The 72089-nt window shown below is 39.4% G+C and overlaps 1 long non-coding RNA gene across 1 annotated transcript; it reads right to left on the reverse strand.

The window, feature by feature from the left end:
* Positions 1 to 20957: 20957 nt before the first annotated feature.
* LOC123466147 lies at positions 20958 to 58885 on the reverse strand. Its single transcript, XR_006641390.1, has 3 exons — positions 58749 to 58885; positions 58287 to 58370; positions 20958 to 22685 (listed from the first exon to the last, which is right to left on the reverse strand). It is a non-coding gene; the product is annotated as an uncharacterized LOC123466147 (long non-coding RNA).
* Positions 58886 to 72089: the final 13204 nt, after the last annotated feature.

Consider the following 72089-nt stretch of genomic DNA (forward strand, 5'->3'; position numbering starts at 1 on the left):
GATGCAGCCAGTCCATTCTGAAGGAGATCAACCCTGTGTGTTCTTTGGAAGGAATGATGCCAAAGGTGAAACTATAATACTTTGGCCACCTCATGCAAACAGTTGACTCATTGGAAAAGACTCGATGCTGGGAGGGATTGGGGGCAGGAGGAGAAGGGGACGACAGAGGATGAGATGGCTGGATGCCATCACCGACTCCATGGTTGTGAGTTTGAGTGAACTCTGGGAGTTGGTGATGGACAGTGAGGCCTGGCGTGCTGCAATTCATGGGGTTTCAAAGAGTCAGACACGACTGAGCGACTGAACTGAACTGAACTGGGGATGACATATTATACTGTACATTACCCTCTTTTCCCTGCAAGTTGGAAGAAGTAAGTTGCCTTGTGTTAAGATGCCTCCTGGAGAGCGCCACATGGCAAGGAACTGAGGCTGGACTCTGGTCAATGGCCGGGGAGAGACTAAGGCCTGAGGCCTGACAGCCTGTGAGTAAGTGAACCTGGCCAACAACATAGAGGCTTAGAAGATTGCTTCCCTAGTTGAGTTTTCAGATGAGGTATATTTTCAATATTTAGAGACGTGATGAATATTGAGAAGTTTGGGGCTCGTAAGACCTGTATGTTACAGGGAACTGAGCCTAATCCTGACAGCACTCAGACTTTCCGGGTATTCTCTGAGGAAACAATAATTAAAATAGATTGAGAGATGATTTAATCAGAGAGTTAATGGGACAAAGTTTGCAAAGTTGGCTGCATTTTTTTCTCGACATCTTATACTCATACCAGGGTTTTGAAAATATTTGCATACTGCTTCATCTAGTACTCAGATCTCAGTTTCTAAATATCATACTCTGTTTCTTTTCGTGCTAATTCCAGGTTGGCGGAGGCAGAGTACAAGATGAGCCTGGGGCAGCCTGTGCCAGGAAGTAAGGCAGTGATCAAGTACCTGCAAGAACAGAAGAGCCAGCTTCAAGGAGCTCTCACTGACCCAACGTGCAACATCTTGAGTTTCAGTAAAAGGGAAATGGTGGCAATGGGTTAAAATACTTTGGATTTTAAAAAATCCAAGTCCATAGTCACACCCAAGAGAGAGAAGGGGAAAACAGTTCTTTTGAAAAGAATGTGAAATAATGTATAAAAAATAAGAAAATTACCATTTTCCACTTCCACTGTAATAATGATGCTACAGTTCATCTATAGAGGCTTAAAACTTTGATGTCAAAATATATCTGCAAACTGAATGTTCACACAGGCTCAAAGTATCAACCCACAAATATTTAATATAACCAGAAGAATGTGACTTTACAACAGAAATACCTAGGAATTTCCAACTTAAATGATCAAACTTAGTAGCACCAATAGTTATAATCTACCTCCTGAAATCTTCAAAAAGTCAACATTATGCAAAACAAAATGTTAGTTTGAGGGGGTGTCATGCTAAATTATAAGAAACCACAGGGATATAACAAACAAATGTAATACACTAACTTGGTTAGATCCTGGATTGAAAAATGATGTAAAAGCATGGGACAATTAAAGAAATTTAAATATTAGACAGTATTACAGAATTATTAATTTTTACTATGTTAATGGCATTATGGTTATGTTGAAAAACATCTTTATTTTTGGTGATGTACACAGACGAATTTATGAGCAGAAGGTATAATATATACAACTTTCAAATATTAATAACTGGTGAACCTGGGAAAAGGGTATTTGGGTATCACCTATTCTTTCAAGTCTTTTACAGGCTTGGAATTTAGGGGGAAAAGGCAAGGCAAACAATTTTTTAAATGAAACTTTTTTTTTTACAGGGACAGGTGAGGGGAATAGAGAAAGACCCAGAAAGACAGAGAGATCAATTGACCAGGAATTATGAAAGAGTGGCAACCCACTCCAGTATTCTTGCCTGGAGAATCCCAGGGATGGGGGAGCCTGGTGGGCTGCCATCTTTGGGGTCGCACAGAGTCAGACATGACGAAAGCGACTTAGCAGTAGCAGATCATTGTGTTTCATCTTAAATCTCAAGAGGACTCTGAGCTAAAGACCCTTCATTCAAGAGAGAAAAAAAGAAACCAACTTCATATTATTAATACACAGCCTAGAGGGAGCACAGCCATGACTCAAAATAGGGATACACTCGCCCTCTGTATCTTAAATATGACATGTGATAACGCTCTTTTTGTCATTTCTCTCCCCTGGCTGAATGGAGGTAGAATAAAAGTCAACAAAATCAAAACACAGTGTCATAAAATATCTTCAGATGTGTATACTTAGCAAATCCCTCGACAGCAGATACAGACACACACTTCTGACCTCTCAGTGAGCTACTGGGATGTTTCAATACCATGCCATAAGTAGTGCTTTCATGGTATGCACAGAGGTGTTTCCAAAAGATCTGCTAGAACTTATCACTTATCACATCTATCTTCTTTTGTAACTATGACTTAATAGTCTCTGATGGGGAGAACTTATACAACTTGCTGCTGCTGCTGCTGCTAAGTCACATCAGTCATGTCCGACTCTGTGTGACCCCATAGATGGCAGCCCACCAGGCTCCCCCTTCCCTCGGATTCTCCAGGCAAGAACACTGGAGTGGGTTGCCATTTCTCTCTCCAATGCATGAAAGTGAAAAGTGAAAGTGAAGTCTCTCAGTCATGTCCGACTCAGCGACCCCATGTACTGAAGCCTACCAGGCTCCTCCACCCATGGGATTTTCCAGGCAAGAGTACTGGAGTGGGTTGCCATTGCCTTCTCCGACTTGAGATGGATACAAAAGTCTGAGCACTGGACATGAAATGAAGAAGCCTGGTGACCCTAAATGAGTTGCTGTCCTTCCCTGGGCTGTAAAAGAGGAGATTCAAGATGTTGATGTCAAAATGTTAATTCAAGATGTCCTATGCTTCTGAACCCCTAAAATGCCCCTTAATCTCAGACTTTCTTTTGTGTTAACCTCCTATACATACGAACCCCTAAAATCCCCCTTGGTCTTCTGATTTTGCCAACTCACAATTCAGCCTGAGCATTGATCTGACTCAGTTTATATTTCTCTATTGTATATCTAAATAATGTATCCGTTGGTGTTACTTATCACTTTAGATAAATTTCACTCAAACACTGCTAGTATATTTTGAGCTGAAGTTGACTCAGAATCCACTAGATGGCGATCTTATCCATTTTTCTTCCAAGACATAAAAACTTCAATTCCTTTTGTCAACATTCCCTGAACATGTGCCATGCATCAAACGCAGAGAGCTAAGACCCTGCCTTCATGAGCATCACAATGCAATAACGTCTCTGAGGGCTCAGTGCCATCCACTTTATTTTTTTAAATCAATAATCAGTACTTAAATTCTCTCTTTATGTTCAAGTTATGGCACTATCTTCTCAATTACAGTTAGACATTTAAATAAATACTGCCATTGAGAAAGAAAAAAAACCAGTAGGGAAATCTAAGTACTTCTAGAGCTTCCTTATCCCGTCCACATGTCTTTAATTTTGATTTGTAATGATTTGCTGATGAACTCTAAAGAGAATGCCAAGTTTGCTTCCTTCAGGGCCCTTACCATGGAGGGCAGGGTCAGGTTAGAAGGACACTGAACTTCGGAAGAGGTTAGGCTTAAACTCTCTGACACTGGACTAAACAGAGGCCTATCTCACTGCTGTGCACTGATTGAGACTCTGAGTAACTTTAACTTTTACAAAACACAGCATCCATCTCCATAAAATGGAGATAATTAGATATCTACTTACAGGATTTTCTGAGAATTGAATACCATAATGAAAGTAAAGCTCTTAGACTAGTCCCCGGGGGAAAAGCACTCAATAAACCATAGCTACTCTGCTGCTACTACTACCGTTATCAGTGGTTTTTTTTTTTTTAATAGTAAGTTTAATAATTATAATCATTCTTGCTGCTAATTATAGTATTGCTACTATGATTGACCTAGTAAGTATTGACAGTATTATGATGATCATTAATTGTTTGATCTAACAACCTTATGAGATAAATATATCATTCACAGCTAACGATTAGCTCTGGTAAGTTTAGTAACTGGACCTAGTCCACAGCTTCAGGAAGTAGAGCCAGAAGACCAGTAAAGGTTCTCTGCCCATAGAGCCAGGACTTTAACATATATAGACCACAATCAAGTTGATGGGTACAGCCCTCTTTTGCAGGGAAGACAAATAATGGACCTCTGTTTTACATTCCTACAGGGTGTTAGTGGCTTGCCAAGGACACACAAAGGGCTAGGTGCCTGCCTAAGAACTAGAAATCAAATCCCTTCATGCTTAACCCGGTGTCATTTATCTTATACCAGCATTGCTTCAAGTGCGCAGCAACTAGCTGGATGTGACTATGGAACCTTTCTGACAAACATCACCTTGCATGCGTGGTGTCCTATGGAACAGGTATGAAATGATTCCCTATGTGGATACTCTTCTTCAAACAATACTGAACTTCTGCCAGTGTAACTGGTACGCTGGCCATCAGAGTTCTGGGGTGATTATTTCTGGCAGTGCACATCCCTGGTGGACATTGACATAAACAGAAACAGGATAACTATTTCATTATGTCCGGCCTCTTTGGATGCAGCCTAGGAAATAAGACAGCAAGCGATGTGAAAAACACTGATGGAAAGCAGATGTCAGGAGGGCAAAGCCAGTGACAACAGTGTGTTGGCCTAAGGAGAACTGGTATTGACAATTTTAAAATTTGCTTCAAAGGTACTGAATCATCAAATCCTAAGACTAGGAAATCTGTTCCACTTATTCTTCTCCCACAGAAGATGTGTTCTTACAGCAAGCCAGAAAGATTCCACAGTCAACATGTTCTTAAAAATGAGGAATCAGATTTGTCAAGTTGTGTGAATATCAAAAAAAATTTCAGAGTACACTGCTACAATCAAGAAATACACATAGATCTAAATTTTCTTGCTTAGAATTTTAAGTCTTTGGTGAAAATAGTCAACATTTCACAGTTCCTTTACTATGCACTTACTTGTATGGATATACTCGTCTCATTTTCCCCTTCCAGCTTTTCCACTGCTTTCTGTCTTTTGTGTAATCTTCATATAAACAGTGACTGCCGGTCCCCTAATCTTTGCTCTGTGTCATGTTCAAGAAACAGCAATCAGAAGCAATTACAAGCAATCACAGTCTTACTGGTGTCCCTCAATAACACACAAGGAACTCTAATTCACAGTCCATAGAAATATTGTTTCAAATCATCTTTTCCCTGTTGTCACTTCACACCTGCTCTGAAGCCTCTTTTCTGCGCCAATTCACTCTCAACCTCACTAAAACTCTCGGCATCGTTAACCTGCTTCATGACTCCATTCTTCTACCCTTCATCTTTGCAGTCCTAATCTACTAGTCTCTCCTATCCCTCATGATGTTTTCTCCCTCAAACCGTCCAATCCATGCTTTATCCTCTCCTGCTTCTCATGGCATATCTACCTCCTTTCCCAAGACGAGTTACCATGATCTGAGGAAAAGCCCACACACTGAGCGACCCAAGACAAAACTCTCTTATATGGAGAAAGATTGTTTAATACATTTTCTTCTAAGACTACCAATATGAGGTAACAAGGAAAGGTGGAGAGACTCCAGTGGACTTGGCTTAGCAGCCCTTATCTCTCTTCAAACTGAAAGTGTTAACACCAGTTTCAAAATGCTTTTCCTTTCCAAATTACCTCCTCTAAACTGAGTACAGTACTTGTCCATCAATCTTTCTCCTGACCTTTCTCACTCTCATCCTCTCTTCTACCTCCACACTTCATGGCTGTTTAACCCCCCTTGCTCTACCAGCCTCCTGATGTTTTTCCTCTCTTCTGCCTATTTCTCAGGCTTGCTGGTGGTTCTCAAAGGCATGGATAAGAATGTTCAAGGTCATGAGAAGTGGAAAATGATTACCCATTTCTCAAAATGAGAAAGGAAGAAGAAAAGCAAGGAAGGAAGAAGAGAAGGAAGGGAAGAAGGGAGGAAGGGATGAAGAGAAAAGGAAGATGGATCCTTTGGTAAATAGAGATAACTAAGTCTTCAGTATGCAGAAACATGGCTTGTATTTTCCTGTTTTCAGAAAATGTTCCGAACAACAAGAGAGTGTTTTCTCAGTACTCAATCTTTTTTTGGCAAAGAAATGTAGCCCTTGAGATGTGAAGCAAATGGCTTGCAAGACATTGTCTGGGTATCAACATTCATTCCACGCTGCCCTGTGCAATTGCCTAACAACCACTAACTGAGTGTACCAGCTGTACTCTAAATCCAGTTGGTCTCTGGCCCACCTTCCCAGTACTACAACTCTTCTCCTAGAAGAATCAGATCTTGGGCCAGCAGCAATTCTGATCCAGCTAGTAACTGTCTTCTTTCCAAATGAAGATGGTAAAAATGCTCAGATAGTATGAAGAGAGGAAGTCATGACCAGCTGAGGCATACAGAGGGTAGGCTGAAGCAATACCACCAAACTATCATTAAACTGAGTTGGAATCTTCACACAAAGCAACTGGCCTTTGAGTATTTATATAAAAACAGCTTTACACACACACAAGCAACTTGATAAAAGAAAGAGAAGTTAGTGATCAGTTGGTGTGACCTCATATTTGACTGATGAGGAAATTGAGGTTCCAACAGGAAAAGTGATATGACTTTTCCTAGCACACAGAACAAAGGCACTGAGAGCAGTAGAGCATGCTGCTGCTGCTAAGTCACTCCAGTTGTGTCTGACTCTGTGCAACCCCACAGATGGGAGCCCACCAGGCTCCCTCGTCCCCGGGATTCTCCAGGCAAGAATACTGGAGTGGGTTGCCATTTCCTTCTCCAATGCATGAAAGTGAAAAGTGAAAGTGAAGTTGCTCAGTCATGTCCAACTCTTAGCAACCCCATGGACTGCAGCCTACCAGGCTCCTCCGCCCATGGGATTTTCCAGGCAAGAGTACCGGAGTGGGGGCATAATGGTCTCTTATTCTGGTTCTCTCTCCACTGGATCAGTTTGTTCAAAAATCACATCCCTCAGTTCACAAGTGAGTGTTCTGTGAGACGGTGAAAAAAGAAAAAAGCAACAGGGTTTCTTGATCAAAGGATCTTAGGAAGTATGGGCAGGACAAAGTTAATGTTTCTCTTTACTGCTAGACTCAGAATTTTCAGTATGCCTTTATGCACCATGAATCTCTAAATGGGAATATTAATTATTGGGTCTGTTCCCTATGCTTCTTTGGCCACAGAGCAATCCTATCTTTTTTTTTTTTTTTTAAGTCAGATCAGATCAGTCGCTCAGTCGTGTCCGACTCTTTGCGACCCCATGAATCGCAGCACGCCAGGCCTCCCTGTCCATCACCAACTCCCAGAGTTCACTGAGACTCATGTCCATCGAGTCAGTGATGCCATCCAGCCATCTTATCCTCTGTCGTCCCCTTCTCCTCTTGACCCCAATCCCTCCCAATAACATCCTCTTAAACCAGTAGTCTAGGAAGTAAGCGAGATTTACAGCACATGTATTCTCTTTTGATGCAACTGGCACAATGACCAGCCGTTCCATCCTCGTCATACAGCAAGAGTTGGTATGCACCCAAGCACTTCATAGGGTCTGCTTTGAAGCAGTGGTTAGTGTGGTGCCTACAGGTACATTATGTGATCTCTGCATCTCCATGGTAACCTCCTTTCTCCAAGACCACTTTCTCTTGACTGATCATTTTTCTGTAATCTTACTGGTTTCCCTTCTATTTTTCCCCCCTCTGAGACATGTTCTCTATTCATTAACCATCACAGGATTTTAAAAATCTACAGCAGAGCAAGTTACCCACCTTGAAATAATTTCCCATTATGGCTTCCCAAGATCTTCACCAGGAGTATGAGGTTCAATGATCAAGTTCTTGCCTTTTTTCTGGCATCATCTAATACCAACTTTCCTTTTGTTTGCAATGCCACAATCAACATGCCCCTTTCTCCTCTTCCTTGAACATGAGGAGCCTCTTCTAAGCTTGAGGACCTCTGCTCTCGCTGGTGTCTTTCTACATCCTTTGTCCCTGCGTCATCAACTGGCTGATTGGTTCTTTCCCTTTAGGTCTCTTCAGATGTCAGCTTCCTAGAATATTTTCCTAATCTGATCTCTGCTGCATACCCCTAGTTTACTGTCTTCAAAGTGCATTACTGAAATTACTTTTGTTAATTGTTTACCATCTGTCTCCTCTACAAGGGTTTCAATTGTGTCATTTATTCCTAAAACATCAGTTCCTAGGATAATTTCTGACACACAGTAGGTATTCCACAGATACTTGTTAAATAAATGAATGAATACAATGACAACTCTTTGCCTTCCGGGGTTCTCAGCATATGGGCACCCTTCCAAAACAGAACATAGCTTATTATGCTTATATGTAGCAAAATATGTACATTAATATATATGAATATTTTAACAATTATTAGGTATTTTATGTGTGAAAAGCTAAGCAAGGTTTTGCTATCATCTGAAATATTTTTCTTTCAAGAATGATTATTATTTTAAGAGCTTCTCAGTTCAAAAGTTATCAGAAGGTGTTATTTTGTAAACAATAGACCGAGAAAGGCATGATTCACAGTGCCCTGTCCTGCAGCTCAGGTTACCAAGGTCTCCATCAACACATGCCACTCACTCTGCATGATCTGAGGCAAGTCGCTTCTTTGCTCTGAGGCTCAACCTTCTCATTTGCAAAATGCAAGAGTGGATGAAATGATAGTCAAGCCCCTTTGAAGCCTTTGCATTCTGGTTGCTAAAGTCAGAGGTTTGATTATAATATTCAATCTTCTTTAACTCTCAGCAATGTACTCTCTTTTGGGGGGCTCTTAGGAAGAAAGTTCTTTTCATTACATATGCAACATAAATCAAGAAATCCCTACATTAAAATGGAGAAGTAACAGAATGTGTAACAGCTTTTTTTCATTAATTCTAATAATCACTAAGCACCTAGAACCAGGCACTGTTCTGTCCCGTTAGAGCTTTCATTGTTCTAGTTGATGAGACAGAGAGTAAACATTATACAGAAGTAAAATATGCAGTAAATAGATGATGGTGAGTACGAAGGACACAAAATAGAGCGCAGAAAGTGAATAAAAAGCGTTTTGAATGGAATTAAATTTTTACATAAAAAGGCCAAAGAAGACATCACTGAGATGGTGATGGCTGAGGAAAGACCTGAAGGGATAGAAAGTGAGCCACTCAGACATCCAGGGAAAGAACACTTGAGACAGAGGAAAAGGCAAGGATAAACACCTGGGGACAGGAACCTTCCTGGTACATACAATGAACCGAGAACCATATAGAGATGACATCCTGAGGTTGAGGTGTCTTCCTTGAGGAGGCATTCTAGTCTAAAACCAAGGGGACTGTAAACTGGTACAGCCATTGTGGAGAATAGTACGGAGGTTCCTTAAAAAACTAAAAATAGAGTTACCATATGACCCAAACATCCCACTACTGGGCATATATCTTGAGGAAATCGTAACTCAAAAAGACACATATACCCCAGTGCTTTTTGAAGCACGATTTACAATAGCCAAGACATGGAAGCAACCTCAATGTCCAACGACAAATGAATGGGTGGGGAAGATGTAGTACATGTACACAGTGGAATGTTGCTCAGCCATAAAAAGGAAGTTAAGTCAGTTGAAGTGATGTGGATGAATCTGGAGCCTGTTATACAAAGTGGAGTGAGTCAGAGAAAAACAAATGTCATATATTAATGCATATATGTGAAATCTGGAAAAAAAGTACTGATGAACCTATTTGCAGGGCAAGAATAAAGGCACAGATGCAGAAAACAGCCTTGGGGGTAGGGGTGAATTGAGAGAGTAGCTCTGCCATACACACTACCATGTGTAAAGGAGAGGAAAGCTGCTATATAGCACAGGGAACTCAGCTCAGTGCTCTGTGATGACCTCGACAGGAGGGATGGGAGAGTGTGAGGGAAGCTCAAGACAGAGAGGGTATGTGTACACCATGGCTGACTCACAATATTGTATAGAGGAGACTAAACACAACGTTGTAAAGCGATCATATTCCAGTAAAAAAAGGAAAAAATCAATAAGCATTTTATGTAGGTTCACTCCACACAGATCACTTGTGGAATAACACGCACTAAATTAACATTAAAATACTATCCTGCTCAACAGGTTAAGAACGATTTTTATAGTTATAGCAGCATTCTGAATCAGCCGTTCTGTAAAACAGGCAAAAAAAAAAAAAAAAAAAAAGAATGCAGTGAATATCTGGTAACAAAGGAATGAAATAAGGAGTGGCCTCCTCACCATCATTCTGGTGATTGTGTAGGCAATCACCATTCTCAGCAGGCAAATATGTGCTTCCTATATCCACACTTTAGGTTCTGTGGTTCTAGAGGTGCTGATTCTCAGAAGGGAGCAATTCTAGCAGCAGACTTAGTTTGAGAGCCACTGAATTAAAGCAAAGATGCCACTTACTTACTTTAAGGTTCTGTGTCAATAGACCAGTATCCACATAAAAAAAGTTTTCATACTGTCAGGAAGAATTAATCCTAATGGTCATAAGTGAAAGTGAAGTCGCTCAGTTGTGTCCGACTCTTAGCGACCCCATGGACTGCAGCCTACCAGGCTCCCCCATCCATGGGATTTTCCAGGCAAGAGTACGCACCATTAAAGAGTATTAAAAAGAAGAGACATCACTTTGGCAACAAAGGTCCATATATTCAAAGTTATGGGTTTTCCAGTAGTCATGTATGGATGTTAGAGTTAGACCATACAGAAGGCTGAATGCCAAAAAATTGATCCTTTTGAACTGTGTGTGGTGTTGGCAGACTCTTGAGAGTGCCTTGGACTGCAAGGAGATCAAACCAGTTAATTTGAAAGGAAAGTCCTGAATATTCACTGGAAGGACTGATGCTGAAGCTGAAGTTTCAATACTTGAGCCACTTGATGCAAAGAGCCACGTCATTGGAAAAGACACTGACTTCTGGGAAAGATTGAAGGCAGGAGAAGGGGATGACAGAGGATGAGATGGTTGCATGGCATCACCGACTTGATGGACATGAGTTTAAACAAACTCAAGGAGATGGTGAAGGACAGGGAAGCCTGGCATGCTGCAGTCCATGGGATCACAGAGAGTAGGACACAACTGAGCAACCGAATAACAACATGAGGGGACAGGGAGGCTGTCACTTAAGAAGCAGGAGGGGACTTATCTTACACTCAGATAATCTAGTGGGGCATCTCTTGATAGCCTTGTGTTCAATTTCAACTCTAAATGGCAAAGTATGGGAAAGAGCAGTCACAGCCTGCTAAGGGCTTAATAACCAGGGAACTCAGATCTCTTAGGGATGATGGTCTGGATCATCCAACACCTGAGAAGTACTGGCTGAGAGAGGATTTTCTAGAATGGGCTGTAGAGAAAGGAGATGATGAGAACCAGTCACAACCTCAGGACCAAAAGCAATAGCTCTGGAGTTCATCCACTAATCCTCCTCTTGAAAATTTCCCTAGGAAACGAACCTCAAATCCTGGAGAAAGATATGGTTGGATGGAATGAACATTTGAGAAGCAAGTGGTTATGAGCAATGCAAGAACTGGACTCCACAAGACACTGCAATGCTCTGCCTGGACAACTCTCCTGGGCTGGCACACAAAGACTGCAGACTCTCCAAGGCATCAGCGAGGGGGTTTACTCTGTCCTTCCTCCCTGGAGAAATGTCTTCAGTTGGCATGACTGATCTCATCCAGGAAATTATGCACACATCCCCTGGTTTACCCTAAGGTAGCCCGCAGCTGGTAGCTACCTTACACGTGGTACAAAAGGCTGCCCCTTTGCTTTAAAGTGGAACACCTCTACAGGGCAGCTTACACTTCAGAGATTCCCCACATCTCCGTAGAGCAGAGATCAGATTTTACCTGAGACCACAGTCTCGCTCTCCTGCTTCACCTTTCCTTAACCTGCTACACTCCCTCCCTTGTAAGTTTGCCCCTGAATCCCTGTCTGGAGCTCTGTTTCTACAAAAACTCATCCTGAGACACTAGTAGGATGAACAGTTGGGGGCAGTGGTTCTCATTTATGAAATCAGGGAACCAGGAGTCCCAGGATAGTACAACAGCTCCCAAGTCATCAGTGACTCAGGCTCTTTCTGTCTTTCTCTCCCTGCATCCTTAGCTTGTGGCTACTGCCATCGCATCGAAGTTGCAGGCAGAAGAGAAGAAATGATACCAACATAATAGTATATCCTATCATGCTTAGTCCTGCCTCAAGGCTCTCGGAGGAACTATTCAGTGACTTTTGTTCATGACTAGTGGCCCTACCCGTGTCTGTAAGAGACACTGGAAAAGGCAGAAGTCTGGCTGGGCACATTAACATACCCAGGAACAAAGTCTGTTAGGAAGAAGAAAAGGCAGAGATTGTAGCAGTCTCTGCTACAGGGCCTGAGTGTGACAGTGGGTCTTAAACAGGGGATCCAAATCTTCTAAAACAGGAGCCTCTCATAGAGCACTTCATTAGATGTAGTTCAAAACTGAACAAGAAGTATGTGAAGAGGAGTAGATATACCTGGTAGGAGTAAAGTAGTGACAATACACATGCTATTCAGGGCAGTCTGGGGCCTATTCTCGTGTTCATATATTCAAATTCTTGGGCTTCCCTTGTGGCTCAGCTGGTAAAGAATATGCCTGCAATGTGGGAGACCTGGGTTCGATCCCTGGGTTGGGAAGACCCCACTGGAGAAGGGAAAGGCTACCCACTCCAGTATTCTGGACTGGAGAATTCCATGGACTATACAGTCCATGGGGTCGCAAAGAGTGGGACATGACTAAGAAACTTTCACTTTCACTTTTAGGGGATAAAGAATGGGCAGACATTTTTTGATCCTGAATCCTTCCTTTAGAAGTCACATTTTTTTCTCTCTCTCTAGTCACACACTGTAATCTACGAGTAGAAGTCACTGTATTAAGGTTTAACAAAAATGCTCAGGGCTTCTGAGAGCTTACAGTTCATTTATCATGCAATTTCTAAATGCTTAGATTCATCCATGGTACAACCAATTATCATAGCAGTGAAATCTCTGGAAGAATTATCAGAATCAGTTTGTATCATCCAAAATCACTCAATGGGGGGAAATAATCACATTAAATTTCTGCTGAATATTACAAAGCAACAGTGTTAACTCTAAATTGTTTCTCCTCCCAAAAGGTATATTAAACCAGGAGTAAACTAATTGCTGAAGAGCCTTAACATATAAAAAAGTTTTTCCAACTCTTTTTTTGGCCACACCACATGGCATGTGGGATCTTAGTTCCCCAACCAGGGATCAAACTTGTATCCCCTGCTTTGGAAGCATGGAGTCTTAACCACTGGACCACCAGGGAAATCCTTAAAAGTGTTTTTCTGAATAACTTCACTTTTTCAAAATAAGAAATATGCAATCAACTTGGAACTTATTGCGTTTAAAGAAAGCATATCATTAAAACAGTAGGTATGATAAATACAGTAAGAAAATAACTTTAAATTTCAAATGAAACAAAGTAAATGAGGGACAGGATCCAGTCAATAAGAATAAGCAATGTAAAGGCAATATAGTACTGAAATCAGTGCTTAATTAGATATAGGAAGGAAAAAAAAAAAAACTGATTCTATCTCATAACAGTTTCCCAGCTATATCTCAGTACTGAAGTTAACTTTAGAAAGTATGATTTCAACAATTAGAAATAATAAAGATGATTTTAACAATTAGAAATAATAAAGATGTAAATCAGGTTTATTAAAAGTTAAAGTTATTTGTTTAATGGTACATAAAAGGCTTCAGAAATTCAAATTTGACAAAAAATGAAGTATAATCAAAGAAAGTGCACTTAAAGCTATTTGCCAGCAATTAAAAAGTAGCCTACTATTACTATACTGCTTATTATTAGATGATTTTTCAATCACAAAAAGAGTATAGTCACAAAAACAATTCTCTTTCAAAAGTAGCACAATAAATTTTTAAATAAAAGCAACCCTAAACGTTGGCCCTTTGCATTTTCATCTGTCTGCCATTTCTGGAATTTGGAAATGTTCTGTCTCCTATAATTCCACTTCACTAGGTCCTAATAATGTCTTCACTCCAAAGAGATCACTTAAAGAATAATCACATTGACTATGTTTCCATTGTAAAATCTTTTAATTCAACAAGTAAAATCACTTTTATAATTAAATCACAGTATTTTTGTGAAACAAAAGAAAAGGAATATAAATTATATTACTTTTAGAACTAAAAGTAGAGGTCAGCTTCCCAGGTGGCGCTAGTGGTAAAGAAGACAAGTGTTGGATCCCTGAGTTGGGAAGATTCCCCCAGAGAAGGCAACTCACTCCGGTATTCTTGCCTGGAGAATCTCATAGACAGCTGGCAGGCTATATAGTCCATAGGGTTGCACGGAGTCGGATATGACTGAAGTGACTGCATGCATGCAGAGGTCAGATAAATCAGAGAACTAAAACTTCCTGGTTCATATTTCCATGCTCTGACCAACTAGATACATTGTCTTTTCTTTTCGCTTTTATCTTCACTTTACTCTAGGTGGAAGAACCTGCCTGCAAATGGTCCTCCAGGGTCCATTTTTCCTTTCCTCCTTTTAGAATAGAACATCCCAAATTTTCACCAGAACGTGGTTGTCCAGATTGAGGTGGCATTTTCCCATCTCCCTGACAGCTAGGTGTAGCCACGTAAATAATGCTGGAAGTGATATGCTAAACCTCCAACCATGCTCTTAGAGATGGAGCTGTTTCCCTGCATGCCCTTTGTTTCCCACACTGCTGGCTGGGAAATGAGGATTGTAGAAATGCTGGAAGCCTGTCCTGAAGATCATAGAGCAATGCCACTAGCCTCAGACCTGTCACCTCTGAATGTCTACATGCTGCAGAAGGAAACTTACATATTATCTAAGCCACTGTATTGGATGATCTCTTTTTCCATCTCCAGTCAATAAGGAGCCCCACTTTAAGGGGCTCATTTAAGGCTCATTTAAAATGAAATGAGTTCACAACTGAGCACAGCAAGGTAACTATAAATCATGTCCCAAGAGAGACTACTTGAAAGATGTAGAAATATATAACTTTAGGAAGAGAGGGAAAAGAAATACCAGAGGGATTTCCCTTCATATTCTTTAAAGATCATCATGTGAGAAAATTATCACCCTTGTACCCACATATATCAAGGTAATAAAGTTACCCTGCAGAAGCCCAGTAGGAACAAATTTCAGCCTTGTTAAAGGATGAGCTTTCTTGTAATCACAGTAAAAGCCGAACAGAATACCCTGAATACTAATGAGCCCCCTGTCATGGTAGGTATTCAAGGAAAACTATGTGAGAGAACATAGAATATAGAATACAGTAAGGATTCTAACTGAACCAAATCCTAATTCTTGCTATGGTATTATCCATTGTTGTTTCTTAATATTTATGAGCCAAGTCTTCATTTATAAAACGGGGTTAATGTTAATATTTATCTAATAGGGTTATAAATAACAAAAGAGAAACTACATGTGACTGTCCAGTGAAGATGCTAGAATGTATATATGAAATATATAACCTATTTGGTGGAGTGAAGAATGGTCATGATAAACAGCTTTGCAATTCTGTGATTCTGAAATATTTATTTCCCTTTCAGCAGTGTATAAGCATGTTGCTTAATGAAAAAGCTTGGCCTAGCAAACAAAGTTAGCAAATCTTGTCTCCCTCTGTGAGCACCAGATGTTTCATGGATAATTAAATTGAGTGGCCCTTACTCACAACCACCTCCCACTCCATGTCATAGTAAAGCCCAGAATACTGAAGCATCATTGTTGGATGGGAGCATTGCAACTCCTGAATGGCCTGAAAGTTCTGCCAGCAAAGTTTTCCTATTTAGACTCCTATTTGGTCCAAAACTTTTAGAGAATAAGGGGTATCTGTGAGACAAGAGGTACCTGTGACACAGAGGGAATAACTAATACTTGGGAGTTAAGACAAGTGAGCTCTGGTCTAATGACTGACAATTACTGAATTTGAGATCTTGAACATGTTGGCACCTCTTTAGAATTTGTATACATGTCTAAAAGACAAAGGGTTTAGGAAAGATACTCTAAGGGTCCTTCCAGGTCAGAATCCTATTATTTTAATTCAAAGAAGTAAAACAATCCTATCCTTAGAAGCCTGGATCACTCCCACAAGTTCAAAAGCTACTGAAGCCCAGGGCATAGAATCTAGAATAATATCCTGAGGAGTCCAGAATGTCCTTTGATTCTATAAAAATTTTAATAAGTCATTAGAATTAAGACATAGCCTCTCAACATACACCACCATTCCTCTTAGTACAGTCAGTTTGTAGATACATTTTCTACCTAGTCAACCACTGTTTGTGAAATTTTTATGCTAGTTTACAGAGCTGGAGTTTTACACAAGCCAATTTAGACACATTTTTGCCTTGGGAATCAAGACAATTATAACTGTAATACCCAAAGTCTACTTTTTAAATAATCAACATCATTGTTATAATTATTTAGCAACAAAAAGGGACACTTTCAAAGCAGAAGAGTTTTATAGCCAGGAATTATTAAATGTGAATCCTCAAAAGATAATTTCATAGAAGAACAATGCGTTCTATTAAAAATAACAATCTGTTAGCAAATTCTTCACATAAATAATTGACATTATGCACTGATTTGGCTTTGCTGTTTCTAAAATCTCTTTGCCAAACTTTAGAATGTATTTTATGTCACTGAAAATACTGACAAGGTCTACTTTTTAAATTTTTTCTGAAATACAAGTAATGGTATATATTATTTTTAATTCCTGTAAAATTGTATTTGTACTGATAGCTTCCATTATAAAGACCGATTCATTTAGTGAAAATACAGAATAATTTCTTATCATATAGACTTATGTATGCTGCTCAACATGACAGTCTTTAGTTGTAACCACTGAACATTTGACATGTGGCTAGTAAGACCAAGGAAATGAATTTTTATTTATCTATTTTTGTTTGGTTGGGTTTTACATTTTTAAACTGGAAGACAGTTGATTTATAATATATTAGTTTCAGGTGCACGTCATAGTGACTGTATTTTTAAAGATTCTGTTCAATTAAAAGTTATTACCAAGATGTGTGCTCAGTCACTCAGTCTTATCTGACTCTGCGACCCCATGGACCATAGCCCACCAGGCTCCTCTGTCCAAGGAATTTTCCAGGCAAGAATAATGGAGTGGGTAGCCATTTCCTCCTCCAGAGGATCTTTCTGACCCAGGGATTGAACCCACATCTCCTGTGTCTCCTGCATTGACAGGCGAATTCTCTACAACTGCACCACCTGGGAGTCCCTATTACAAGATAATTATAATTCCCAGGGCTATACATTATATCTTTGTTGCTTATTTTATACATAGTTGTTTATTTTTTTTAATTAAAAAATTTTTTTATTATTATTTTTTTAATTTTATTTTATTTAACTTTACAATATTGTATTGGTTTTGCCATATATCAAAATGAATCTGCCACAGGTATACATGTGTTCCCTAACCTGAACCCTCCTCCCTCCTCCCTCCCCATACCCTCCCTCTGGGTCATCCCAGTGCACCAGCCCCAAGCATCCAGTATCGTGCATCGAACCTAGACTGGTGACTCGTTTCATATATGATATTATACATATTTCAATGCCATTCTCCCAAATCATCCCACCCTCTCCCTCTCCCACAGAGTCCAAAAGACTGTTCTATATATCAGTGTCTCTTTTGCTGTCTCATATACAGGGTTATTGTTACCATCTTTCTAAATTCCATATATATGTGTTAGTATACTGTATTAGTGTTTTTCTTTCTGGCTTACTTCACTCTGTATAATAGGCTCCAGTTTCATCCACCTCATTAGAACTGATTCACATGTATTCTTTTTAATGGCCGAGTAATACTCCATTGTGTATATGTACCACAGCTTTCTTATCCATTCATCTGCTGATGGGCATCTAGGTTGCTTCCATGTCCTGGCTATTATAAACAGTGTTCAGCTGCGATGAACATTGGGGTACATGTATCTCTTTCAATTCTGGTTTCCTCAGTGTGTATGCCCAGCAGTGGGATTGCTGGATCATAAGGCAGTTCTATTTCCAGTTTTTTAAGGAATCTCCACACTGTTCTCCATAGTGGCTGTACTAGTTTGCATTCCCACCATCAGTGTAAGAAGGTTCCCTTTTCTCCACACCCTCTCCAGCATTTATTGCTTGTAGACTTATTTTACAAGGTTACTTTCCCTCTGGACTTATTTCAAAATATTGGTTATATACCCTATATACCCTCCTTGTAGCCTATCTTACACCCATTCTTCTATCCCTATATTGTCCCTCCCCACCCTCACTGGTAACCACTAGCCTGTTCTCTGTATCTGTGGGCCTGTATTTTTGTTATATTCACTACTTTGTTGTATTTTTTTTAGATGCCACATATAAGTGATATCATATAGTATATGTCTTTCTCTGATTTATTTCACTTTATAATGCCCTCAAGTCTATCCATCCATGTTGCTATAAATGGCAAATTTTCATTCTTTTTTATGGCTGAGTAGTATCCCATTGTCTGTGTATACTACATCTTATTTATCCATTTACCTGTTGGTGGACAGTTAGGTTGCTTCCCGATCTTGGCAATTGTATATAATACTGCTATGAACATTGAGGTGCTTGTATCCTTTTGAATTAGTGTTTTGTTTTGTTTTGTTTTGTTTTGTTCAGATATATACCCAGAAGTGGAATTACTGGGTAATACGGTAGTTCTACTTTTAGTTTTTTGAGAAATCTCCATACTGTTTTCCACAGTGGCTGCACCAGTTTACATTCCCACAAATGTGTACAATTTAATATTACTGATATAAATTTATAAAATAAGGTAATATAAAATACTTTTACATTTTAAATAGTTATGAATTCAGTAATATTACATTTCTCTTTAGCTGGTATAAATTTAGCATCTATCTGAAAAAGGAGAGTGAAAAAGCTGACTTAAAATTCAACATTCAAAAAACTAAGATCATGGCATCTGGTCCCATTACTCCATGGCAAATAGATGGAGAAACAATGGAAACAGTGAGAGACTTTATTTTCTTGGGCTCCAAAATCACTGCAGATGCTGACTGAAAGCCATGAAATAAAAAGATGCTTGCTCCTTGGAAGAAAAGTTATGACCAACATAGTATATTAAAAAACAGAGACATTACTTTGCCAACAAAGGTCCATCTAGCCAAAGCTATGGTTTTTCCAGTAGTCATGTATGGATGTGAGAGTTGGATCATAAAGAAAGATGAGTGCCAAAGAACTGATGCTTTTGAACTGTGGTGTTGGAGAAGACTCTTGAGAGTCCCTTGGACTGCAAGGAGATCAAACCAGTCAATCGTAAAGGAAATCAGTCCTGAATATTCAGCGGAAGGACTGATGCAGAAGCTGAAGCTTCAAAACTTTGGCCACCTGATGTGAAGAACTGACTCACTGGAAAAGACCCTCATGCTGGGAAATATTGAAGGTAAGAGGAGAAGGGGACAACAGAGGATGAGATGGTTGGATGGCATCACCAACTTGACGGATATGAGTCTGAGCAAGCTCTGGGAGTTGGTGAGGGACAGGGAAGCCTGGCATGCTGCAGTCCATGGGGTCGCAAGGAGCTGGACACGACTGAGCAACTGAACTGAACTGAAAGCATGTTCTTCAAACTAAAGGAAAATGATGATAGACTGTGATTCTATAAACTAATTTAGAGCATAGTCAGTCATAAATATATGGGTAAATATTTAGAGGGCATTATGCTAAGTAAAATAAGTCAGAGAAAGACAAACACTGAATGATATAATTTACATGTTGAATCTAAAAATTGCACAAACTAGTGCATATAACAGAAAAGAAATAGACTCACAAAAAACAAACTAGTGGTTACCAGTGGTTACCAGAGAGGAAAGTGGGGAGGGGCATATAGGGGTAAGGGATTGAGAGGTACACATATGATGTATAAAATATGCTACAAGGATATATTTTACAACAAACAAGATATAGCCAATATTTTATAATTACATAAATGAAGTATAACCTTTAAAAATTGCAAATCATTATATTGTAACTTGTGTAATGTTGTACATCAACTGTATGTCAATAAAACAAAAATAAAAATACTGGGAAACCAGGAAAAAACGCAAATTATAATCTCTAAAACAATCAACAAAACAAAGTAGAGTTAAAAAGCCAATAAAATAAACTACTAAAACTATCTGATTAACCTAAAATATGGAATAAAAGAAGATATGGGGAAATCATAAGTAAATAAACAATCCAGCCAATCTGAATAAAAACAAATAGCAAAATGATAGACTTAAACCTAACAGATTAATAACTACATTAAACAAAAATGGACTGAATACTTCAATTAAAAGTGAAAGATGACTGGACTGAAAATAAAAAATAAGAACTATATCCTTTCTAAAAATACTGCTATTTAAATTTAAAGATAATCTAAAAGTAAAAGAATGAAAGATGATTTATCATACATATAATAAACATAATGAAACTGGAATGACATATTAATAGTAAAGTAGAATTTAAGGCAAGTATTTTAAGAGATAATAAAAGTCAGTTCATAATGACAAAATCGGTAATTTCTTAGGAAGACAACAATTAGAAATTTATGTGCCTATCAAGAGATCTTTGAAAAACATCAAGCAAAATTGAAAGACATAAAGGGAGAGACAGACAAATCCACAGTACTCATTAACATCTTTAACATTCCTCTCTGAGCAACTTACAGAAGATCCAGAAAATAAAATCAGTAAGAACATAGAAAATCAGAGCATTATTAACTACCTTGACCTAGATAACATTTACAGAGCACTACACTCATCAAAGAGCAATTACAAGAAGACACATACTCTTCAAGTGTACATAGGATGTTCAAAAAAGAGACTATGTGCTGAGCCATTAAAAAAAATTCTCAAAATGTTTTAAAAGATTGCTGTATTAGGGTCTGTATTCTTTGACACACTGGAATTAAACAGAAATCAATAAAAAATATTTGACAAAAAACAACAAAATCCTGTAAGGCAATTATCCTTCAATTAAAAAATAAATATAGTTTTAAAAAATCTATAAAACCCTATGTATTTAGAAATTAAACAGTACACATAGAAGCAATGCATGGATCAAAGTTACAGAGATTTTAAAAAGTATTTCAAACTGAGTGACAGTGAAAACACAACGCATAGAAATGTGCTGCATACAACTAAAAGAGTAGGCAGTGAGAAATGTGTAGACTTAAGTGCTTATCTTAGAAGGGGAGGTGCATGTTTTAATCAACAGTCTGCTTCCATCCTAAAAACCTAGGCAAATTAAATTCAACATAAGTAGAAGAAAGGAAATTCTACAGAAAAGAGCTGAAATAAATGAGATGAAAAACAAGTAGTAGATAAGATTAAAATCCAAGGCAGTTTCTTTGAAAAGATTAAAAAAGATCAACCCCTTATACAAAATTATATGGAAAAAACAGGGAGAAAGCACAATTATCAACATCAGGAATGAAAGAAGGAACATCAGGGCAAATCTTACAGCTTAGAAAGGATGATAAGACTACTGTGTTATGTGAAAAAAAAAATATCAAAGTGCAAAAAAGAAGCTACAGGTTGCCTTTAGGTAAGTAAGAAGGGAAAAAAAAACTTGTAGAAATCTCATTTGCACAAGAAGAAACATAGAAATGATAAACTAGAAATGGAAGAGATTGATTACCTGTGGTGCAGGTACAGGGTTGGAGGAGTGACACTTTTGAGTATAATTTTTTGTACAGTACTGACTATTAAAATATATTTTTAGTGTACATAAAATATAAATAAAATAGACAAGGATTGGGGAAATAAAATGGAATAGAAACAGAAACAAATGAACATAATTAACTCAAATGAATAACATAATCCCGGTGAAGAAGAAAACTGAACCATTCCAAGTTAACTACTGAATAACTTACTTTTGCTCTCTACCCTCAAACTAAAAACAAAAACAGTAACACAGGGTAGATGCTAGACAATAGATGTGCTTTTCAGTTTTAGCAAAACTAAATTGACCAAATTAAGCACTGCAAATTCAAATACTAGTTAGAAATACTAAAATTACATGCACTCTAGGACAAAGGAAATAATATATTTTGGATAATTAGAATTAAGTTTCTCAATGTCAGAGAAAAGAATGATAAATTTGGAAAAGGGGAGTGAAGAACTCTATAACATTGGAAATATCAGTATGAAGTCACAGTTCTATACACAGGTGTGTATGCTTTTTGATGTACATACCCACAAATATCTACGAAGTTCTTATCTAAGTCTACTTAGGGGACTTACAAGCATTGACACCCAGTAACTTGTCATGTCCAGATCATAGTTTTAAAATATGGCCCTCAATGAAAGGACCTATGGCTCTTTGGAGAAAGGCTGACTCCAGGACTGGGGCAGACCAAGTGAAATATGAACCTGGAGCTTTCCATTAGTAAGAAAGTGCTCAAAGAATGACTGTGTATGTGTGCTCAGCTGCTTTAGTCACGTCCGGCTTTTTGCGACCCCATGGACTGGAGCCTGCCAAGTTCTTCTGTCCATGGGATTCTCCAGGCAAGAATACTCCAGGATGATTAGTATACATCAAAGGACACAGCAACTAGTTGAAAGTGAGTCTTTCTGGCCAACTCTAGGAAAATTTGAGGAAAAATAATAAATCATATCAATAGATCTTGTCCAACAAATAAGAATCCAAGAGACAATAAATGAGAAAATTAGATGGGAGATACGAAAAAAAAAAAAAAAAAAACTTTCTACACTACAATGCCAACTAAAATGTAGAAAGGAATGATGAGATGTAAAAGTCACGATTTGTGAATCACCACAGTAATAATTGTCTCAGGCTAGAACCATTGATTGATGCTAAAACTAATAGGTGAGTGCTTAACGAGAAACAGATTATTTTCATTGTCTCAAAGTATTAATACTTTCTAATTACGAGGGGCAAAGTAGCAACTTTAAGGTGGAGAAAACTTGTAGACACTGACAAACTCAAGTGATGAAAGTTGACAACACCATAAACAATTCCAATAGATATAATATGCCTACTGATTTGATTTGCTGGAAAGGATACATCATTTCTGAGATACTTCTGACAGAAACTTACAACTCAAATATAGTAACAAGAAGATTACTTTTCCAAAGACAGAAATTAAAGGACATTCTACAAAAATGTCAAGGTTATGAGAGACAAAGACTTAGAAACTAGCAGACTAAAGGAAACTAAAGAGACAACACTCAAACAAAATGTGTGGACTGGAACTTGGAACAGAAAACTTTTGCTTTTGTTGATTTTTTTTTTCTTTTCCCTATGAAGGCTATTTAATTAAGTAATTGGTAAAATTTGAATCAAGTTTGTGTATCAGGTAATAGTATTGTACCAGTGTTAATTTCCTGATTTTGAAAAATGTATTATAAAAGAGAACATCTTTGTTTTTAGGAAAGACACACTGATGTGTTTAGTGGGTAAATGATAATTATATCTGTAATTTACTCAGTACTCTGTACTGAATCCAGAGATTTATATTTATTACATTATATAATATTTGTATACATTTAATAGATACACATGTATAAAAGGAAGCTAAAGAGAAAACAAAGCACATGTATTAAACGTTAACATTTGAGGAATTTGATTAAAGAGTACATTGTTTGTATTATTTTTGTGACTGTTGTTTAACTCTGGAATCAAGCCCACAATATCTCTGAGGTATGCCTGCATATGCTTGAAATGATGTCTTTTTATTCTGCAACCTCTAATGTATTAGAGAAGAGATCCTCAAAAGAACAGGAATGGCTTATTACAAGCAGTATGTAATAATGCCGAAAAGGTCAGTGAATACATAGATCCTCAGCTATTTTGCGCTGAGTTACCCCAGGCAATGCTCCCCCACCTTATCCCCTTTCTCCAATCCAGACCTCAGTTCCTGGAAGGAAATACTGGCATCTAGAACCCAAACAGATGCTGTTTCACTCACCTAATATAAACGACAGTGCTATGCAGTGGTTTGATATGATTTCAAATGCATTTGTTTATAACAAACATGATGATGTTCTTAAGAGTGAAATTGTTTTCAAGAATGAATTTATCATTTTGATATAGTAAAAGGGAAATTGTGCATCAGGATGTCAACGTGTCTGTGTTTTCTGATAAGTCCTCTAGCTCAGGTGCAGAGAGGTCCTGCTGGGGGCTTATCAAGCAACTATTAAAAAGCAACTATGGAGAGGGAACATTTAGACTATAAACACCCACATTTGTGATGACTATTCAAGAGTGGCTGGTTTGGACAAGGCCAAAAAAGATCTTCACGATCCAGATAATCATGATGGTGTGATCACTCACCTAGAGCCAGACATCCTGGAATGCAAAGTCAAGTGGGCCTTAGAAAGCATCACTCCGAACCAAGCTAGTGGAGGTGATGGCCTTCCAGTTGAGCTATTTCAAATCCTGAAAGATAATGCTGTGAAAGTGCTGCACTCAATATGCCAGCAAATTTGGAAAACTCAGCAGTGGCCACAGGACTGGAAAAGGTCAGTTTTCATTCCAATCCCAAAGAAAGGCAATGCCAAAGAATGCTCAAACTACCACACAATTGCACTCATCTCACATGCTAGTAAAGTAATGCTCAAAATTCTCCAAGCCAGGCTTCAGCAATATGTGAACCGTGAACTTCCTGATGTTCAAGCTGGTTTTAGAAAAGGCAGAGGAACCAGAAATCAAATTGCCAACATCTGCTGGATCATGGAAAAAGCAAGAGAGTTCCAGAAAAACATCTATTTCTGCTTTATTGACTATGCCAAAGCCTTTGACTGTGTGGATCACTACAAACTGTGGAAAATTCTGAAAGAGATGGGAATACCAGACCACCTGACCTGCCTCTTGAGAAACCTATATGGAGGTCAGGAAGCAGCAGTTAGAACTGGACATGGAACAACAGGCTGGTTCCAAATAGGAAAAGGAGTATGTCAAGGCTGTATATTGTCACCCTGCTTATTTAACTTATATGCAGAGTACATCATGAGAAACGCCGGACTGGAAGAAACATAAGCTGGAATCAAGATTTCCGGGAGAAATATCAATAACCTCAGATATGCAGATGACACCACCCTTATGGCAGAAAGTGAAGAGGAACTAAAAAGCGTCTTGATGAAAGTGAAAGAGGAGAGTGAAAAAGTTGGCTTAAAGCTCAACATTCAGAAAACGAAGATCATGGCATCTGGTCCCATCACTTCATGGGAAATAGATGGGGAAACAGTGGAAACAGTGCCAAACTTTATTTTTTTGGGCTCCAAAATCACTGCAGATGGTGACTGCAACCATGAAATTAAAAGACGCTTACTCTTTGGAAGGAAAGTTATGTCCAACCTAGATAGCATATTCAAAAGCAGAGACATCACTTTGCAAACAAAGGTCCATCTAGTCAAGGTTATGGTTTTTCCTGTGGTCATGTATGGATGTGAGAGTTGGACTGTGAAGAAGGCTGAGCGCCGAAGAATTGATGCTTTTGAACTGTAGTGTTGGAGAAGACTCTTGAAAGTCCCTTGGACTGCAAGGAGATCCAACCAGTCCATTCTGAAGGAAATCAGCCCTGGGATTTCTTTGGAAGGAATGATGCTAAAGCTGAAACTCCAGTACTTTGGCCACCTCATGTGACGAGTTGACTCATTGGAAAAGACTCTGATGCTGGGAGGGATTAGGGGCAGGAGGAGAAGGGGACGACAGAGGATGAGATGGCTGGATGGCATCACTGACTCGATGGACGTGAGTCTGGGTGAACTCTGGGAGTTGGTGATGGACAGGGAGGCCTGGCGTGCTGTGATTCATGTGGTCGCGAAGAGTTGGACACGACTGAGCAACTGAACTGAACTGAACTTTTGGCTGATCTAAATACCTCTCCAAAGACCTTGAGGCATTAGCTCCTGCCATGATAAAGGCTCTTCTTTTACTGGCATTGGTGAAAGCCTGTGTAGCAGCCCTGTGAAGACAATCATCTTGCCTGTCAACACCACCATATCACTCCCTAGCAACATGTTCTAGCAACTCAAAGGTTTTACTTTTGTTTGGCCAACAGATGGTTAAACCATTTATGTCTGAGAACCAACTCCATAAAGATAGTCCTCAAAGTACATTTGAACTTTATCCTGTCACCTCCCCTCTGGGGAACAATAATGTAATTAATCTATTGTTTGTTTGGAGCATATTGTTTGTTGGCTTGTTAAGCCATTATTCTGTACCTACTAGCTGGTGAAATTATTTAAACCCCATAGTAAATCTGTGTTTAAAACGTTGGCAAAGACAGTCTCACTCTCTGAGCCTCATTTGCCACCCTAAAATCAGAGAGATGATAAATAAGAAAAAGGGGGGAAAATGTAATTTGGGAATAAATAAAGGAACCACAATGTTTTAGTGGAAATGAGACATTTGAGTCATTTTTATAAAAGAATTTCTTTCACTTTTGGTGGGATAATCAACCAGGATGGCATTTACAAAGAGGCAATTTGGCAACCTTAAACAAAATGACATTGAGAATTTCTTTTTCTCAGCAATTTCACTTCTAGGAACCCATTCTGGAGAAACAGGAAATGTTTTGCATCTGTAAACTCCATCAGCTTGCCTGCTTCTGCACAGCCTAAGGATAATCAGATTAGGCATGAAAGGCTGGACCCAGAAGCTCCACTACATCAACCAAGCTCAATACTCTAATTACATAAAATTAGACAAAAATAAATCTGCCAGATTACTATTAATTTTAATGGCATCATTCCTGTTGCTTTTAGTGGCATCTTAGCATCTTGGATCATCTTCTCAGATGATGATCTGAGAAGGCCTGTACCTTCTTGAGAGCCTGGGTTCTTAAGACCATTTCTTTCTCCTACTGTAATCAATGTGTGTGTAGATTTTCTAATAGAACAGTATAAAAAGTTAGTGTTAGGGACATTTCTGTAGTTCAATATACTAAGAAATATAGGTTGCAGTGATGAGAATATAGCAAACATTGTGGAAATTTACAGTATCTTTGAGGAGATCCTCAAAAAAAATATGCAGAGTCTCTTTGAATCTAGCAAATATCAGAGCTTTTAAACACTATAGAATATGGCCTCACTCACGTGGATGTCATAATACACATAGAGAGGTTATCTTTCAGAGTCTAGAGCTATGTTACAGTCCTCTCTTATATCCCCCTCCTGCTTTTCCTAATTCCTCATCTTTCACATAACAAACCCACATTTTTCTAAATAATTTTTCTGGGGTCACTCTTTTTCCTCTCAGCTTAAAATGCCTGCTTTCCCTTGATACAAAAGGGAAATACTTCTAATGCACCATAAAAAATGGTTACAGCTAACTCAGATTCTAAAAAAGAAAATTATTAGCTATAGAATATTAAGCATATTAAACTTTCAGAGTCTTCTTATTGGTAAAATGGATAACTGAGGTATCTACCTCGTATATGAATCTGAGGATTAAATGAAGTCATCCACCCTTAATAGGTCTGCAGGAAGAACTGACTCTTTCATTTTTAGTAGTAATATATTAATAGCTTCACTTGGAGAAGGTTCCTGACTCTCTTTCTTGACTACCTTCTGATTTACTCAACCTGTAGAATAACTAAAAAGGAGAGGACTATAAACAATCCATATTCGTTTCTTCTTTCTTCTCCTCCCCCATCCCCATAATATCTAAACAAATAAATTGCTTAAACATATTTTATTTCAGAAGTTGTGGAAGGGAAATTTCCTAAGTAGGATCAGCACTATTGGTAGAGAAAGAATAGAAGGAGTTAAGGTTCATGCTAATGCCATGTTCATTTCAGACATCTAAAGACAGGCTTCAAGTCTGTAGATGGGAGGGTCACCTGCTTATCTCTTCAACATCCAGCTACTCTTTAACTAGGCACAAGCTGGGCAGCCATGAGACCCTATATAATCCCTCCAAACTACACCCTAAACTACCTGAGAAGTTGCTCCTTCTTTGTACAAACTGCTCACAAAAATTTAAACAAGGCAGAGTTGTATTCCAAGTTTCATAAGCACAACATTTATACTTTTAAATATGTTCAATATTCAGAAATATTTTATATGAGAAATACATACTCTTCCAAGAATGATTTTCTTTGACAGACTCCAAAGGTCCAATGTAGATATTGTGTGGTTTTTAATATTCATAGAATATAGTATACTAAGTTAAATCCTTAATGTCCTATAAAATGCATTCATTTTTTTTTCCTTCAATTGAGTTCAATTCAATTTTTCCTCAATGCCTACTACAATTGAGGTAGTCCTCTGCTTATCTTCCTCCTAACTTTGAATTTAATCCCCATCTGTTCAGAAATTTTTGACTTGTAGAGTTATGAACCAATAACCATTTAAACCAATAATCAATGACCCCATAAAAGACTGACCCAGACATGCCTGTGAGTGTCCAAGAATCTCTGGTGGAGGCGTGGGCTGGCGGTGGCCTGCTGCAGGGTGGGGGGCACTGAATGCAGCAGTGTGTGCATGGGGCCTTTCGAAGGAAGTCACCATTATCTTCATTACATCCAACATAGTTTGGAGGTACAAACAACAGGGAGGGACCACAGTCCTGCCCATCAACAGAAAATTGGACTAAAGACTTACTGAACATGGCCCACCCATCAGAAGAAGATTCAGGTTCCCCCCTAGTCAGTCTCTCCAAACAGGAAGCTTCCATAAGCTTCTTATCCTTTTCCATCAGAGGGCAGACAGAATGAAAACCACAATCACAGAAAACTAATCAAACTGATCACATGGACCACAGCCTTGTCTAACTCAATAAAACTATGAGCCATGCGATGTAGGGTCACCCAAGATGGATGGGTCAGGGTGGAAAGTTCTGACAAAATGTGGTCCACTGAAGAAGGGAATGGCAAACCACTTCACTATTCTTGCCTTGAGAACCCCATGAACAATATGAAAAGGCAAAAAGATATGACACTGAAATATGAACTCACCAGGTCAGTGGGTGCCCAATATGCTACTGGAGAAGAATGGAGAAAGAATGAAGAGACGGAGCAAAACTGAAAACAACGTCCAGTTGTGGATGTGACTGGTGATGGAAGTAGAGTACAATGCTGTAAAGAACAATACTGAATAGGAATCCGGAACATTAGGTCCATGGATCAAGGTAACTTAGAAGTGGTCAAACAGGAGATGGCAAGAGTGGATGTTGACATTTTAGGAGTCAGTGAACTAAAATGGACTGGAAAGGGCAAATTTAATTCATATGACCATTATATCTACTACTGTGGGCAAGAATCCCTTAGGAGAAATGGAGTAGCCATCATAGTCAACAAAAGAGTCCAAAATGCAATACTTGGGTGTAATCTCAAAAATGACAGAATGATTTCTCTTCGTTTCCAGGGCAAGCCATTCAATATCACAGTAATCCAAGTCTATGCCCCAACCAGTAACGCTGAAGAAGCTGAAGTTGAACAGTTCTATGAAGACCTACAAGACCTTCTAGAACTAACACCCAAACAAGATGTCCTTCCATCACAGGGGACTGGAATGCAAAAGAAGGAGGTCAAGAGATACCTGGAGTAATGGGCAAATTTGGCCTTGGGTACAGAATGAAGCAGGGCAAAGGCTAACAGTTTTTTCAAGAGAACACTTTGGTCATAGCAAACACCCTCTTCCAACAACACAAGAAAAGACTCTACACATGGACATCACCCAATGGTCAATACTGAAATCAGATTGATTATAATCTTTCAGCCAAAAATGGAGAAGCTCTATACAGTCAGCAAAAATTAGACTAGGAGCTGACTGTGGATCACATCATGAACACCTTATTGCCAAATTCAGAATTAAATTGAAGAAAGTAGGGAAAACCACTAGACCATTCAGGTATGACCTAAATCAAATCCCTTACTATTATATAGTGGAAGTGACAAATAGATTCACAGGATTAGATCTGATAGACAGAGTGCCTGAAGAACTAAGGATGGAGGTTTATAATACTGTACAGGAGGCAGTGATTAAGACCATCCCAAAGAAAAACAAATGCAAAAAGGCAAAATGGTTGTCTGAGGAGGCCTTACAAATAGCTGAGAAAAGAGAAGCTAAAAGCAGGAGAAAAGGAAAGATATACCCATTCAAACACAGAGTTTCAAAGAATAGCAAGGAGAGATAAGAAAGCCTTCCTCAGTGATCAATGCAAAGAAATAGAGGAAAACAATAGAATGGGAAAGACTAGAGATCTCCTCAAGAAAATTGGAGATACCAAGGGAACACTTCATGCAAAGATGGGCACAATAAAAGCCAGAAACGTTATTTACCTAACAGAAGTAGAAGATATTAAGAAAAGGTGGCAAGAATACACAGAAGAAGAGTACAAAAAAGATCTTAATGACCTGATAACCACAATGATGTGATCACTGTCCTAGAGCCAGACATCCTAGAGTGCAAAGTCAAGCGTGCCTTAGGAAGTATCACTACAAACAAAGCTAGTGGAGGTGAGGGAATTCCAGCTGAGCTATTTCAAATCCTAACAGATAATGCTGTGAAAGTGCTGCACTCAATATGACAGTAAATTTGGAAAACTCAGCAGTGGCCACAGGACTGGAAAAGTCACTTCTCATTCCAATCCCAAAGTTCAAACTACTGTATAATTGCACTCATCTCACACGTTAGCAAAGTAATGCTCAAAATTCTCCAAGCCAGACTTCAACAGTATGTGAACTGTGAAATTCCAGACATTCCAGCTGGTTTTAGAAAAGGCAGAGGAACCAGAGATCAAATTGCCAACATCCGCTGGATCATCGAAAAAGCAAGAGAATACCAGGAAAACATTTCTTTCTGCTTTATTGATTATGCCAAAGCCTTTGACTGTGTGGATCACAACAAACTGTGGAAAATTCTTCAAGAGATAGGAATACCAGACCACTTTACCTGCCTCCTGAGAAATCTGTTTGCAGGTCAAGAAGCACAGTTAAAACCGGACACGGAACAATGGACTGGTTCCAAATTGGGAAAGGAGTGTGTAAAGGCTGTATCTTGTCATCCTGCTTATTTAACTTATATGCAGAGTACATACATCATGTAAAATGCTGGGCTACATGACACACAAGCTGGAATCAATAATTTATGGCGAGAAATATCAATAAACTCAGATACGTAGAAAGTGTAGAAGAACTCAAGAGCCTCTTGATGAAAGTGAAAGAGGAGAGTGAAAAATCTGGCTTAAAACTCAACATTCAGAAAACTAAGATCATGGCATCCGGTCTCATTGCTGCTGCTGCTGCTGCTGCTGCTAAGTCGTGTCAGTCATGTCTGACTCTGTGCGACCCCATAGACAGCAGCCCACCAGGCTCCTCCATCCCTGGGATTCTTCAGGCAAGAATACTGGAGTGGGTTGCCATTTCCTTCTCCAGTGCATGAAAGTGAAAAGTGAAGTCGCTCAGTCATGTCTGACTCTTCGCAACCCCATGGACTGTAGCCCACCAGGCTCCTCTGTCCATGGGATTTCCCAGGCAAGAGTACTGGAGTGAGTTGCTATTGCCTTCTCTTTCCAGTCTCATTACTTCATGGCAAATAGATAGGGAAACAATGGAAATAGTGAGAGGCTTTATTTTTTGAGGCTCCAAAATTACTGCAGATGATGACTGCAGCCATGAAATTAAAAGACACTTGCCTCTTTGAAGAAAAACTACGATCAACCTAGACAGCATATTAAAAAACACAGACATTACTTTGCCATCAAAGGTCCATCTATTGAAAGCCAATAGTCGTGTATGGATGTGAGAGTTGGACTATAAAGAAAGCTGAGTGCAGAAGAATTGATAATGCTTTTGAACTGTGGTGTTGGAGAAGACTCTTGAGAGTCCCCTGGACTGTAAGGAGATCCAACCATCCCATCCTAAAGGAAATCAGTCCTGAATATTAATTGGAAGGACTGATGCTGAAGCTGTAGCTGCAATACTTTGGCCACCTGATGCTTAGAACTTACTCCTTAGAAAAGACCCTGATGCTGGGAAAGATTGAAGGGAAGAGGAGAAGGGGATGACAGAGGAAAAGATGGTCGGATGCCATCACCGACTCAATGGGCATGAGTTTGAGCAAGCTCTGGGAGTTTTTGATGTACAGGGAAGCCTGGTGTGCTACAGTCCATGGGATCACAAAGAGTCGGACAGAACTGAAAAACTGAAATGAACTGAACCATTTAAACAGCCAGTCCAGCAGTCTCCCATCTAGGGGAAGTGTCCTGAGTTTGGGGTGCAGACTGGAAAGTGGGCTCTGGAGTTATAAGTAGAAACCCTGCTTCTGCTTGCTGATACTTTTCTCAACTTGTAGGAGTAACTTATAGTAGTAGGCCTTTTATGGACTGTAAGTAAGTGAAGTCACTCATTCGTGTCCAACTCTTTGCAATCCCATGGACTGTAGCCTACCAGGCTCCTCTGACCATGGGATTTTCCAGGCAATAGTACTGGAGTGGATTGCCATTTCCTTGGCCTGTACAACATGGCTAATACCTGCATCAATGTTATCAGGTTGTTTTGGGGACTAAATGAGAAAGCAAATGTCAATCACTTAGCACCATGCCTAGTTTACAATAAGGACTCAATTTATTGTCATGTTCAGCAACTATCTCCTGGAAATAGCCTGAAATAAGATTTAAGAGATATTTATTTTTACCTAGGTTTACTGAGAAACCTGTATGCAGGTCAGGAAGCAACAGTTAGAACTGGACATGGAACAACAGACTGGTTCCAAATAGGAAAAGGAGTACATCAAGGCTGTATATTGTCACTCTGCTTATTTAACTTATATGCAGAGTACATCATGAGAAACGCTGGGCTGGAGGAAGCACAAGCTGGAATCAAGATTGCCGGGAGAAATATCAATAACTAGATATGCAGATGACACCACCCTTATGGCAGAAAGTGAAGAGGAACTCAAAAGCCTCTTGATGAAAGTGAAAGTGGAGAGTGAAAAAGTTGGCTTAAAGCTCAACATTCAGAAAACAAAGATCATGGCATCTGGTCCCATCACTTCATGGGAAATAAATGGGGAAACAGTGGAAACAGTGTCAGACTTTATTTTTTGGGCTCCAAAATCACTGCAGATGGTGACTGCAGCCATGAAATTAAAAGACACTTACTCCTTGGAAGGAAAGTTATGACCAACCTAGACAGCATATTCAAAAGCAGAGACATTACTTTGCCAACAAAGGACCATCTAGTCAAGGCTATGGTTTTTCCAGTGGTCATGTATGGATGCGAGAGTTGGACTGTGAAGAAAGCAGAGTGCTGAAGAATTGATGCTTTTGAACTGTGGTGTTGAAGACTCTTGAGAGACCCTTGGACTGCAAGGAGATCCACCCAGTCCGTTCTGAAGAAGATGAGCCCTGGGTGTTCTTTGGAAGAAATGATGCTAAAGCTGAAACTCTGTACTTTGGCCACCTCATGCAAAAAGTTGACTCATTGGAAAAGACTCTGATGCTGGGAGGGATTCGGGGCAGGAGGAAAAGGGGACAACAGAGGATGAAATGGCTGGATGGCATCACCGACTCAACAGACATGAGTTTGAGTGAACTCCGGGAGATGGTGATGGACAGGGAGGCCTTGTGTGCTGTGATTCATGGGGTCGCAAAGAGTCAGACATGACTGAGCAACTGAACTGAACTGAGGTTTATCAATGACCACCTTTTTGTTTAGCTACTTTCCTTTCCTAGTTTTCCTTTTCCTCAGCTGTACATGTGAATGGATAGATCAATATTTTTTTTAGAATTTTTTAATTGAAGTATCTTTCACTACAATAAGCCAATTTTCCTGGGTTATTTTAGCTCTAAAATTCTTTTAGAATCTTTTCTTACTTATTCAGAGTCAATAAGGTGAATATCAGTAATCCTTTTATTCTTTTGACACAGTGATTATAACAAACACTTCAAAGACTCAGAAAAGCACACTGGAAAGACTGTCATGTGCTTGTCAGTAATGTATCTGTGACAGCTGCAAATAACAGATTATGATACAGTGCTATTCATACTCTAATAAGGGAAATTCAAGGTGCTGTTGGAGAGAGTGTGTAGAAAGAGCTTACAGTGATCCCTGAGCAGAAGTAACATCCAAACTGAGAACTGGTATGTAGCAATTACTCTCAAAACACAGGGATAACCTCAGTGTATTTAAAATATGAGTTTTAAAGAGAATGTATTTGGGGGGGCCAACAACTTTCTACTTTTTAAAAAATGTTTGTATTGTTAGTATACTATATCACTGATCTCCAGATAAGCAATTTTTTTTTTTTTTTAAGGCTAGGTGGAAAGATAGGGAAAAGCAATTGGACATTGATCACAAGGGTTTTTCTTTTTCTTTTTAGGTAAAAATTGTATATTACACAGCCATACTTAATTTTCTTGAAAAAAATATTCCTTACACATATTCTTTAATATGTCATAACACTGCCTAGTGGAAATATTAGGAACTTAATGTCTAAGTTAATACAAGAAAAAACACCTGATAAAAATTCTATCACATTAGGTAGAATTTTGTTTTTAAAGAGCATAGATGAGAAACATCTACTTGGCCTGTTAGAGAAGTAATTTTCACCAAAAATAGGGCAAATAAGAATAGAAAGAAAGCCATGTAATTGATAGTAACAAGACAAAGCCAGCCTTGACTGCAAAGTATACATCATACATTTAGGTTTGGAAAAAATAGTTACTTTAGGGACATTTGTGCTTTTTTTTTTTTTTTTTTTTCCAGCTTTAATTTGACTCAATTAACAGACTACCTACATTTCAGGTATTTCCTGCTAGATGAATTAGTGGGTTATAATTTTTGAAATAAATATCCAGCATTTCTTCACCCACCTAAAAGAAAATGAGAATGTGGTTTGTTGAACTACTACATACTTGGCTTTAAAAAAACCCCACAAAATTAGTAAAATAAGATATATTGTAGCTATAAACTTCATGTCTACTTAGAACATACAGGGAATTTTTGAAAGGAATAAAAATAAATCATTACAAGTTAATTATCTTGAAGATTTATGTAACTCCAGCTCTATCATGTAATTATTTTTAAGGGAACAGAGTTCAAGACACACTGCTGCTGCTGCTGCTGCTAAGTCCCTTCAGTTGTGTCCGACGCTGTGCAACCCCATAGACCACAGCCCACCAGGCTCCCCCGTCCCTGGGATTCTCCAGGCAAGAACACTGGAGTTGGTTGCCCTTTCCTTCTCCAATGCATTAAAGTGAAAAGTGAAAGTGAAGTCACTCAGTCCCGTCCAACTCATAGCGAGCCCATGGACTGCAGCCTACCAGGCTCCTCCAACCATGGGATTTTCCAGGCCAGGGTGTTGGAGTGGGTTGCCTTTGTCTTCTCTTCAAGACACACTATTCTTTTTTAATTGGGATCAAAAATCTTTCAGAACTTCCTTTCAGAACACACTTGGGACAACTGTAGGTAAATGATACATGCTCAATGAATATCTTTCTTTTTCTGCAGCATTAAAGTTGTCTTGGCACCAAAACCTTAGATTTGAGGTTGAAACTTAATCAGTGTTTCTGAAACCCTCAGGTCAAGTAACTAATGTATAGTCGATCCCAGGCTGCTCAAGTGCCCATTCTTAGAATGCTCACCAGAAGCCAGAGCAAAAACACTGTAGACAGACATAGGAGCCTCAACTGCCCGAGATTTCTATCAGATAAAACACCACTGAGAAAAGAACATAATTTAAAAAGTATTAAATACACAGGAAACTCTCCATCATTAATGAGAATTAAACATAATTGGATGGTTAAAACCCCCAAGAACTTTGGATAGCAGGAAATCTAAAGAGACTATACAATAACTCTAAGACAATTAAAAACATCAACCATTAAGAAATCAAAAAGAATAAAAAATTGAGAGAAATAGAACTTTAAATACTAAGTAATGGAAGACCTAAAGACAAGTAATAAAGTTACTGAAATTTAACAATTTTCTAACTACCAGGTGAGCAAGAATTAGAAAAGCTGCCAATATCAAGTGTTGGTAAGGATGTGGAAGAATGCAGAATGGAAACTCATTCCTATAATTCCAGTTAGAAATGCAAATTGGTACAACCACATGAAGCAAACTGCTATTACTCTAGGAAATTGAAGATATTCACATTCATTTATCCTCTACCCAATTCAGGAATTCTCTTCCTAATCAAATACCCTAGGGAAATTTTTGCCCTTCTGCAATAAAATTTGTACAAGAATTTCTATAGAAGTATCAACCACAAGAGAATTGAAAAATTGTGGTGTATTTACATAATACAATGCTACAAAATAGAGAAAAAGGAATAAATAGATATCAACATAAATGGATATCAGGAAAAAACACTTCAAGTTGAAAACCAAAGTATGACTCCATCTTTATAAAAAGTCAAAAATGTGTAAGACTAGATACTATGTTATTTAGATAGTAATAGTTATGCATTTTAAAAGGAAAAGGATGCTAAATTAAGAGATCAAACTTTGCCTGATTTCAAAATAAACAAACAAAAAATTTTATTTCAAGTAAGAAACAAGTTTATTAAGGTGTACTTAAATAGATCTAATTTCCATTTTTTCTTTATCTGTACCCATTGTCTCCTTTAGCTGATCTATTTTTTGTGGGTGGGGTAATTTCTAGTTTATTCTTCTGATATTTTACCTTATATACAAAAAGCAGCATACTATATCTTATATTTTATTTATCTACTGTAACAATCAGGGTTCTTCAAAGGAAAAGAACCAATAGGATACATAAAATTCGCAGGCTAGAAATTCAGGAAAGAGCTGATGTTACAGTCTTGAGTCTGAAACCTGTAGGGCAGGCCAGCAGGCTGGAAACTCAGGCAAGAATTCTGTGTTACAGTCTAGAGGCAGAATTCCTTCTCTGAGAAACCTGGATTTTGCTCCAGTGGCCTTCAGCTGATTGGTTGAGGCTCACCTACATTGTGGATGCTAACTTGCTTTCCTTAAGGTCAACTTCCCTGAGAGCTCAATTGGAAAAGATCCGCCTGCAATGCCGGAGACCTGGGTTCAATCCCTGGGTTGGGAAGATCCCCTGGAGAAGAGAAACGCTACTCACTCCAGTATTCTGGCCTGGAGAATTCCATGGACTGTATAGTCCATGGTGTCGCAAAGAGTTGGACATGACAGAGTGACTTTCACTTTCACTAAGGCCAACTGATTGTAAATGTTAATCATATCTAGAAAATGTCTCCACAGCAACATCTAGATTAGTATTTGACCAAACAAGTGAGCACCACAGCCTAGACAAGATATCATATAAAGTTAACCATCTCATCTACTTCCCTTCCTTTTGTTCTTACTTTTCCATTTGACCATCTAGCCTAGAGATGTGTCTATATATGTGGTCAAGTATAATATGTCAAATATTTTGCTTCATTTTTTAAATAGCAGCTTAACACTCTATTGTATAGATACATTTATTTAACCAGATGATTCTATTGTTTTATAAATATGGCACAATAAAAAATCCTTCCCATACATTGCTTCATATTTGTTCCAGCATATTTTAGGAATAGATTCCTAAAAGGCATATACATGCATAATTTTCTTTCATGTCATCAAATTTCCCCTCCATTGGGGTCAGATCTATTAGCACTCTGCCCAGCAACACTGAAGAAAGCCTGTTTAGCCATAATCTCATCAAAAGCAAATTTTTTTAAAAAATTTGTAAAATGTATATTTTTTTCTCAGTTGGATAAGAATGGAATCTCAGTGGAATAAGAAAAATCTCGTTCTACAAAAGGGTGGGAAACTTGCACCTCCCAGTCCCAGGCCAGAGCCACCCTCCACTAAGGGGATGTCAGGAAACTCATCTGAAGTCCTAAATCATCACCATTGAATGAGGGGTAGGAAACTTGCTCTCAAACAAGACTCCCTGATACAAGACAGAATTTGGCAGCCCAGAGGGAGGAACAGGAATATTGAAAAAATCCCACCCCTGAGGCTAAAGTACACAGGACCTGAGACAGAGGCTAGAAATGAGTAAGAACTCATCAAAAGGCTCACAGTGAATAATGATCAGTGTCAGGATTTTCCGAGGATCAGATCAGCTTCCCTGGAATATCATGAATCTCCAAACAAGAAATCAGAAGCTGATGGCAATGGTGCACGCTTACTAGGGGAACAACCACCAATGGCCAATGCAGACTGAACTCTTAAGTGAGCTTCTTCAAGTGGAAGAAGAAAACAGGTTTGGCATTTCCTTTTAAAGGAGGCAACTCTTTAAGTGGAGAGTCCTATACCTATTTGGTAGCTTGTATTTTTACAGGTCCTTCACTAGAGGCCCAGTGAAGGGTGAGGATGAAGTGGGAAAGGGGAACAGGTGAAGGTATTCAGGATCTAACTTGGCAGATAAGATCTACCCTGTTGATTTGGTGGAAGAACAAAGCTTTTTAAGAATTGGCAGTCTTGGACTATCTTCTCACTATTTTGCTCTTCTAGCAGTTAAATTGTGCTCTAACAACTGGTTATCACTGCACTGCTCAAGTTATGTGTCTTAAATATTGAGAAGCAATACCATTAGACATGTTTGAGGGAAGAGTCTATTATTTTGTTACCATTTTAGTGACACTTTCACCATTACTTAGGAGCTATCATAAATCGTCAGCAGGTTCACACTCAGTCCCTAGCGGCAGTCACCCTCCACCAGTGACTCATCAAGTTTGGAGAGTGAGCTCCCTACATGACCATGGTGAGCTGAACTTCCTGAATGTTCTTTGGCCATGACCCAGAGAAGACAATGGTACCCCACTCCAGTACTCTTGCCTGGAAAATCCCATGGATGGAGGAGCCTGGTGGGCTGCAGTCCAAGGGGTCGCTGAGAGGCGGACACGACTGAGTGACTTCACTTTCACTTTTCACTTTAATGCATTGGAGAAGGAAATGGCAACCCACTCCAGTGTTCTTGCCTGGAGAATCCCAGGGGCGGCGGAGCCTGGTGGGCTGCCGTCTATGGGGTCGCACAGAGTCGGACACGACTGAAGTGACTTAGCAGTAGCAGTAGCAGAGACATACAGGATAATCTGGCCCTCGAGTAAAATTAGGGAGAGGGAAGGTGCCTCAAAACTTAACAGATGGAATGGTAGGTCTCAGAGTTGAATTCGGTTTGATACAGAGAAATGAATTGATGTGGTATTTCTTTTACTGAGATATGTGGAATGAAATTTATATGCATTACACATAAATGAATTTCAACTATATATCAGGGAATAATTCATCTAATACCAAAAATAAAAGTTCCCAATTTTCTCCAAGCCGCATTTTTAAAAGAATTTTATTCTTTAAATATATGTTTGATTTCAGCAGAAAAGGTTTAAGCACAAGAGGACAATTTGTTTCACATATGTCATGACAATTACATCTCCGACCTGGCCAAGCAGCTGTTCCACTTAGAGTCGTGGAAGGACTAAATTATCTTTCAAAGTTCCCTGGAATACAAATACTGACATTTTTGCAAATATATTTCAGTGTAATGTTTTTGTACCAAATGCTGGAGGTAGACAGAATTGATACAATCCTTTTCAGTAGACATTATTCCACCAACGCTTTCTATTTAAGAGGTCCACTGGAGACTGTGGTAGTTACAGCAGTTTAAGGAGTGTTGGCAAGAGGGAGAAATCCAATAACCTAACTGCCATGAGAAATTAATCTAAATGTTAATACTTCCACATCCCAGACTCCTCTGGGTGTGCGTTTGAAAGAATGGTAGCAAGGCAGAATGTTACTGGGGGAATTGCCAGAGGGACAGCACCAGAGGAAATATTGTACAATCTCTTTCATGATAAGATGGAATCCAATTAGAACCTGGCCACACAGGTAATGTTTTTCAAGTAAATCAATGCATGATCTTTCCAGATGTCTATATCCAGACTCCAACTGAAGGTAAGGAGGATTTTAGTCTAGGTGCTGCTAGAAATGGAATGTTCCTTAGCTGAGTGTCTCTAAATGAGAGAGTATGTTCATCTGTAGGCACTAATTAGGAACCAATGACCTATTAAACCCTGCTACAGTCACTGTAGCTAAGTTATTTCAGTCGTGTCTGACTCTGTGTGACCCCATAGATGGCAGCCCACCAGGCTCCCCCGTCCCTGGGATTCTCCAGGCAAGAACACTGGAGTGGGTTGCCATTTCCTTCTCCGGTGCATGAAAGTGAAAAGTGAAAGTGAAGTCGCTCAGTCACATCTGACTCTTAGTGACCCCATGGACTGCAGCCCACCAGGCCCCTCTGTCCATGGGATTTTCCAGGCAAGAGTACTGGAGTGGGGTGCCATTGCCTAGAAAGTTGTAATTCATCACACATGGAGTATTTTTGGACACATTGCCATTTACAAGTCAGTTTCTCTCTCTCTCTTACACACACTTAAACAGACACATACACACACACCAAAATTCTACATTTGTACTTCAAGAAATTTATAGTTTAGATTGTGGATGAGAGAGTGAAAACAGATGCTGAATATTCCTTAAACAACTAAAAACACACAACTCTAATTTTATACTTTAAACAACATAAAGTTAAACACTTACTGTTCTAGGAATTGTGTTGATGACATATTAAATGGATTTAAAATATATGGAAACAGGTGCTCTGTACAGTGCTAGGAGACAAGGAGGGTGCAATGATTGGCTAAAAAAATAATAGACATCCTTGTTCTCCTGAAATCCACACTTGTTTGGTACCAAATACTGGAGGCAGACAGAACTGATACAATTGGTAAAATAGCTATTAATCCAACATAACCCTACCAGGTGTCACTTCCGCCTGCCATTACAGGAGACATAAGAGACATGGGATAGATCCCTGGGCTTGGATGATCCCCTGGAAGACGGCATGGCAACCCACTCCAGTATCCTTGCCTGGAGAATCCCATGGGCAGAAGAACCTGGTGGGCTACAGTCCACAGGGTCACAAAGAATTGGGCTTGACTGAAATGACTTAGCACACACATTTCTCATCAACTCACTTTCTTCCCCTCTTTTCAACTTTATGAGAAGCATCCTGCTGTGATTCTCTTTTGAATTTTGTTGATCTTGGTCACTGTGGTTATCTATTCTCTCTTCTATGCTTTTCCTTCTTTAAAGATATCAAAGCCTCCCTTCTGCACCCAAGGAGCTGTGGGAGAAGATTACTCCATCCTTCTTAAGGGTAAAATATGTAACTCAGGCATAAACTGATTAGGATATTCTCATCTCTGATTAATCAAAATGGGATCAATAAGAGGTAAGGCATGGGTTTGCTGAAAGTTTAAGCTTCCTTGTTCTAGGAAAATGTCTTAAAGAGACATTTATTACACTGTATCTGGATGAAGAAGCTTGCTGCCCCAGGAACTGTTGGCAGTCTTATTCTGACCACAGAAAAAAAAGCTGGTATGGAATAGGGCTAAGGCAAGAGATGAAGTGATATAGACAGATCTTTGATGGTATCATTGAAATGCTGAATCCAACTAGCACTGAAATGCACTTAATCTCTAGATTTACCAGTTATTTGAGCCAATAAATCTCCTTTATTGTTTAAGTCAATATGAACTAAGCTTTTTCTTATTTGTAGCTGTAATGTATCCTAAATGATATCGATCATCCCATTAAACAGGGCAATTTGGCAATGTTCAGAAGCCTCAAAAATGGATGTACCCTCTGAGCCAGCAGTTCCTAAGGAAATAGTTGAACAGCTATGAAGATTTATAAGCACAAGACTCTTTGCAATACTCTTTAGAATAGTCGAATACTTAGAATGACTTAAATTTCTAATGTACAGCTAATCAAGTAAACTGGACTGTCACGATACTACTGAATACTAAGCAGCCACGGAACTTGATGAAGACAGTGACACATACTTGGCAATAAAAACTGCACATCATACAGAAAAATAGAAATACAATGAGAGCGTGTTTTATTAATTCATTTTTTTTTCCCCAAAAACACAGTATAATAATGGTGCTCATGCCTTTCTGAGTTCTAAGTATTGAGAGCTTTGCACACATTATTGCAGTGCTTTCCAGCCCTGGCTGCATCACAGTCATCTAGAGAACAGTTTAGAAAAAACAGGACAAGCCAGGGCAATACAATGAAGTCAGTACTCTGAGGAAGTGGGGTGATCAGAATCTTTCAAGGATTTTGGGTGATTCTTATGCACAGTCAAGACTGAGAATCATAATATTGCTCTTCCTTGGGACAACATTCCTAGTATTATTTGCATAGTAGTTGTATTCCTCATACAGTTGAGGAAATCTTAGAAAGGTTAAGTAACTAGGTTCCTGTAACATGGAAGAAATCAAACTCTACTCAGGGTTGTCTAATTAGAAAATGACAATCTTGGTGATGATATCAAAATGTCTTTTAGTGAATGAGGATGATTATGTGAGGAATTTGGGTGCCACAAAAAAAGACCAGAAGACACACAGAAGTGTTGTGTCTCTAGGAGGTGAGATTATCAATTACTTAGACTTTCTTTCTTATAGACTGAAATGTCATTTTTAATACTCAGGATGCCTTTGTATTATAAATATATATATATATGCAGGTACATGTGATAGCTTATGGTGAACGATGCCGGATTTGTCATCTCCGAAGAAGAATATTTAGCTTCGGGACCAGGGACAAGCCTTGATCACTCAAGAGCTTTTGTGAAGCAGAATTTTTATTAAAGTAAGAATAGGGACAAAGAAAGCTTTTGACATATACAGCAGAAAGGGGATGGAGAATGCCCCCCCCCTTGCTAGTGTTATCAAGGCCTTATATACTTTTTTCAGACCCACTCCCACAACGTACATCTTAAATTAACAAGATTAGACTGAACAATAGAAAGATCTTACCAGACCCACTCCCATAATATACACTTTAAGATGACAGGATTGGTCAGAAGGTTCTTCTTAAGGAGAAACATGTCCTCAAGCAGGATACATTGTTATATTAACTAAGACAAAGCAATGTAGAAAAGAACATTTGTCCTTTTCTCCTTGAGAGCCCCAGACAGCTTTCTCCTTCTTGAGGGCTCCGGACCCTTTTCTTCTCATCAGGAACCCTGGACTTCTTATCAACCTAACTAGGAATTGACTCTCTCATATGTATGTATGCATATACATGTAAATGTGTGTATACATACACCTATGTATAGGGCTTCCCTGATGGCTCAGATGGTAAAGAATCTGCCTGCAATGCAGGAGACCTGGGTTTGATCCCTGGATCAAGAAGATCCCTTGGAGAAGGGAATGGCTACTCTAGAATTCTTGCCTGGAGAATCTCGTGGACAGAGGAGCCTGTAGGCTACAGTCCATGGGGTCACAAAGAGTTGGATATGACTGAGCGACTAACACTTTCTTTTCCTCATATACCTACATACAGGCCATGTCAGGGTCACTGCTGTGTCACCAGCATTCCACTGCTCTTCCAAACCTCTGCTTCATGTTACTAGCTCATCCGTAGCACTGCTGTCTAGAATAGCACCCCCTCTTCTCCTAGGAGAATCATACTGTGTCTGAATATCAAATTGCCCCCTAGCCTCAGTTTCTCAAATTCTCATTTTGAGTTGCAAGGTAACATTTCCATCTGTATTGAAGATATCCATCAAAACAATAAATAAATAAACAAGCAGCACAATTATTAGAGAAATGCAAATCAAAACTACACTGAGGATATATACATATATATGTATATACACATATGTATGTATGTATACTTACATCTGATTCATGACATTATATGGCAGAAACCAACACAACTGTGTAAAGCAATTACTCTCCAATTTAAAAAAGCTACCAGGACATCAAGTTTTCTTTCCAAATCTATGTGAATTTATATACAAGGCAGTCCATCTCTTCCATTTATAAGCAGATCAAAGTCATAAAAATTGCTAAGCTCCACACTCCTTGACAGTAGGGACTGGGTTTGATTTGTAACATATGATACAAAACAACCAGTTGTACCATAAAAACAATATAGTACAAAACAAAACCTCTAGCTCATATATTCTATCACTCATAAACTATCAAACAACCATCTAGTACCAGCTCCGCCAGGGTGTGGATGACTCTGAAAGCCCTTCAGGGCATCTGCTGGCCTATAGTGTCTGAAGAAGATGTCCTGTTATTCAATGATTGCGGCAACATGGATTTCCTGTAAGTGGTTATGTGTTTTGTGGTGATGATTTCCTCTGGAAAAGGAAGTGATTTTGTGACTCTGAGGCATGGAAGCAAACAAAACAGAAGTTAAAGGAATATAAGATTAGATGAAGACAAGATAATTACCTTATTTACACATAGATAATTCTTCAAGACAACTTAGTATTAAAGATCAAAGATCAATATGATAAGAAATTGAATATTTTTATAAAAAGTGTAAAATGCTCTCCTTCTGTACCCATTTTTTGCCTTTTGAAGATAGCTGGCCAAATATTTTATTTGTGAGCTGTGAGGGTCTTCTCCTCTTTCTAGAAAAAGACTTCAAAATGATTCTGGCAGTCTACCTCTGTCACTGAAAAAGACAACTCAGTTTACTTACTGACAGATTATGAATATAAACTGATACCTTGTGTTTGAAATGAAAATTTATAGACATACATGAATCTATTAAGTTGTTATCCAAGAAATGAATTTTGGGTTTTGAGGAGGACTAAAATGCCTCCTTAAAAACCTGTATGCAGGTCAACAAGCACCAGTTAATGCAGGTCAACAAGCACCAGTTAGAACTGGATATGGAACAACAGACTGGTTCCAAATTGGGAAAGGAGTACATCAAGGCTGTATATTGTTACCCTACTTATTTAACTTATATGCAGAATACATCATGAGAAATGCTGGACTGGATGAAGCACAATCTGGAATCAAGATTGCTGGGAGAAATATCAATAACCTCAGATATGCAGATGACACCACCCTTATGGCAGAAAGTGAAAAGGAACTAAACAGCCTCGTAATGAAGGTGAAAGAGGAGAGTGAAAAAGCTGACAAATATCAACATTCAAACAAAAAATATCATGGCATCTGCTCCTATAACTTCATGGCAAGTAGATGGGGAAACAATGGAAACATAGAGAGACTTTATGTTTTGGGGCTCCAAAATCACTTCAGATGGTGACTGCAGCCATGAAATTAACAGACACCTGCTCCTTGGAAGAAAAGCTATGACAAACCTAGACAGTATATTAAAAAGAAGAGACATTACTTTGCCGATAAAGATCCATGTAGTCAAAGCTACAGTTTTTCCAATAGTCATGTATGGATGTGAGAGTTGGAGCATAAAGAAAGCTGAGTGCTGAAGAATTGACATGTTCCAACTGTGGTGTTGGTGAAGATTCTTGAGTCTCTTGGACTGCAAGGAGATCAAACTAGTCAATCCTAAAGGAAATCAACTCTGAATATTCATTGGAAGGACTGATGCTGAAGCTGAAGCTCCAATATTTTGGTCACCTGATGTGAAGAGCCAACTCATTAGAAAAAAACCCAAATACAGGAAAGATTGAAGGCAGGAGGAGAAAGGGATGACAGAAGATGAGATGGTAGGATGGCATCACCGACTCAATGGACTTGAGTTTGAGCAAGTTCCAGGAGATGGGGGAGGACAGGGAAGCCTGGTGTGCTGCAGTCCATGGGGTTGCAAAGAGTCGGACATGACTGAGCAACTGAAGAACAAACAAAAATAGGGCTGGTAATTTTTGTCTTATTTCTTCCTATAGCTTTTGATGTTTTACCATAATTGCATATTCAATTCGGTTCAGTCACTCAGTCATGTCCGACTCTTTGCAACCCCATGGACTGAAGTATGCCAGGCCTCCCTGTCCATCACCAACACCCAGAGTTTACTCAAACTCATGTCCATTGAGTCGATGATGCCATCCAACCATCTCATCCTCTGTTGTCCCCTTCTCCTCCTGCCTTCAATCTTTCCCAGCATCAGCATCTTTTCAAATGAGTCAGTTCTTCTCATCAGATGGCCAAAGTATTGGAGTTTCAGCTTCAATATCAGTCCTTCTAATGAATATTGAGGACTGATTTCCTTTAGGATTGACTGGTTGGATCTCCTTGTAGTCCAAGGGCCTCTCAAGAGTCTTCTCCAATACCACAGTTCAAAAGCATCAGTTCTTTGGTGCTCAGCTCTCTTTATAATCCAATTCTCACATCCATACATGACTACTGGAAAAACCATAGCTTTGACTAGACGGAACTTGGTTGGCAAAGTAATGTCTCTGCTTTTTAATATGCTGTCTAGGTTAGTCATAACTTTTCTTCAAAGGAGCAAGCGTCTTTTACTTTCATGGCTGCAGTCACCATCTTAATGATATTACTTTGTTATAAAAAACTTTAGCATCTCAAAAAAAAAAAAACCACACACTGAGGTATTACCTCTCAACAGTCAGAATGGCCATCATTAGAAAGTCCACAAATAACAAATGCTCAGGAGGGTGTGGAGAAAAGGGAATTCTTTTATACTGTTAGTGGGAATATAATCTTGTGTAACCTCTATGGAAAATAGTATGGAGGTTCCTCAAAAAACTAAAAATAGAGCTTCTATATTGATCTAGCAGTCCCACTCCTGGGCATATACCCAGATAAAACCATAATTTGAAAAGATATACATACACTTATGTTCACTGCAGCAACATGTACAATAACCAAGACATGGAAACAGCCTAAATGTTGATCAACAGAGGAATGGATAAGGGAGATATGGTACATACATACAATGGAATAGTACTCAGCCATTAAAAAAAATGAAATAATGCCATTTGTAGCAACATGGATAGACCTGCTGCTGCTGCTGCTAAGTCACTTCACTCGTGCAACCCCATAGTCGGCAGCCCACCAGGCTCCCCCATCCCTGGGATTCTCCAGGCAAGAATACTGGAGTGGGTTGCCATTTCTTTCTCCAATGCATGAAAGTGGATAGACCTAGAGATTATTATATTAAGGAAAGTAAGTCAGACAGAAAAAGACAAATATCATATAATATGACTTATATGTGGAATCTAAAATATGACACAAATGAACCTATCTATGAAACAGAATCATGCACACAGAGAACAGACTGGCAGTTGCCAAAGGGGAGAAGGGTTTGGGGAAGGGATGGGTTGAGATTTGGGGACTAGCTGATGCAAGCTAGTATACACAGGATCTATAAACAACAAGGTGCTACTATATAGAACAGCAATCTATATTCAATATCCTGTGATAAACCATAATTGAAAATATAAGGATGTAGCTGAATTACTTTGCTGTACACTTGAAATTAACCTAATAGTGTAAATCAATTATACTTCAAAAAAATATATACCAGCACAAGAATTCTAAGGCTTACCAAAGAACTAAGGTTGCTAACAACAAATCACATGTGAATCAGAAGCTAGCTCCTAAGTTCAAACACATCTATTTGAAAATTAATAGTATGATCAAATAAACTATTTTGGCATCATTTAAAACAACTGAAGAGTTGTTTCACTGAACATTTTACAAAATTGACTTAGTAAAATTCTGTTATTAGTAAAATTCTGTTCTATGTTAATATAGCTTCAGACAAGTTTTCCACTCTGATTTTATTCTAGCTTGCTAAAGAAATATAGAATGTACGCTCTCGGGGAGATAAACACCTCATTCAAAACAGAAATGTGCTATTTTCAATTTTCTGACAGAACAATTTTCAAGGTGCTTGTTCTGATAATCAGTATTACCAGATATATTTCCCTTAAAAATTTTCCTGTGTAGGATTAAGAGGTACAAACTATCATGTATCAAATAAGCTATAAGGGTATGTTGTACAGCACAGATAGCCAATATTTTATAATAACTATAAATGGAGCATAACCATTAAAACTGTGAATCACTATAATATACACCTATAACATATTTTACATCATCGATATTTCAATAAAAATATTTTCCCCAGGACTTCCCTGGTGGTCCAGTGTTAAAAGACTCTGCACATCTAATGCAGGGGGTGCAGGTTTGATCCCTGGTCAGGGAACTAAGATCTCAGAAGCCATGCAGGATGGCCATTTCTACAAAACTTCTACAAGAAAGCAAATAATAGTACCCTTATGCCCTTGACAAAAGCAGTGATTTCTCTAAGAAGACCAACAACATTAGCCATAAAATATACAATATGGAAAAAAAAAATAAGTGTGCCTCCATTCCAATAAAAATTTAAAAATAATAATTTCTCCATGTATATTATTCAAGAAATCCAGCCAGGTGGATCTCTAAGCCCCATGGCTGTCCCTCCGTAGGAGCTGCTCACCTGAATGAACTCTCCTGGCAGCCTGCCCTTCAGAAGGAACACGGCCTTCAGGAAGGAACACAGCTTTGTGATACTTCTGACTTCCAGTACTGTAAGATAATAACCCGTGTTGTTTTTAAGTCACTATGGTTGTGGTCATTTATTATAGCAGAAATGAATTATAGCAGAGACGGGATTGTCATTGCCAGTGACACTGACAATACAGTGTCACTCTCCTGTACTGAGGACAGTGGGCTCCTGCCCACTAGGCTGCAGGCCGCCCTGCTTCAATAGAGAGGCCCATCTTCTATGTCACAGTTCTTTTGAAGAAAAGTTATGTGAGTAAAAACGTTTGAAATCAACTCATTGGAACCAACTCCTTTATTTATCAAATGAGGAAAAGGTAGCTCACAGACTGTCAAAGCTCATGGAGTACAGTCTCTTCCATGATCAAGAACTTGAGTCTAGGACTCCAACCCTCAGTCCAGGACAGTGAGTATATTCATTTCCATAGCTGCTGTATCAAATTACAACCACCTTAGTAGCTTAAAAACAACACATGGCTATTATCTTACAGTACTTGAGGTCAAAATTCTGACATGGGTATCACAAGGCTGTGTTTCTTTCTGGAGGCTCTAAGGGAGAATGTCTTCTTGCTTTTTGCAGCCTCTAGAGGCTGCCTGCATCGCTTGGCTTGTGGCCTCTTCCTCTATCTTCATTTAAAGTTGCTAATATTGGGTTGAGTTCTGTTCATGATGCTATCTCTCTGCTTCTCTCTTCCATAGTCTTATCTACCTCTGAACACAGCCAAGAAAAGTTTTACACTTTTAAAAGCTCATGTGATTACATGGGTCAGAATGGCCATTATCAAAAAATCTGCAAACAATAAATACTGGAGAGGATGTGGAGAAAAGGGAACTCTCTTGCACAATTGATGGGAATGTAAGTTGATACAGCCACCAAGGAGAACACTATGAAATTTCCTTTAAAAACTATGAATAAAACTACCACATGACTCACCAATCCCACTACTGAGAATATACCCTGAGAAAACTACAATTCTAAAAGATACATGTACCCCAATATTCATTGCAGCACTATTTACAATAACCAGGACATGGAAGCAACCTAGATGTCCACTGACAGAAGAATGGATAAAGAAGTTGTGGTACATATATGCAACGGAATATTATGCAGCCATTAAAATGGATTTAAGTCAGTTCTAGTGAGGTGGATGCAAAGAGTTGACTCGTTGGAAAAAACTCTGATGCTGGGAGGGATTGGGGGCAGGAGGAGAAGGGGACGACAGAGGATGAGATGGCTGGACGGCATCACTGACTCGATGGACGTGAGTCTGGGTAAACTCCAGGAGCTGGTGATGGACAGGGAGGCCTGGCGCGCTGCGATTCATGGGGTCGCAAAAAGTCAGACACGACTGAGCGACTGAACTGAACTGAACTGAGTGAGGTGGATGAACTTAGCGCCTGTTATACAGAGTGAAGTAAGTAACAAAGAGAAAAACAAATATCATATATTAATGTGTATATATATATATATATATATATATATATATATATAGAATCTAGAAAAATAGTACCTATTTTCAAGGCAGCAGTAGAGATATAGACATAAAGAATAGATTTGTGGACACAGCAGGGGAAGGAGAGGGTGGGATGAATTGAGAGGGTAGCACTGAAACATATGCATTACCATATGTAAAGTAGATAGCCAGCGGTAACTTGCTGTATGATGCGGGAGCTCAGCCCAGTGCCCTGTGACAGCCTAGATGGGTGGGATGGGATGGGAGGAGTGAGGGAGGTTCAGGAGGGAGGGGACCTATGTAAACCTATGGCTGATTCATGTTGATGTGCAGCAGAAACCAACACAACACTTTAAAACAATTATCCTCCAATTCAAAATATACAAATTAAAAAAAAAACAACTCATGTGATTACATTAGACTCATCTGGATAATCCAGAATAATCTTCCTGTCTCGAGATCCTTAATTTAATCACATCAGCACAATCCTTTTTGCCTTGGAAAGAAATAGTCGCAGGTACTGGAAATTAAGATATTGACATTTGGGGGGAGCCATTATTCTGCCTACCACCATGACTATCAGTACAGTTGTCTGTCCTAGCAGGACTGACGGACACAGCATACTCATTAATATTAATTCCAACTTGCCAAGGCCATGATTCCCAAGCATAGACATGTACACTGCTAGAGAAGTCCATAAGGAGAGGGACAGAGATGAGGGAGGGAAATCATTTTTCAAAGGTTTTGGGCATTGGTTTTATTTTGTTTCATTTTTAAAATCACAGATGCCCTCTATTTCATGCATGGTATAAACTCTTAGCACAGTGATTATATTAATACCAACATTTCTTTTTGTATATTCTCATAGAGTTTAAATTCTATGAAAGAGACATTTTATTGGTATGGGGTATATAAGAAGCAAGAAAGGAAGATTAGGAGCATTTTTCTTAAAATATATATATATATCACGTAGATTTTAATGTAAGGACTTAGTAAGTTAGAATTCAGGTTGTACATTATCACATATAATTTATTTCGGACCCATCTCATGCAAAATGGTGAATGTCATTGCCAAGAAAACACATGTCCTTAAGAGGCTAAGTAACATGAGGAAATTTTTTGGAAAACAAACTGGTAACTCAAGTTCCTGAGGGCAAAACTGTCAAGTTTCTTAGTCAAATAGTCCTTTTGCATTAGCAAGTTGCTGGAGGCAATGTCACAGCCTTGAATCAAGGGGTCTGGTAATTCCTAACAGGAGGTGAAAAATCCCCCAGGAGCTCTGGAATCTCTGCTCTCTATATGCCCTCCACACAGATCTCGGCTGTGCTGATCACATTGACAGAGATGTGACACTTACCCTCAAAGCCACCCTTCCTTTTCCTACCTTCAAATCTCTAGCTCTTTCACTCTCTCTCTATCCTCCTTTTAGAGGTTATACAGTATCCTTCAATCACAGAAAACGATGTCATTCCCTTCTTCAGTCAAACACAAGGGGGTTTAGAGAATGCGAGATTATGCTTTAAACACTAACATCATACATTCTTGACATTTTTGGAGAACCCCAGAGGACAGTCATTTAACAAACATACACTGAGAACCTATTTTGCTAATTTCTGGGCAATGGGTTTTAATCTGGGTTATACCATGGAATCACCAGGCAAAATCTTTTAAGAAGCATATTGATGCCTCTGGTTCTACCTCTGAGAGTCTGATATAATTGGTTCATTAAAAATGCAAACCCTATGGCTGCTTACACACCCTTTACTGCCTCATGAAATTATTTTCTAGAGGAGAGAGGTAGGCTCCATAAATAGTTATGTTAATAAACATCTCAGGTCAGTGGTAGTGGTTCTCAGAATATACTTTGAGTACCAAAATGATGGATGACAAAGAATTTTAGGGCAGCAGAGAAAGGCTGAACTAGAAGGTATGCTCATTTGAGACATGGTATGTTTTAGTGATAATTACATCTGGTCCCATCACTTCATGGGAAATAGATGGGGAAACAGTGGAAACAGTGTCAGACTTTATTTTTTTGAGCTCCAAAATCACTGCAGATGGTGACTGTAGCCATGAAATTAAAAGACGCTTACTCCTTGGAAGGAAAGTTATGACCAACCTAGATAGCGTATTCAAAAACAGAGACATTACTTGGCCAACACAGGTCCGTCTAGTCAAGGCTATGGTTTTTCCAGTGGTCATGTATGGATGTGAGAGTTGGACTGTGAAGAAGGCTGAGTGCCGAAGAATTGATGCTTTTGAACTGTGGTGTTGGAGAAGACTCTTGAGAGTCCCTTGGACTGCAAGGAGATCCAACCAGTCCATTCTGAAGGAGATCAGCCCTGGGATTTCTTTGGAAGGAATGATGCTAAAGCTGAAACTCCAGTACTTTGGCCACATCATGCAAACAGTTGACTCATTGGAAAAGACTCTGATGCTGGGAGGGATTGGGGGCAGGAGGAGAAAGGGACAACAGAGGATGAGATGACTGGATGGCATCACTGACTCGATGGACGTGAGTTTGAGTGAACTCCAGGAGTTGGTGATAGACAGGGAGGCCTGACGTGCTGCGATTCATGGGGTCGCAAAGAGTCGGACATGACCGAGCGACTGATCTGACTGAACTGAACTGACAGGGTAAAAACAAAGACAGAAACATAAAGCCTAGACTCGACAGAATGAACTAAAAGTAAAGTATTTTCTCATGAACAACAGCAAAGAAACAGCAAGTCTGGAATCCAAATCCAGAAATTCTAACTTCTATGCTGTTTCTTTCCTTACTATCTCCACCATTTTATGATTTATAAATATGTCATAAAATCTTCAGAATGGTAAGATTTCACCCAAATGAAAGCAGCCTTAAATGTTGATAGTATGTAAAATAGATAGCTAGTTGGAAGCTACTATATAAAACAAGGAGCTCAGCTTGGTGCTTTGTGATGACCTAGAAGGTAGATAGCATATTAAAAAGCAGAGACATTACTTTGCAGCAAAGGTCCATCTAGTCAAAGCTATGGTTTTTCCAGTAGTCATGTATGGATGTGAGAGTTGGACTATAAAGAAAGCTGAGTGCCAAAGAATTGGTACTTCTGAACTGTCATGTTGGAGAAGACTCTTGAGAGTCCCTTGGACTGCAAGGAGAACCAACCAGTCCATTCTAAAGGAAATCAGTCCTGAATGTTCATTGGAAGGACTGATGTTGAAGCTGAAACTCCAATACTTTGGCGACCTGATGCGAAGAGCTGATTCATTGGAAAAGACCCTGATGCTGGGAAAATTGAAGGCAGGAGGAGAAGGGGACGACAGAAGATGAGATGGTTGGATGGCATCACTGAGTCAATGGACATAAGTTTGAGTAAACTCCAGGAGTTAGTGATAGACAGGGAGGCCTGGTGTGCTGCAGTCCATGGGGTCACAAAGAGTCGGACACGACTGAGCGACTGGACTGAACTGAGAAGGGTGGGAGGGGATGGAATGGGGGAAGGTGGGAGGGAGGTTCAAAAGGGAGGGAATTTATACCTAGAGCTGATTTACCTCTTTGTACAGAAGAGACAAACACAACATTGTACAGCAGTTATACTCTAATTAAAAAAAAAAAAAAAAGGTGATGATAACTTGCTCCCTGCCTAGAAGACAGCAATTCCAAAATGAGATCAATAACTTCATGCTTTGCCATCACTTAATAAAGATCATTTTCTAAGCCATGCCCTTTCCAGGCTGGTTTGCTCCTTGTAGATCCTGAAGCTGAAATGTGAACCTTTCTCTCATTAGAAATCACTGAACCTGCAGCCTGTCTGCATGTTGTACTTCTTCATGCACAGATACAGAGAAAATAACAAGTTATCTAGTTGGGGCTTTCTGTAAGAGTTCTGATGAAAAAGTATGTATGTTGTTTTAAAGCATTTAATCCACAGATCCCCATGTGGGTATTTAAAGCATGACAGGAATTGCTATTTAAAGCAAACTTGAAAGAGCAAAAATTCAAAGAAAAGTTGACTCCGATCTTTCAACTTGATTCAATCTCAGCTTAACCCTTAAGTTAATTCCCCAGGCTAAATAGAACCAGGCTAATTTTAACTTCAGAGTCTGAATTCTTTAATACAGTATACTGTCTCTAGCCTTCCTGTTATTCCTGGGCACAATTTCTGAGAGACAAACTGCTTGTTCCTGGCACATCATAAGAACAGAAAAGATCATGACCTTTGCTCTCATCTTCATTTGTGAAACCTCAAGCTATATTACTTATTTGCTGTATCTAACATACGTGAAAAAGAAATTCAGTTGCAAAGAAAGCTTCACTGAGTTTGCATCCAATCTTTATAAATGACCTTTCAGTCTTATTATGCAATTTCCTCTTTTCCTTAAGGAAGGAAAAGGAATGCACCTGACTAAGGAATGACCTGCCTATCAGTTCAATGTTCCCTGGCTTAACTTAGCAGTTATTAACAAGGAGAAGCTCTTTCACATGTCTTTGACTTGGTCACTTAATGAGAATTCAGTTCAATAAATCTTTCCAAGGCTTGAGGACCGTTCCACCATTATCTCCCCCAAACCTGCATCAAGGTTCTTAAGAGGATTTATCTTTTTGCTCCTATTAACACAACACATTCACACACACACATACAAAAAAAAAAAAACAAACCAGTATTTATATCTAAAGATATATGTACATAACGTACACGTCAAACAGTACCATAAACAAGAATAAAAATGTAGACGCCTTCTGCTTGGCTCTGCCACAAGCCAGGGACAAGAGGTATTGTAAATTGCCTCATCAAACTAGGGTGAGGAGACTCTGTGGAAGTTTTCTTGAAGAGGTATATTTGCTAATAAAGGTATGATTCCCACAAGGGGGGAACAAACAAACAACAAAAACTTCTGAAGAGAGTCTGGTCAATATCTGGTAACCCGGCCTCTAAAGTTTCCCCCAGAGCACTGCAACCACCCACCTGCCCTTCTAATCCCACTTCTGCAAACAACTTCTGCTGAATAGCCAACATGCCTACACCTGGGGTGGTGGTTTGAAGGTAGTGAAACTGACAACAACTTCATCTTTGCATTTATTCATTAACTTCACTCTCCCTCTCAAACACAGTTGAGAAAGAGCAAGACCTCTTCTCCTCTCTCCTATAACCAAAGAGTGGGAGGAAGTCTATTTCTTTTTCCCTTTTCCTCCCAAGAATAGAAACAGGAGAGTGAACACGAGTAACGTGAATTTGCATCAGTTATGCCCATTTGTTGGTCATAGTGTGGTCCTCCTTGGAACAAAGATACAACAATTTCTCTCCAACTTTCAGATATTCATAGGAACACATAGATTTGTGAGACTATTTCCAATTCATATTTCCTTCTTCATTCAGGTCAGTCTTTCCACTTTTATCAGCTCATGATATCATTTTCTCAATCATCCTCTGTGTGGGTGGATGAATTATTACCTCCTCAGCATCCAGCCTCAGGATACCCCACCTTGTCACATCCTTCCTTCTCAGACACTGTTTAACTCTTCCTCGCCTGTTTCATTTTCAGCCACTTCAGCCTCTTTGTCTTTTCACAACTGCTGGCCCCTGTCCCAGGTCCCCATCTCTGTTTTTCTCTCCCCAGGTCTCCCTCAAACATTTTCTGAAGCTTTGGTCCCCCATGCCCTCTGGCTATGCCACACAGATGGCCGGGTCTTTTGCCAACACAGAAGAGAAACCTATTGGCTTCAATTGTTTATTGGTTCAAAAAATGAAAATAATTTCCCACAGAGACGGCAAGAACCTGACTCCCTTCACACCATGAAGCTGGATGAGCCTCTCTCCTTTGAATCTGAACACATGGTACTTTTTCCCTCAGAAATCCCAGGCCAGGTGATTCTCACCCTCTAAGACAGGAGGGAAAGGTGCAGGGCACAGCTGCTAGATAAATGCAGAAAGGGAACAGCACTTAGAATGCAATAAAAACTGGCCGCAACCAGTTGAAATCAATGAGGACAGTGTGGTCACTGACCTTTAGCTCATTATGCCTTCATTATAATACTAAAAAATCACTGTCCCTTAACACCATGACATTTTCAGAGCAGAACCAAAAAAGGCCAAAAAATACGCAGTGGCCCAGTTCCTGAGAATCTCTACCTTCCCCCAAACAGCACGAATACAGCCATTTCTTCAAAGAAGACATACGGATGGCCAAAAAACATGCAAAGAAGCTCAACATCACTCACTGTTAGAGAAATGCAAATCAAAACTACAATGAGGTATCACCTCACACCAATCAGAATGGCCATCATCAAAAAATTTACAAACAATGAATGCTGGGTAGGATGTGGAGAAAAGTACCTCTTATACTACTGGTGGGAATGTAAATCGATACAGCCACTATAGAGAACAGTATGGAGATTCTGTCTTTAAAAAAAAAAAAAAAAAAAACTAGGAATAAAACTACCATATGACCCAGCAATCCCACTGCTGGGTATATACCCTGAGAAAACCATAATTCAAAAAGACACATGTACCCCAGTGTTCACTGTAGCACTGTTTTCAGTACCTAAGACATGGACAAAACCTAGATATTCTTCGAGAGATGAATGGATAAAGAAGTTGTGGTACATATATACAATGAAATATTACTAAGCCATAAAAAGCAATGAATTTGAGTCAGCCGTAGTGCACTGGATGAACCCAGAACCTGTAATACAGAGAGAAGTCAGTCAGAGAAAAATATCTTATATTAACACAAATATATGGAATCTAGAAAAATAGTACTGATGAACCAAATTGTAGGAAAAGAATGGAGACCCAGACATAGAGAACAGACTTGTGGGCACAGCAAGGGAAGAGGAGGGTGGGACAAATTGAGAAAGTAGCATTGACATATATATACTATCAAGTATCAAATAGCTAGCTAGTGGAAGCTGCCATGTAACACAGGGAGCCCAGCCTGGTGCTCTGTGATGACTTAGAGGGGTGGGATAGAAGCAGGGGGGGAGGCTCAAGAGGGAGAGGGGATATATACACACACACACACACATACATACATACATGAGAGGGCTGACTTGTGTTGTTTTACCACAGAAACCAATATATTGTAAAGCAATTATCCTCCAATTAAATTTTTTAAGTTAAAAACTAAAGGATAACTCACTTTACTCAACTTTTTTTTTAAGAACTACCAATAAAAGGTCTGTCATCTTCCATTTCATTTATTCAACTTCAATAAATACGTTTGAACTAAAAAAAAAAAAAAATAGCAGGAATATTCCTCCCATTCATCAGCGTATGAAATTACTCAGCCTATAAAAAAACCAACAACCCCAAGCCCCAGGGCTACCTCTCACTCTCTGAGATAGTGGGCATTCTGCCTATGGAGTAGCATCTCTCTAAACTCGCTTTTGCTTTACTTTGACTCGTTGCATTCTTTCCTTCAGACCTGTGGACTGTAAGTCTCAGCCCGAGTCCAAGCTTCAGTGGAGTGCAGAGTCCTCCTGCCAGTGGAACCCGGGAGTAATAGACCAGGTTCTGTCTGAATGTCCTAGAGATATAGCTAGTTTTCAAAACTCACCTAACAAGCTTTCAGGCATATACCTCTAGGGAAAGAGGGTACCATTAAAGATACAAAATAAAAGCCCTTGGATCATTCATGCTTGCCTTCTCTTCCCAGTCTCCCCAAACTGACACCAGACATCCCTCATCAATGAAAACTTCACCACGTGCCAGCACAAGGCAAGACCACTCCAACTCCTGCAAGGCTCTTGACTTTTCAAACTGGAGTGGAAGACCCAACAAACCCTAGGGAGACCCTCAAATGCCAGAAACCCATAGAAATAGGCCCAAGCTAATGCTAAGCTCTAGATACCTGCTCCCCTGAGTCTAGATTCACCCGTGCTGCCTGGGACCCTGGAACAAAGCTGACATGAGTCCAAGGACGTCAGACTCAGACACCCCTGAAAGCCTCTCTCTCTCAGTGAAGGCCAAGGGAGGCACTGCCTGTGGTCAGCTCTGCCCTCCTTGGTAGTAGTGGCCTTGTGCTCTAGACCTGACTAGCTCTCCAAATCTGAACGACACACAGATATAAGCATTTTGAAGACTTCTCTGGTAGTCAAGTGGTTGAGAATCCACCTGCCAATGCAGGGGACATGGATTTGATCCCAGGTCTGGGAAGATTCCACGTGCTGCAGAGCAGCTAAGCCCTTGCACAACTACTGATCCTGTGCCCTAGAGCCTGTGCTTCACAACAGAAGAAATCACTGCCATGAGAAGCCCACACACCGCAACTAGAGAAAGTCTGCAAACAGCAAGACCCCCATGCAGCCATAAATAAATAAATAATTTTTAAAAGATAAAAGCATTTCGAAAATTCTGTCAGCTACAAAGTTTTCTCATTGAAAATTCATTCTGCTCCCAGAAACATTCAGTCTTTCCTTCGCCCACCTGCCCAAAGGTGGGGAGGCTATCTTTGCAAAATCCATCAGCAAGCCCAGAACAGGACTGACCAACACTTACCCGTAAACCAGGAGAAGAGACGCCAACCTCCCGGTCAGAGACCTGATCCTGTCCTCTTGGTGGACATCTCGCAGCCTCTCTACTCTGTAAAGGGAGAAGCATGCTGTGAGTTTCCTATAAGTTACAGCAGGTGTGAGGAGGATGGAAGATTGCTTCAGAGAAACATGTGCGCACAGAGGGGACCAACAGGAGGGATGGTTTTCAAAGCCCTACTGTGTACAAAATCACCTGGAAATGGTAAACATGTATGGTTCTGGGCTTCAGTCACAAAGATTCTGTTAAATGATAAACACCTTGGCTACGCCTAGTGCATATATACATTGCCAACACCAAAGAGACGGGTCTAGAATGATGATAACCCAAGAGGACAGACCTTTCTACTTTATGGGAGCTTTCTGTTTCCAGGGAAAGAGTGGCTTTGGCCTCTGGCTGAGTCCATGATAATAACAATAAAAAAGTTACCTTTTACACAGTGCTTACTCTCTTCCAGGTACTATGTGGGGTGCTCTATATGTATTATTTAGTTATCCTTCACTAAGAGATGGTAATGTCATCCCCATTTTATAAAAGAGGGCAAGATTGGCTGCTACGTGCCTGAGGTTACACAGCTGTAAGTAATTAACACTAAGCAGAACTCTTATTTTTCCAACTCAAATCCCTGATCTCTATTAACAGTGATTCTCATATCCTGGTAATGTCCCTCTGTGCCACTGAAAATACTGAGACATGTCATGACCAGCCCGCTGTGGGAAGCCACTTCCCATAAACTCTGTGCTTATCTGTGCTCTTAGAGAGTTTCTGAGCCTTTGGTGTAGCTGCCTGGGATCACAGCCTCTGGAGTAAGCTGTAGAGGACGAAAGTAGCACTTACTTACTCAGCCCTCACTCTGTTAGTGAGATTCTAAGAGCTCTACATGAGTAACTCATTTTATCTTGACTACAGCCCTACCAACATCAGTATGTATCAGCCCTGGGATTTCTTTGGAAGGAATGATGCTAAAGCTGAAACTCCAGTACTTTGGCCACCTCATGCGAAGAGTTGACTCATTGGAAAAGACTCTGATGCTGGGAGGGATTGGGAGCAAGAGGAGAAGAGGATGACAGAGGATGAGATGGCTGGATGGCATCACTGACTCGATGGATGTGAGTCTCAGTGAACTCTGGGAGTTGGTGATGGACAGGGAAGCCTGGGATGCTGCAATTTATGGGGTCGCAAAGAGTTGGACATGACTGAGCGACTGATCTGATCTGATCTGAAGATCTAAAGAAATTTAAAAGTTATGAGAGACTGATTATACACTTGGACAAGGCAGGACCATATATAAAAATAGAACTCTGATGCATAACATGCAGCAACCTTCCCAGGAAACCAATGCCCTTATCTATAGTAAACAGCCCAGGGAGCCAGTCTGTTGTAAGTCAGACTTATAAGTCTAATTACTATCTTTAGTAACAATCCAAGACACTACATGATAACTTATGTAATAATCAGGTGAACTTCATTAACTAAAGGTTTGGATCCAGTACTCTTTTCATTCTGATTCCAGAGCCTATTTTTGTTTCACCCCCATGCAACTTCCCCACTGCTCATGTATCTCACACAAACACACGCACACATACACATAGATACCCGCCCCCACACACACCGATACTCTGTGCTAGGCACAATAGAATAACCAGATAAAAAGAACCACGATTCTTACTCTCTATAAAGCTAATTTATAAGGGCACTAAGTATGATTTGCAAAGAGCCTTTTTAAGGTGGGGTGAGGGAAAAAGACTAAGAAGAGAAAAGTAGCCAGCTACTCGGTAATAACGTACCAACCACCAGAGTTTTTCTTTTTACTGCTGTATCCCTACTGCCTGTAATAGTGCCTGACACATAGTAGGAACTCAATAAATGTTTGCAAAATGGATGCATGAATGAATTGGACCATTCAGTGCTATGGATTTTCCCCATTTCCTTCGTGTATTTGGATGACCTCGACATAAAAGTCCCAGAACTGCCACAACACAGATATAATGCACGAGTTGAAACTTAACCTTTATTTTCTATTTTGTTGATAACATTTCTTAACATTTTGTTCCTGAATTAACACAGCACTTGACAAAATGTCTCTGACGTCCTTGTAGTATTTGAACTGAGATCTGGAATTTGATCCTTGAGATTCTAGGAGAGGTACTTGAGAAGTTTCTAAGTAAAGAAGTTAGCAGGTAAACTATTAGCAATTTGTCCTTAAGAAGCTAAGAAATCTTGCCAAAGAAAAGCATCCCTAATCGGAATAATTCGACTAAAACACCATGGCACACACCTTGCCTAAGGCCTGTGCTCTGTACAGTGAGCATTGAAAATAAGGATGAGAAGTGGCTCATGCCACTGATGACTGGTATAGCAGGAGATGAGGAAATGATGGAAAGACCCAATGCCCACTTAACAGTCTTCACAGATGCTCACAGTCTTAGCCATCTTTGAAGATAAAATTGAATTACTATCACTTTGGAATTAATCTCTCCTTTTTTGCCACTTGATTGATCTCTTACATTGATCTCTATCGTACATTAAATTCATTTTTTAGTATATGTCATGTGCCAGGTCTGACTGTGACACCTTATAATTCTACAGTATTTTATGGAAGGAAAAAAGGAAAAAAAAGTAATTCCAGCCCCCAATTTCATTCTCTTTTTAGTCTTGAAAAAAACTGTCTGAGGCAGGATGAAGTGATATAACCATAGCCAGTTTACAGATAAGGATATCAAGAGTGGAAAAGTTTGGGTTTCGACAGGCTGAGATTTGAATTCCAGCTCTGCTGTTCACTAACCATGTGACTCTGAATGTTCATTTTATTACTCTGAGCCTCAGCGTCCTGAAAATGGGAGATAATGTCAAGTCTTACGTATAGTTGTGAAGATCAAGTATAATAAAGAGCTCAGCACAAAGTGATTGACAATGAGTTAATAAACCATAGCAATAAATCAGTAAAGAAAGTGTGTTACATGACTAATTAAAAGGCATATTTTGAACCCAAATCTCAACTCCAAGTCCAGAACTCTTTTGGATATACCCTACACTGACTATTTTGTATAATAACCTTCTTCATGAGAGAAAATTCACTTAAGGCATCTTTGTATCTATAGGAGGGTTTGGCACAGTAATTTTCAATTAATAAGGGTTCAAAATTACTAAAGAGAAATAATTATTTTACTGAATTGCCAGACATCTTTAGTTACTTTTTTAATATTCCAGAGTACCTCATATATACTATCAAAGTATGTATTATAGTGTTTGGCTCTGAGCAACAGAAAGCAAGACAACAGTAGCTTAATGCATAGAAGATTATTTATCCCATGAAAGAATGGACTCAGGGGGCCTAGGGCTTGTACCAGAGCACAACGATGCTGTCAAGGAATCAGGCTCTATCTTCTTGCTCTCCTTTTTGTTTCCATTATCTCAACATGGCTACTGAACCTTGAACTAACATGTACATCTCCCGGTCCATAATCCAGGCAGAGAGAAAAGCAAAGAAAGACGTGTAAATAACCAAAGGACAAGAACTGTTTTACTGGCCACTCTTAGCTGCAAGGGAGGCATAGATCATACATAGACATAGATAAAGAATTTGGATATAGACAGAGGTATACAAGCCTCTAGTGCTGTAAATCAGACAAAAAAGAGGAATCAGGATGGGGGGATCAGATAGGTGTAGAGAGAACCAAATATATTATCTGCCTCAGGAATATCTGATAAATTTATTTTATACTGTTACATCAAATATCAAATTATTACATTCATCTTTTATCAAGATGATTTTAGATGTGGCTTAAAATTTCTACTTTTCAGGATGGTGAAAACTTAAACACCAATCATATTTTTGAGTCTCTCCCCAGAATCATAAATGTTGAAATGTTGGGTAGGAATGTGCATATATGCTCAGTTGTTCAATCATGTCCAACTCTTTGTGACCTCCATGGACTGTAGCCCGCTAGGCTCCTCTATCCATGAGACTTCCTAGATGAGAATACTGGAGTGGGTTGCCATTTCCTACTCCAGTGGATCTTCTTGACCCAGGGATCAAATCTGAGTCTCCTGTGTTTCCTGCATTGGTAGGCTGGGAAGTCTCTAAGGGTAGACATACATGGTATCATAAAAAAAGAGGAAAAGTCTCAAGTCTTCCATCCATTATGGCTTCCATTAAATTGTTCATTGATATATTCAACAGCACAAATAAATATTAAAGGCATTTTGATAAGTGAAAAAAGGCAAACCCCAAAAATTGCATACTGCATGATTTCAACTTATAAGACATTTCAGGAAACACAAGACTATAAAAAAGGAAAACAGATCAGTGGCTGCTAAAAAATGGTGGAGGCAGAAATGGGCGAGTACAAAGGATAACTGAGACAGGGAGGGATTGGATAGGTCTACAGTGAGATAACATATGGTATCTGTCTCAGGAAGATTTGATATGTTTCTTTTACATTAGGTTGCATGATATATTAAATTACTAGAGTCTTCAGAGGAACTTTTATGGAATTGTTCTATATGCTACTGTAGTGTTGGACATATGACACCATACTCCATGCATTTATCAAAATTCATAGAATTTTACATCACAAAGAATAAACATTGATGTATGTAAGTTATAAAATAAAAATAAGTAACTAGAATGTCAAGAGAGTCCCAAGATAAAGTACAGACTAAAAATGTTAGTCTAACTACATATTATAAATATATAACATAACTGTAATATAAGAGGAAGGGAGAAATAGAGATGACCTAAGTCACTCTGAAAGTGTATTTAGACTGAAAACTATAAGGGCAAAGAAAAAAATTATGCATAGAGAGTGCATTCTAGTTGTCAAAGCTGTTTATCATGGGGACACATGAAACTTTTTTATATGTATACTGGGGTTGAAAAAATAAATAAATGGATGGTAAGTGCCAGAATTCTCATTACTGGAAAGAAAACTTACTGCATAAATAGAAGACTGAATAACCTTGTTGTACATCAATATACATTTATGTGTAGCTAAATATGCACATACAGTTGGATGGATAGAGAAATAGTTGTAGATAAGTGCATGGGTTAGTATATGTACATATACCACCGAGCTCTACTAAGCAATGTCACTCTAGAAGCAACCATTATTCCCAGGGCCCATATCTTGGTTTCAAAATACCGTCCTCCAATAAAATAAACCAAGCTTCCTTGAATAAATGACTGATTGTAGGGCCATGGCAAGGAGATTAAGAGCTAAGCCTGACACATTTGGTAGTATCCGGAAGTTAAAATGCTCAAGAAATAAAACAATGACACCTTGAAGGGACATAAGAACTAAACTAATGGAACTCTCAGTGACCAAACCTGGAAAACATGAAATATCAATAACAGCATACTGGATCATAACACAAAATATAAACTAAATATGCGTAGTATCTTGGCCAATTAGGGCTGTGACAACAAATACCACATACTGGGTGGTTTATATACAACAGTAATTTATTTCGCACACTTCTGGAGGCCAGAAGTCTAAGACCATCAACACTGTCGTGTTCTTTAGGTAAGGGATTATGGGCACTCTTTGTACCCTCTTTGCAACTTTTTAGTAAATCTAAAGTCATTCCAAATCAAATATTCTTTTAAATGTTTACACTCTTACTTAATATTTACATTAAATTGTAGTTGCATTTGATTTAATAAAATAATTTTACTTCAAATCCTCGAATGTCAGGATGGAAAAATATTTTTAAATTGTCACATTTGAGTACCTCAGTGGAATTATTTATTCACTGAGGTGGTGGTAAGTGAGAAGGGACTTACATACGATCAACAAAACAGAGAAAAGAGATATCTGGTCTTCAGTTCTTTACGGCTGCCATTACATTGCTTACTGTCCATGACCATCTGATCTATCTGAAGATGGGCCAGTGTTTAATGTAGGTGTATCTTGTCATGTTCACTGAACACCTCCCATCCCCATCCAATGTACGTCCTCAACAGAGAGCCTATCTCCTCTCTGGGTGCTTTGAGGAAAGATACAATGGTACAGTTTAGACATACATGGTTTCATTGCCCTATTGACTCATTCTGCTGCTGCTGCTGCTAAGTCGCTTCAGTCGTGTCCGACTCTGTGAGACCCCATAAACGGCAGCCCACCAGGCTCCCCCATCCCTGGGATTCTCCAGGCAAGGACACTGGAGTGGGGTGCCATTTCCTTCTCCAATGCATTAAAGTGAAAAGTGAAAGTGAAGTCGCTCAGTCGTGTCTGACTCTTAGCAACCCCATGGACTGCAGCTAAACCTCTTTTCTTTGGGACAGGCCAGTTTTACTCTGTGTCTGGCAACTTTCATTTGCAGTCCTGAAGAACAAGTGTTTTGTTTTTACCAAATCCTTGACAATTGAGATCCATATGTACACACTGTTAGATACAAAATGGATAACCAAAAAGGACCTACTGTATAGCATAGGGAACTCTGCTCAACATTATGTGGCAGCCTGGATGGGAGGGGCATTTTGGGGAGAATGGGCAAGAGACACAAGAAACATGTTCGACCCCTGGGTTGGGAGACTCCCTGGAGTAGGAAATGGCAACCCACTCCAGTATTCTGGAAAAGTCCATGAACAGTTCAGGACAGTCCATGAAAAGTCCATGGACAGAGGAGCCTGGCGGGCTACAGTCCATGGGGTCAGAGTCGAACACAACTGAGAACACGCACACATCACATCTGTGTGATAACAACAGAAGCACTACAAACAATAAAAATATCCTGATGGTTTATTGTGCTGTTGCTATATGCCAGACGTATGTATAGCCGAGTCGCTCTGCTTTGCACCTGAAACCATCACAGCATTGTTGCTCAGCTAAACTTTAACGTAAAATAAAGTTTTTTAAAAAATCCTAGACAAAACAGCAGGCTCAAAGGCTCCTACCCATGTGGGAAGAGGTTGTACTCCCCCACCCACCACAGACACACAGATATTTTTGGTCTCTTATAGCTGGAAAAGACCACATTAAAACAATGCTTCAATAAGCTGATGTGGCCCTCCTTCATTAATTCATTCTACGACTTCACACATCAGTATATACTTTTCTATCTCAACCCCACACTGTGATTTCCTTGAGTTTAGAACTGTTTCATGTTTTTCCTCCTGAACCCAGAAAAGAGTACGGTGTCTGACACCTAGTATAAGTCATCAGTAAAAATGTGTCAAATGGATAAATGTGACTTTAATAAGCCCATGACCTCAGTCTCTCCACTTAGGCTCGATCAACAGAGCCACATGTTAGAAACACTTGGCAAGTTCTGGAGTTCAATGATCATCACTGAGCTGAAACCCAGCTGGATTTCTGCACAGATAGGGTAGCAAGACACTGGGGTCCCACTTCTGAATTCCCCACTAGTACTGTCTTCATGATGCCAGTGATGCTGACTAGGTCAGGATCCCAGAGGCAAACTTTTTTTGGTATAAATGGCCATCATCCTCATGCCCAACACTATGCCAACATTCTTGCCAAGAAATATTTATTGGTTATTACATAAGATTCAGTCTGCTAACCCATGCCAAGAGTTCTCTCTGGAAACCTCACAGTGCCAACTCAGGGTTGCCTGCAGGAACCTGTCTTTCATCTGATAAAAACAATCAGTGCTAAGGCTGAGGTTTTTCATTAGGGTGGAGGTGGAGTACGAGTTAAAAAAAAAAGAAAAAGTTGCTAGAGTCTGCTAATCTCTCTGCAGCCAGCAGCTAAGATTTTCAAATTGAACATGAACTTTAATGTAATTTAGTATATTTGTTCAGTGTGCCATTTTACCCCTGGGTTAACACGGGAAAATGAAGAAAGAACTAATTGCACCATTATCACTTTAACATAATGGGCCAGTGCCCCAGAGCAGCCGCTGTTCTTATTAGATGGTGTCACCAGGGGGACATACTATTTCCTCTTTCCTTAGGTTCAACTTCTTTTGTTCAGTAACTGTGTTTACAGGACACCCTTGTCTGGTTTTGCCACTCCAGGTCTGGTGGCATTGCCACACCCTCACTATAGCTTTCTTGCTCCCATAACTCAATTTCAGGCTCTTATCTCTGATACAGCTACTCTGTTTTTGAAGGTACTGCATCTCTGGAAATCATTAATAAAATGTGGCAAACAGAATACTTCAACAGATCCCGAGTCCTATTCCTATCTCTTACCCACTGCATGTTCTTGGGCAAGTTAATTCCCTTGAACCTCAGTTTCTTCATCTGTAAAATGGGGATTATAATAGAAGCTATCTCTGATGGTTGTGAGGAATAAATGAAGAAAGTGAATGGCTTAGCCCTGTGTCTAGTATGCAGTAAATGCATCACTGTTACATAGTATGCTTTTTAATTTAAAAATATGATTAATTTAAATTATCTGTTTAAAACACATTCTATATACCATCCAAAATTATTGAAAGCAATGGCAAAGGATAATAAAAGGTAATGGCAAAAACATGAAGAAAAGGTGCCGTGGCAGCATTCTCTAAGTAAGGCAATAAAATGAGAAGTAACAAAAAATAGGGGTAATGTTTGTAGTTCTCTTTTTAATTTATACTACAGCAGATTACTCTTTAATTGTCTATGATTTGTGGGGGGGGGGGGAATAGATGCAGTGACAAAGACAATAAGTAAGAACAACAATAAGCTCTGATTTAATAAAATAACTGTTTGGATGGTATATGAGTTTTTAATTATTTCCTCAAATAATTTACTGAAAGCTATAAAATGTGTAAATTATGAATGAAGGAACAGAGATTTGGGGTTAGAAAGGGTTTATACCTTTAAGTCTCAGCTCTGCCTTTCACCAACTGTACAAATTGAGGCAAGAACCTCAATTTTTCTGAGTCTTTTTCAATGTATGACACAGGTATGATGCTGTTTCATTTATCGTACCCTCAATTGGGTGGTGGTAAAGACTCTTGAAAGTCCCTTGGGCTGTAAGGAGATCAAACCAGTCAATCCTAAAGGAAATCAACCCTGAATATTCATTGGAAGGACTGGTGCTGAACCTGAAGCTCCATTACTTTGGCCACCTGATGCGAAGAGCCAACACTTCAGAAAAGACTCTGATGCTGGGAAAGAATGAAGGCAAAAGGAGAAGGGGCAACAGAGGATCAGATGGTTAGATAGCATCACTGACTCAATGGACATGAATTTGAGCAAACTCTGGGAGATGGTCAAGGACAGGGGAGCAGCCTGGCATGCCTCAGTCCACGGGGTCACAAAGAATCAGACACAATTCAGCCACTGAATAACAACAATAACAAATATTTTGAAAATAAAAATTAAAAAATGAAGTTCGAAATGCCTCAAACATTTAATTGCCCCCCCATACACATGCATACACATACATACACAAACCCTGCACATGAACGTTTACAGTAGCTTCATTTATAATCTCCACCAAAGGAGATTATGGAGGCCACCAAAATGTCCTTTATAAGTGAATGGATAAACTGGAACCAATCTTGTTTGCTAATGTCATTCTCCAGTAAAAGGATTCAGAGTTCACTGAAGAAAAGACAAACTCTATAACTGAGGCGGGAAATACGTAAGAGGAATGTGAAGCATCAAGGAGGATGGAAGGAAGGGAGGGAAGAAGGGACAGAAGAAAGAGAAGAAACCCATGGTGACTGGGTATGCCAAAGGAACACAACCGTCAACCAACGACCAAAGCTAAAACAGCCTGAGTAATGAAATACAATAGTATTGGAGAGTAACTGAAATGAGAAAGTAAATATTCATGAGTTCATACTGATACAAATAAGTGACTGGATAAACAGATGGGGAAAAGAGACAAATCTCCCATGTAGAAAAATTTCAAATGCTTTATATAAATACTGAAAGAGGTGAAAGATACCTCCCTATACCTTAAGTGTGGGTGTGTATAGTGACATCTTTCCGATGAGGTGGGGATAAACAACTTTATAAAGTGGAGAAATCTGACAAACAGTACCTCAGCCAGGTCATTGAGGGCAACATCAACAGTCATAAATCATACTCACAGTCTGCAGCCTGAAAATGATGTGATAAAAGTGTAATTTTATGGCTGTGATCTTCTAAAAAACCCATGATCGCAGTCTAATCTTGAGAGAAGCAACAGACAAATTCCAAAAGAGGGACACCATATAATATACCTGGCCAGTACTGCTCAGAATTCTCAAGGTTATAAAAAAAATAGTCTGAGAAATGTTCACAACTTTACAACCAAGAGCTTAACGAATGACGACAGCTATACATAATGTGACATTCTGGATGGATGAGCATCCAAAGGACATTATTGTCCTTGCTGTTTAGTTGCAAAGTCATGTCCAACTCCTTGGGACCTTATAGATTGTTCCACCAGGCTCCTCTGTCCATGAATTTCCCAGGCAAGAATACTGGAATGGGTTGCCATTTCTCTTCTCCAGGGGATCTCCCTGGCTCAGAGATCAAAACCACATCTCCTGCACTGGCAGGCAGATTTTTTATCGCTGATCCACAAATAAATTATAAACTTCAGTTAATAATATCAGTTATAGCAATTCATTGATATAACAAATTTACCATACTAATATAAGATGTTAATTGTAGGGGAAGCTGTATGCAGAAGAATACAGGATCCCTCTGGATAATCTTCTCAGTTTTCCTATAAATCTAAAACTTCCAAAAAGGTTTATTTAAAATCAAAATAAAACCAATAACAATCTAATGTGCTGCACAGTTGTAATAACTTATTAGTTCATGTGACTCCTGCAACCACCCCAGTGGCAGTAGGGGAGTTCTTAATATCCCTGTTTAACTGATGAGAAGCTTAGAATGAAAAAAGAGGAATTTGCCCAGAGCATTACAGCGATGAAGTTCTGAATGCAGATGTCCTGCTCAGCCTTTCTTATCCCTTCCTTAATTCCACACTCTTTCCATTCTACCAAATACTAAGGCTCATGAGTAGAGATATTCAGGTCATCACCACTGTATCTCATCATCTAGATCAGAGGTTGGCCCATGACAGCCACTTAATAGATAATTCATGATAGAGTAAATGATTACGTCTCTGAGATATAAACTCATTAAGGGCTTAATCCCCAGACCTGACACACACCCTCAGGGCATACTACTTGTGTCCTTTGGACATCTGCCATTACTGTAATTACAAAGGTTTGTTCATGTAGTTCAGTTCAGTTCAGTCACTCAGTCGTGTCCGACTCTTTGTGACCCCATGAATCACAGCACGCCAGGCTTCCCTGTCCATCCCGGAGTTCACTCAGACTCACATCCATCGAGTCAGTGATGCCATCCAGCCATCTCATCCTCTGTTGTCCCCTTCTCCTCCTGCCCCCAATCCCTCCCAGCATCAGAGTCTTTTCCAATGAGTCAACTTTTCGCATGAGGTGGCCAAAGTACTGGAGTTTCAGCTTTAGCATCATTCCTTTCAAAGAACACCCAGGGCTGATCTCCTTCAGAATGGACTGGTTGGAGCTCCTTGCAGTCCAAGGGACTCTCAAGAGTCTTCTCCAACACCACAGTTCAAAAGCATCAATTCTTCGGCACTCAGCTTTCTTCACAGTCCAACGTTCACATCCATACATGACCACAGGAAAAACCATAGCCTTGACTAGATGGACCTTTGTTGGCAAAGTAATGTCTCTGCTTTTCAATATGCTGTCTAGGTTGGTCATAACTTTCCTTCCAAGGAGTAAGCGTCTTTTAATTTCATGGCTGCAATCACCATCTGCAGTGATTTTGGAGCCCCCAAAAATAAAGTCTGACAGTGTTTCCACTGTTTCCCCATCTATTTCCCATGAAGTGATGGGACCAGATGCCATGATCTTAGTTTTCTGAATGTTGAGTTTTAAGCCAACTTTTCCACTCTCCTCTTTCACTTTCATCAAGAGGCTTTTTAGTTCCTCTTCACTTTCTGCCATAAGGGTGGTGTCATCTGCATATCTGAGGTTATTAATATTTCTCCTGGCAATCTTGATTTCAGCTTGTGCTTCTTCCAGCCCAGCGTTTCTCATGATGTACTCTGCATATAAGTTAAATAAGCAGGGTGACAATATATAGTCTGGATGTACTCCTTTTCCTATTTGGAACCAGTCTGTTGTTCCATGACCAGTTCTAACTGTTGCTTCCTGACCTGCATACAGGTTTCTCAAGGGAACAGGTCAGGTGGTCTGGTATTCCCTTCACTTTCAGTATTTTCCACAGTTTATTGTGATCCACACAGTCAAAGGCTTTGGCATAGTCAATAATTGTTCATGTAAGCATGTCCTTAAGAGTTGGCAAATCCTGTCAATAGAGTATTAAGTGACCAATGTTCAATTACATTTGTTAAAAATCGCAAAGAATCTCTGTGTACATGAAAGAAAGACTTGTATCAGGAAAAGGGGTACAGACAACCCAAAGTCCTGTCTGGACAAATGAAATGAGAATCAAAGAGTGCTTTGTGCAGATAGTTTCTGTAAGAGAAGAAGAAAAGACCTAAAATCCCAAATTTGGCAAACATGAAGAGAGATGGGGGGGGGGGGGGGTTGTTAAATAAAACCTCAGACCCAAAGAGAATTTATAACGATTAAAGATTTTCTAATAGTAATCAGACTGACTGATCTGAAACTGTACTCCCTAATTTGATCTCAAGAAGAGAAATATCAAAGATATAAAATCTTTGGATTAAGTCAGTACAGTATGCTTTTCTCAACTCTGTCAGTTGTCAGGGTCAAAACTTACCTTCTTCTATCCCCTTCCCAGACTGAAGAAGGAAAGGGAAGAAGAGGTGATGAAGGCAGAGGCACATGTAGGATCCACCTGAGAAAAACTCAGAAAACAGGCACCCGCTGTCTTCTACGTCAACAGGACTACATGTTTGCAGAGAATATGGCTGTAGAAAGTACTTTCTCTCTCAGACCTTCTCACTCAGCAGCTCAAAATGCTCCAGCAGCTTCGCATCATACTTAACATAAAACCCAATTTTATTAACATCACCTGTAAGATCCTACATGATTTGATCCCTGCTTTCCTTTCGAACCCTCTGTCCTAATGTTCCTTTCCTCACCCTCCACATTTCAGCTTGCTGTCTTTTTCCCTCTTTCTTGAACATGCCAAGCACATCCCTGCCTTATAACGTTTGCACTTGACATTCTGTTTTCCTAAAATGCTCTTCCTCTAGATGTCACCTCAACCATCTTCTCTTCCAACAAGCATTGCCTGACACACACTGAAATGAGCAGTTCCTCCCCTGAATTAGTTGAAGTCCTCTGAGAAGCAGGCACCAAGTGATATTAGACATGTAAGAGATATATTGGGAGGCAACGCCTGTGAGGGAGTTGGGGGTGGGGGCATCACTGTGATGTAAGTTTGACCCCTGTGAATAGAGAGAAAAGGAAGAGGGTTTGGGTAAGAAGCATCTTAGACTATGCTACAGTCCTAATGACATTTCCGCAAGGCTGATGTCCAGTCCTCAAGTCACAGTCACCATTGGAAGAGCCCTTCATCCCACAGCAATGAGCCAGCATTAGAACTCCATCCTCCCACATGCTGAGTGACTGGTGGTGAGCAGCCCTTGATAAGGTCAACTTCAGCATGAACATGGCCATGGATTCTGGGTGCAACAAATGAGGCCATCAGTCAGTGATTTTCTTCAGAAAAAGAGATTTTTCATGGTTACCACACCCCCTACTGGAGCTATGCTCCATCACATCCATTTGTTTGTTTCCTCATAGCATATTGTGGATGTGACTGGTGATAGAAGCAAGATCCGATGCTGTAAAGAGCAATATTGCATAGGAACCTGGAATGTCAGGTCCATG

This window comes from Bubalus bubalis, chromosome 9 (assembly GCF_019923935.1).
Source record: "Bubalus bubalis isolate 160015118507 breed Murrah chromosome 9, NDDB_SH_1, whole genome shotgun sequence".
Lineage (NCBI taxonomy): Eukaryota > Metazoa > Chordata > Mammalia > Artiodactyla > Bovidae > Bubalus > Bubalus bubalis.